Source organism: Semicossyphus pulcher, unplaced genomic scaffold (genome assembly GCF_022749685.1).
Source record: "Semicossyphus pulcher isolate SPU_LCO1_2020_fin unplaced genomic scaffold, fSemPul1.0.p SCAF_3, whole genome shotgun sequence".
In the NCBI taxonomy this organism is placed as follows: Eukaryota; Metazoa; Chordata; class Actinopteri; order Labriformes; family Labridae; genus Semicossyphus; species Semicossyphus pulcher.
The window spans coordinates 23562378-23634466 of NW_027211704.1; the positions used below are offsets into that span (position 1 = coordinate 23562378).

Below are 72089 nucleotides of genomic sequence, written 5' to 3' on the forward strand. Positions count from 1 at the left end.
GCAACAGGACAAACTTTCTTTTAACAGGCAGAAACCTCGAGCATAACCAGGCGGTCATGGTCAACAGTCATCTGCCTCGACTGGATGGGCCAAGACTGTGGGATAGAGAGAGACAGAAAGAGAGAGATGGATAGTGACCATAAACTGTATAAATGGATGGACGATGCGTTTCCATTACCTCTCATCGGACTTATTTGAAGCCAAAATAGCTCCTGAGCAGTAGAGATTGGCTGGTGGAGCTGCAGTTATGTCCTGCCCCTTCCGCTAACCAAAACAGACATTTAACTTACCAAAAATACAGCAAGGATCCCACACGTCAGCGTATTTAACATCTTCTTGGGTTTGAAGCAGATATTCATGAATATGAAAACTTCAATGACTGTAGTGATTGTTTTAGTTACGTTTCCTCTCGCCGTTCCTCCTCTACTCTGCTAATCCAGAACAGATCGGCTGCAGGAGCCAGATTTGTGAACAGGGCTGTCAATCATCCTTTTTACAGCATTAAAAATCACTAATTAAAATAAACTTGTCAGACAAATAAACACTTGTAAATAAATAATGATAATGCTGATAATAAATAAATCAGCATGATAAGAACTAACTATAATGACAGAAACCATGTTTGAGAAACATTTATAGTTTGACTCATGTCCCATCTGTTAACATGGAGGAGGCGGGCTTTATGACCTATACTGTAGCCAGTCAGCAGGGGGTGCTCGAAATGTTTCAGCCTCACTTTTAGGGAGCTGTCATGTTGTCCACCTTTTTAAACAGTCTATGGTAAAAGTATGTTGCCGTAATCCCCAGGCTGCTCAACTCAGTCTGCAGGCTGCTGGTCCGGGTTTCACCGTTTTTTTTTCTATACGCTGCACTTTGTGATGTCAGCATGCTTGGGAGAGCTGGCCAATCAGAAGAAAGTGGGCTTGTAGGGGCGGGGTTTCTTATCATCTTCTTGTCATTCATATTTTTACACAATCTATGATAGAGACACACAAAAAGAGCATATCTGCTATACTTTAATGTCGCTTTGGTTGTGGATATCATTTTTTCAACAATAAACAACTTATTTGTGATACTTTTAAAAAGATTTTAAGCTTCTATGAAACAAATGAACATTGATAACCATAGATAGGATAGGGAAGTCTGCAATATGTATAGCGACTGACTAACACAGGGTTTGGTTTTGTATTTTTCATGGAATTATTTAATAATAAGAAAAACATGTAATATCCTTTAGATGAAAAATTATTAAAACATGTTGGTTTATATAATCTTTGAAGAAAGAAAAACACGCTTAACATTGAAAAATGAACTACAGAAAGCTGTGCAAAACTGACCTTTTTGTTATGTAAAGTGCATGACGCATGCACAATTATGCAATCACTCACACAAAACAGTCAGAAAACGATCAGTTTTTAGGCTAACGTCACAACAACCCCCAAAAGTGTGAAAGAAGAGCTTTTTATAGAGTCCCGCAAAAGAAATCTCCTCAAAACAAATCATTGAGAAAACTGTGACAGGATTTATTCTCTAACATATTTCCATGACATATGTTTTGATGGGGCAGTTTAAAAATACAACCATACTTGCTAACGCTATACTGGTTCGCTTTCATGTTGTATATCAGTTGCAGCTGGGTGTAAAAACAAATGGGGTGCGCAGATGTTTAGGAAAACAGATTGCAGGATAATATAAAGTGTACGACGATAACTGCAATTCATCTCTAACATAAATCCCACATGTGCTCCTTTTAAATATGTCCTAAAAACACTGACTTATTCATCAAACAAATAGCTTTTGGATAAATCTCCTGGTTAAACAACCTTGCCCCTGCAGTTTAAGCAGCACCGTTATGCTTTGCGCACTAATTCAGTGACTTGGCCCGCGGTCATGGGATTAAAAGAGATAAGTGCTGGTGAATATTCCACTGCTTCTGCAATGGAGGTCTCTCATTTATCACCCAGTGAGACCAGTGAATAATACATGGGCTTGTCCGGTCCACGCACAGTAAAGCAAGGGCACTTGTAGTAAAAAAGTATCGCCCTTGTCTAACCAGTTAGACCTCCCCGAGGCTGATTCCGACAGGTCTATTTGGAACAGTCTTGTTTGACCTCTCCCTATGTCTTCCCTTGGAGCTATGCATGCAGCCGATCAATCACTTGTTAATACACACACCTCCCTGTTCATTTCTATGCGCACACACACAAACACTACTTTTTCTGTCTCTTGCTTTCCTTGGACAAACGGCTGCATTGTATCTGTTTCCTATCAACGTGAACTCTGTGCCCTTGAAACATGAAACAGTAATGTCTGGTATGCATGTAAGCTAATATCAATAACCCACATGGCTCTGCTTTGGCATGCATGCTTCTCCTCAGCGGCCCGGGATTGATCACAGTAGAATGACTCTGATTGTCGAGCACTGCTCAGAGAGGAGATGGGATTCATGAATCGAAATGTTCCAGCAGGTGTCGGCAGGTAACATCGCACCCAACTGAGGTCTTTTTCCGCTTGGGCTGAATTGACATATAAGCACAGGTCTGAGGCGGGAAAGGAGGGGATATGGAGGAGTGAAAGCCTCCAACCCTGGGATACACAACGGCATGCCCACCATGAGGGATCTGGTTTCATATTGTGTGAAAAACCTTCCCATAGACTGGTGCGGCAGCTATGGGTGAGATGATTAAGTGCTAAAGTTGCATTTTCTCCTCCGAGCAAGCCGCCCTGAGGCCAGAGAGGCTGCATGATTGCCTCTGTGTGCTACATTACATTGACATGATGGAGAATACTCTCCTGGGGACTGAAATAATGTAAAAGGAAAGTGGGAGAGAGGGGGGGTAAAAAAGCCCTCCCCAGCCTTTTCTGCCGGGACCACAGAATTCTCTGCGTGCAATCGGATTTGCTGATAGATCTCCCCGCGCCGCCGCCTCAATATTGATGACAGACCGAGCATTCGCACACTGCATGGCATGGCAGCACGCACCAGGGGAGTCCTCTAATCCGATTCTGCTATTAGAGCCCCAGACCTCCCCGCTGGGTGTCTTGAGCCTCCCGGCCACTCTGGCTCACCCTGACAAAGAGAGAGCTCAGCCATGCTGTGGACGCACAGGTCTGTGAAGAAGACCACAGGAGGACGATTAAAAGAGGCTAGTCCAATCGTACAAAACGTGTGGAGTGCATATTTTTCCCTCCCTTAACTAATTAGCGGGAGGCTAAAAAAAGCCAGATTTTAAAAAACCAAATCCATCAGCCGGACAAGTGGAACAAATGAGTCGACCTCACAGCGGGAGGCGGCGCAGCCTTATTTGTTTGCTTTTACGACTTGAAGGGCAGACGATGCACGGTCACACAGCAGCAGCTTACTGAAACTGTCCCCAAAGTTACAGCCAATGTGAACCTCGGCTTCCTACTAGTCACACTGGTTTCTTTGGCACACAGATCAAAACACATAAGCTTTGATCTGGTGTTATCAGCGCAGTCACATTTTCAGCACAAGAAAAGAGGACTTGGGCTCATCTCTGCTATCCCGAGAGTTTGCCTTCTGTCTCGTAGCCATGAAAGCATGAATGGTTTTTAACACCACATAATAGACCACCCACCATGATGGCAACAGACTGCATAATACTCAGGCAGCGTCCAACGGACTGATATTTGTACAATCTTATCTTACCTCATATGAACTCAGGCTTGAGAAATTCTTGGCAATGTAGCATTAACTGTATGAAGTCTCTTACCTCTTACAACTCTTCGCTCAAAATAAAGTTGAATGTACACTAAACAATAATAAACCAAACCATTTAAAGGAATAGTTGAACCGTTTTGGATCAAAGGACTATTTACTTTCTTGCCAAGAGTGAGAAGAAACGATTGATACCACTCTTCCGTCGCTCCATAACCTCTTGCTACACAGCTAGCAGCCAGTTAGCTTGATGTAGTACACAGATCAGAAAAAAGGCATCAACTAGCCTGGCTCTGTCAGTAATGTAAGCTCTTAAATTAACATATATTGTTTGTTGAACAACATTTTTCACACACTTACACACATATGTTCTTGCCAAAAGATAGAGAGGAGTAATGCCACCCTAATGTAGCCTGAAGTTAGCAAATGGTTAGCTAAGCATTGTGCAGTCTTAAAATGGTGTAATAGCTAGCTAAGGATTTGTCAAAGGGTAAAAATCCATCTACCAGCATCTGTTAAGTTGACATTTAATATGTTGTCTGTTTAATCTTAACAGAATTCAAATTGTTGACACATTTGCCGTGTTATTAAAGGTCACACACCGGGAAGTCCCTGTCCATGACCAAGAAATAGCCTAGCCCTTAACCCCCATAAAACACTGAATTGATGTGTTTGTGTGTATAGTGATTAAGAATTGATAAAACGTGTTTACCAGAAGATTTTAGTTGCCGGTAAGAAGATTTTGTTACCTTCCAACAGATCCAGGCTGGCTGCATGCCCTGTAAACAGTCTTTATGTTAAAACATTTTATGCTAGTCTTATTGCCAGCTCAAGTCAAATGTTGAAGCTGCTGTGAGGAACTTTTGGTTTGTGTTGATTTTTGCGCCCCCTGTGGACAAAGCCGTACCTCGTCTCTTTGCTGATTTTGTCCCGTACATGCTTAAGTGGTGGTTTTAAACAAAAAATGTCATCCTGTTTTCCATAACACTCATATCATTCACATTTTGCATTTTTGCCTTGCAAACTGTAAACAAAGGCAGCGTACAGTTAATCGTTTCGTCTGACACCTACCCCCCGCCAGCGGTTTCAGGCATTTAAAATAACTTAGAAATAATCAGTCTTGTCGCTGATGGTCTGGTTTGCTTTTGAAGCTCATATAGAGTAATCAGAACTAATTTCAGTCTGTTTCATAACCAGTGAAAAACTCCTCACAGGAGCTTTAAAGGGGCTATAGCTAATAAACTGCTGTATTTAGCCTTATGGGCTACAGACACAACAGCGGTGTCTGTCTTCTCATTACACTATTGAAGAAGAAATCAAGTATATCCAAAGCTGACAATTATAAAGGAGAAAAAAAACTAACTTATGATTTATTGACATTACAAACCCTCAGCAAAACCAGAAAAACTCTCATATCGGAAGTAATGCAGCCAAACAACCATTAACGAACTACTTTGTCAGCACTTTGAGTTGTCAGGGTGGGATTGTCTCAGACCATCTGCTCATCAGCTCCTCAGGTGGGGTAAGTGAGAAAGGAAGTCAGAGCAAAGGAGTTGAAATGGGACTTTTTAAACATGGAGAACGACCTCCAGATCTGTATTTACAGCAGCCTCCCATTGTGCTCCTATTTGTCTCCTCCTGAGTGGCAGGATGAGGGAGCCCGTGGCTCTTCACGACATCTGCAGGCACTCTTCCACAGGCCCCTGGAAGTATATAATAACCCATTACCTCCATCTCTGACAAAAACACACATTTAAGCTACAATTACACCCCCTACCTCCTCTTCCTCATGCTTCCCATCTTGTCTCGTCTCCTTCTGCTGTTCTGCAATTCAATCATAGCCGACCTGGGACTCCACCATTTAACCCCCTGCACTGTCTTTCTCTCATCTTCCCCAGATATTATATGAGACAACTCACAAATAAAGAGGGGCCTTATAGAGAAGTTGAGAATGATATGGCCTATCATGAATGCATACCTTTACTTTTATACATATTGTTCAGGGAAAAAAACACATGAATTAAGGTTCATATCTTCCCCAACAATACAGATCCACTTGGCTTACAAATAAAACACCAAACAGCAATATTTTTCTTGATCTAGGTAATGAGAAAAAGATGATCCCATCTATATGTTTCCTGACCTCTTCTAAAGGTTGCCCTTCTTGAAAATCTTCAGACCAAACCATCACATTAAGAATATATACTATAATAATACATTTATAGTGCTTTCATAGTGCTGCGCCCTGAAAATGCTAAGCTAGATGGGGATAAAGCAGAAAGTGCAGATACCAGGTGATCAGTTTCAATGTATCAAAAAAAGACAGCCGTGGAGAGGTAAACACAAACCAAAGCTATCATCAAATAACAGCAAACCCAGGAAGCCTTTTTTTTCTCATTCAACAGTAGCTATAGGCCCAATTTCACAGGCCGCACTGTGGCTGAATGGGAAGAAATTGGAGAAAAAAAGTGGAATCGATTGCTAAGATTGCAGTTGTACTTTTATTTGTCTCTCCCTCTGTCATTTTACAGTGTTATGCAGTGTTAGGGTGCATTTCCAGCCTGCACAGCTCGGATAATGGTCCTGCAGTGAAGGCATTTCCTTTCATTTGCAACACTCTCCCTCTGTATGCAGCCAATACTTAAACACCTTTTGTCAAATTCTTCATATATTCAAACATTTTAAGGGCTGCACAGTGGCGCAGTAGTTAGCGCTGTCGCTTCACAGCTAGAAGGTTCCTGGTTCAAATCACAGTTTTGACATAGGGGGCCTTTCTGTGTGACGTTTGCATAGTATCCCTGTGCATGTGTGGGTTTCCTCTGTGTCAGTGTTGTAGTCGAGTCACCAAACCTCAGGTCCAAGTCCAAGTTGAATCCAAGCATACCCCATTACCTGAGTCCAAGTCTGAGTCAAGTTGCACTGCTCTTGCTTGCATTTTTTTTGTCAGATCTTTAAAAGGCAAAATGGATATGGGGCACCTCTTTAGACACCCAGACAGGAAATGTTGCTGAAAAAGATGGCACATAAACGTGCATGCAGGTGAACACCGGGCTAGCCCTAGCTTGAAACTGAATAAAAGATTACGTCCTTTTACAAAAAAAAACTCACAATAACAATAAAATAGTCCTTATCAATAAATCATTCAGAGTCCTCCTCTCCATCTTTCTTGTCCCAATGCAGTCAATGCTCAAATCCAATTCCAAGTCTGAATCATCAGTGCTCGAGTCCAAATTGAGATAATGTTTACTGCTCACAGTATTTTGGTGTACCATGGCTAGCTTAGCTAGCTTAGCTAGAAAGTAACCAAGACCTCTGGTGCAATACAATAAGGACTTTTAAGGTGATACATTTTCTATTATCAGCTGTTTTTGTCCAGCAGAAAGGATTTGAAATGAATTTTGGGAGAGGTAGGAAAAGTAAAGCCCCTTTTAAACCTAATCAATTAGATTTTTAAATTGTACAGCAGTGTATCCATTGAATTGTAATCATTGTAAGCAGATAAATAAGGAACATTTTTAAACTTCATACAAAAAGTAACAAATGATTAATTAAGAGATAATTGCTCAAAGTGATTCTCCATATTGGAAATTATACAAATACATAACACAGATGTGGAAACAGGAGCAGGTTGGTGCTTTGGAAATTCCAATGTCAATAACCTCATTACACAGACTTGTGAAAGTATTCTTACAGATACATTAATAGAAGCATTCTAAATTAAAAGCAATAATGAATTGACAGCACGTGAATACATGGGAATTACATGGCAATCGTCAAGCTCAATAAACAACAATTAGTCTATTTCTCATGACAGCGTGAGGTTGCAGGTGCTGCCACGTGTTGTGAATGTCTAAAGACCCAACACAACAAACTTCAGACCCGACTCTGACAGAGGGCTGAGACTGCAAATAATTATCAACCGCCATCACTAGAGAGGCCTTTCCCTTATTAATGTTGACAGCTAGTGTGAGGAGCAGGAGAGATGCAATTAACATTATAATGGACTATTTAAATGAAACATTTAAGTGTGACCTAATTGGTAAATAAAATATTAAAATTTCCTTTACCACGTTTAGATATTTGCTTTTATAAAAAGAAAACTGTTGCTGTATATCTGCTGAAATGAGTAATGTTCATGGTTATTGTTGACCTGTTGAACACAAATTATAATTTGTTGTTGGATGAACTTAAAAGACATGTAAGGGCATAAAACCACCTCTTCCCTTGACATAAAAACCAACAAAAAAACACGACAACAATCTACACTGTAAAAAAAAACTTAGTCTCTGAATAAGTTATGTTGATAAGTTGAGAAATTGCTTTTGTAATCCTATAGTTCCCTCAACTTTAAAGTTAAAAAGGGCCCTTCTGTGGGAGACGGCGCCAACCACTGCACTATATAACCACTTTATGTCATGTCATCTTACTTCTTTGTTAATATTAATTATTTATGCATTTATGTATATATATCCTTTTGACTAACATTCTTCATTTCAATTGAATTATTTTTGTAAGTTGAAAAACTTTTCAATAGTTGACATGACTTAAACACAAAACATTGAATTATCACAACATTAATAATAACTAGTTAAACTGACAGTGAATTATAAGTTACCATGACTAATTGTTTTTACAGTGTCAGGTCCTACTGTTCCAAAGGACAACAAATGGCATTTAAACTTAAATCCTGGATGGTATGTGGGTCATACTGTACATGTGGCTGTGGCTCTAGAGGTAAAGAGAGTTGTTCACCAATCAGAAGACCTGAAGTTCGTTCCCCGGCTTACGCTTGTTGGAGTTTCCCGTCGCTAGATACAGAAACCATAGTTTGCTCCTGGCCATAACCCTGAAGTCATCAGTATGAATGTGTCTGTGATTACATGAATGTTGATGTAAAGCACTTTGATTGCTAATCAAAATTTCACCTGCTTATTGAAGGTGTGAGAAAGATACCAGGCTAAATATACAACTAAACAACCTTAATTATTTACTTTTTTTTTTTTTAATTATTCAACTTTGAAAATATTTAATACAGTTAGGTTAACCTGTGGGGCTATTGAACATTTAACCATATTGGTGATAATGTGCTTTTGCCTGAAGCACAAACTCACTGTGCTAGCAGAGACTTGTTGGAAATACCAATAGTCTAAAATATTTTAGACTCACTGTTACATACATAAGTATGTATGTAGCCTATACATGGATTACTAGTTACCTGTAAGCTTAAAATTAATCCAAAAGGCAACTGGACTTGGTTGAAGTTCTTGAGGATGTTTCACCTCTCATAAGGCTTTCAGTTCTAAACTGACTGGTGGATGGAGCTAGAAAGATTCGTCTCGAATTCTTATATTTCTAGCTCAAACATTCAAATTTTAATTTGTTGTATTTAATCTCTTACCAACTGACTTTTTAATAACAGATGGTGTTTATATAACTTCTGCTGAATATGTAAAATTATTCAAACATCTTTTCTGTCCATGTCTTGGATGTGCAATTCATTGTGCCTTATATCAATAGTTTTGCATTATAGAAGATGAAAAATCCATAGAACTGTGCAGTGTTGCTTCTGCCTGGAAAAAGTGTTTCCCCCCTTACATTGTCAGTTTTCTTTTCCATAGTTCACCTCCAGCTCTGTTAGTTTTATAATACAAGAAGAGTTATTAAGAGTATAAAGTGAGGCTATCTGAGACTTTAATGAAGATGCAGTAAAAAAGTATTTCAAGCTGCTGTTTTTGATGAGTAATATATTGTCCATTGAAACCTGAGTCCTACAATTTTTGTTATGACAAATCATAAAAGGCTATTGTCTTTTGGAGGAAATGTAGGCCTTCTGCTGCCAACTGAGCATGTTAATGGTGCCAATGTTCACTGCTTCTTTATGACAGTTTTTAATTTGTTCTACCATATACCTCTATTAATTCTTATTAGTACATAATATATTATACAAAACAAAGGGTTGTTTGATAAAGTCCACAATACAAACACTTTATTAATCCAATTACAGGCAAAAATATTGTTGAATACTTTTGTTAAAAGAATAAAAAGACCAAGATCATTTTTATAGAATACCAATGACCACATGTGATTTTAAGAGTTACATGCTATAATACTGAAATCATAATGTAATTAGTTATTGGATAGCAATAAAGAAAAAGCCTATTCTATGCATAATGTTTTCTATTCAAAATAGCCTATACTGTCACAAGATAGCCTACTAGTGTTTCACCTTAAATTTATACTTTTCATACAAAGTGTTCAAACATCTTATTTGAGTCATAGCAAATTGGAAGATAATACTTTTCTGGTTGAAGCAACAGAGCCTATTCACCATGTAATACAATTCTTCAATTAATGGAGTTGTATCGGGTTTATCTATTTCTATCTACTGTCCAGTCCATGTTGCTATGCAGTATAGCCTAAATAGGCCACGGTATATAATTTTCTTTGCATAGGGACGATGCAAAGAAAATGGATTCCTCCTGGAGACGAATCTCTACATGTGCTGCTGCAACACATGTATGCTTTGAAAAAGCTCAGGTGACTGCTTCATTCAAAGTGCTTCCTCTCCGTTATGGACCACTCTCTATCCTCCTGTTTAAATGTATTTGTTTGACTTTGTGTTTGATTTTATTGAGTGTACTGTGTAATTCCGTTACTGTGTGTTATTAGTCTACTACGGCTATCAACTTTTTGCCTATTTCAGATGACAGGATTATGATTGGCTGTAAAATCGGTGCTCCTCTCCTGATTGGCTGTTCCTTGTTTCCGGGGCTCCGCTGTTCACTCACTGACGTTTCTCGGTCTGCCCCGAGATAGACTGGAGAGAATGGCTGCCAGTGGAGGTTAGCAAAATCTTCATTGTTTTGTGTAGTAATCTGACTTAAATAACGCCCTTTAAAGTTATGATTTGTGTGTTTATATGTTCGTGGAGTTTAGTCTTATAGACTAGTGTAAAATGTCATGACATGTTACATTCTGGTTTAAAGAGGTCGGGCTGTAAACGACTCCTTAAAAGTGTTGGTTATCGTTAGCCTCGCTAGCGACAGGCAGCTAATGTTAGCTGTGTGGCTAACTTTCGGCCGGTTAGCTGCTACCTACAGCTGATTCTGTAAACACTTGCTTATGACAAGAGACAAGGTTAGACAAGCGGTAGTTAAAGTCACTGTTATAATAGTAGTGTAATATGTGCTCAATAATGTTTGTTTCCCTTAAATAAGAACATTAAAACTGGAAGCATTTGAGTTTTTATCGTCCTTTATATCTCGCAATGTTGTGTCTAAGGAAGCTTGCTAACATTAGCTTGTTGCCTAGCTGTCTGCTAAAAGTTAAGCTTGCATGTCATTAAGCTAACGTATCCGCGGGCATTCCTGTTTTTCGTGATAACCGAACAATCCAACGAGCCATAATACTGCTTCGCATATCGTTTGTGTTACATGAGTTGAATTTCAGTCTAATTAGCCTCAATAATAGTTACTGCAGTCACTGGGCAATGTTGTTCGATGTTAGCAGGCTAGCTCCCACCTGGTCAGACAGCAGTCTCAGTTCACTCATCGCGAGCCTTTGTCCTGTCAATGAGTTAGCGTTGCAGACAACACGAGGTATTTGTTGGAAAAGTTTTTGTACCAAAGCTCCAGAGAAAATGAAAGTTTAGTGAAACATTACAGGAATACAAAATCGCAGTAGGCATGATGTTTTGATGCCACTTGTAAAACTTGCCATAACACGTGAGATAAGAAACATGTTTACCACTGAATCCACGAGTTTACAAGCCCATAAATTATCCGCAAGTCTCTAGGCTGTTTTTGAGATCATGACTAACTTTGGCCCAAAGTTATAATGAAGCAGATGTAGTTATAACAAGCAAAGGAGATGAGAAGTCTGAAGTTGTAACAGTCATTATGAGATCAGGGCCAATTGACCCCACTGTAATACACGCAATGTAACTCACAACAGCAAATTAATGTTGATTGTGTGACTGATGATAACATATATCAACCCCCTTTGCACGTAAAACCCACAGTTTCATTCATCTTTGCAGTATTCATCCGGCCGGGTTGATCATGTTAGACGCAGTATTGGTAAGGAGCAAAGAATTGCCAGGACCATTTGAGGTGATCCACAGAATTTTACCTATGTGGTTTAGAGCCTTCTACTAATTCACACCCTGTGAACTGTCTTGAAGGGCATCTCGTGCTTGACGCCAGGGACACACAGGAGGTGGACTTGCCCAAAGCGCTGCCCGCTCCCTTTCGGCGCCCATGTTAACCATTTGGTCTGTTCGCAGAAAGAGCGCCCGGCTTACAATCTGCAGCGATTGTTTCGTCGCCTGTTCTATTTTGCGACCTGAGCGAATCTGGCAAGAAAACACACTGCTTACTGGATAAAATGGTTAACAAACATGTTTTTATGGCTATAGACCTTACTGCACAACACTGGTAACAAACACTGTCTATACTGTGGCCATTCATTCAGTATTTACTCTGATAGGTGCTCAAGAAGTGGACATACATGTACAGTGTTATCCAGGAACACATAAAAAGCTTTACGTTATAAATTCATGACGTTAATTTATCAGCTCTACGGGAATTACAAAAGAGCAGAGGAGCATGCCCCCAGACCCCCGGAGTTGTGGCAGGTTTTCTCTATCCACACAATGTTCTCAACTTTTTTACCCCTTACCTGTTTGCATCCCTGCAAATGAATACTGGAATTACTGTTTACTAGATACAATTATACAGCCCTCTATCAAATCAGTTTTTTTTTTTTTTTTTTTTACATTGGTTTCAGATGAAGTCTTTCAGTATATTGTATTGTGACCATACTGTTTCTTAACGTGCTATGGTGATCTTACATCTTTCTCTTTCATTCCCTGTGTTTTTTTCAGAGGTAGGGAAGCTGTTACAAGTACAAAATGGGACGCCACCAAGCACCAACTTTAACGGGGTAGATGCTGTTCATGCCTGTAACATCCTTCAGCAACTCAAAGCCTTGTACGATGAAGCACAGCTCACAGACATCGTCGTAGAAGTGGACCATGGCAAGACTTTCTCATGCCATCGAAATGTCCTTGCAGCAATCAGCCCCTATTTTAGGTAGGAAATGTTGGATGTGTACAAATGTCAACTTATAAATGGTGTAGTATGTAGATGAAGCTTTAGCACATCTGAATCACAATTAAGTTGTTTAATTTGTAGTAGTTTAATATAGTTAGCCTAAATGTTTGTGTTTTCTCCACTGTCACCACCAGGTCCATGTTCACCAGTGGCCTTACAGAGAGCAGCCAGCGTGAAGTCAGAATTGTTGGGGTGGAATCTGAATCCATGCACCTGGTCCTAGACTACGCCTACACATCCAAGGTCACGCTCTCCGAGTCCAACGTCCAGGCCCTGTTCACTGCAGCCAGCATTTTCCAGATTCCTGCCCTACAGGACCAGTGTGCCCAGTTCATGATCAGCAGACTAGACCCCCAGAACTGTATTGGGGTCTACATGTTTGCTGATGCCTATGGGCACCAGGAGCTGAGGGAACGCTCGCAGGATTACATTCGCAAGAAGGTCAGTGTAAATGAGCAACTGGTAGGCCTCTTAACAGTTATTTGAAATTTTTGTGATTATGCCAGCTGCTACTTTATTTCCTGTTTTTAATTAGTTTGGATTTCAAATGCATTGTTTCTTTTCTGGTCTTGTAAATGTGCTTTCTTTGGGACAAGAAAACTTACTGAAACACTTTTTTGTCGTAGTTCTTGTGTGTGTCATGGGAGCAAGAGTTCCTTCAGATGACCAAGGAGCAGCTTGTTAGCATTTTGAACAATGATGACCTCAATGTGGAGAAGGAAGAGCACGTCTTTGAGAGCATTGTGCGCTGGCTGGAGCACGATCGACCTGGCCGTGAGGCCCACCTAGCTGAGGTTTTTTCCCAATGCATCCGTCTGCCCTTGCTGGATGAGGCCTTCCTCAGTCGGATACCTGCCCCCTTTGCTTGTGCCATGTCTCTATCTAAGGACCCTGCTGAGGCCAAAGCCCGCCTCACTGGCACCAACGGTTGCCCACAGCGCCTAGGTATGACTGCTTCTGAGATGGTCATCTGCTTCGACGCCGCTCACAAACACTCAGGGAAGAAGCAGACGGTGCCTTGCCTAGACACAGCCACAGGAAGGGTTTTCAAGCTCTGCAAACCGCCTAATGATCTCCGGGAGGTCGGTATCTTAGTGTCCTCAGAGAACGACATCTTCATTGCTGGAGGTTACAGGCCGAGCAACAGTGAGGTGTCCATAGACCACAGGGCAGAGAGTGACTTCTGGCAGTACGAACACGCAGGCAATCGATGGCTTCCACGTGCACCTCTGCTAAGAGCAAGGATTGGCTGCAGGCTTGTGCACTGCTGTGGGAAGCTTTATGCACTGGGAGGCCGAGTATATGAAGGTGATGGGAGAAATGCATTAAAATCAGTAGAGTGCTATGATGCTAGGGACAACTGTTGGACAGCAGTCAGTCCTATGCCGGTGGCCATGGAGTTTCACAGTGCTGTGGAGTACAGGGACCGCATCTACGTTCTTCAAGGTGAGGTTATGCTTCTTTAGTGACACTGTGATCTTATATGTGGACTAAAGATGATTGTGATTATGTCATCTTTTGCTTTTTCATTCAAATATATTGGAGAATAAGTCCGTTATTTGCCACAGTATGTTTGAGCAGTTGACCCCAGCTCTAAATGACATGTCTTTGTTTTCTGCAGGTGAATATTTCTTTTGCTTTGACCCACGGAAGGACTATTGGAGTCATCTTGCCCCGATGAGTGTCCCTCGGAGTCAGGGTCTGGCTGCCTTGCACAAGAACTGCATCTACTACATCGCTGGCATCTGCAGGAACCACCAGCGCACCTTCACTGTAGAGGTCTACGACATTGAGAAGAACACATGGAGCCGCAAGAGGGACCTACCCTTTGACCAAGCCACAAGCCCGTATATTAAGGCCATGCTGCTGCAGGGCAAGCTACACCTGTTCGTACGAGCCACACAGGTCATGGTGGAGGAGCACGTGTTTCGCACCAGCCGCAAGAACTCCCTTTACCAGTACGACGATGAGGCAGACGTATGGACCAAAGTCTACGAGACACCCGATCGCCTCTGGGATTTAGGTCGCCATTTTGAATGTGTGGTGGCCAAACTTTACCCGCAGTGTCTACAGAAAGTGCTTTGAGGTAGCTGGTTTTGTGAACCCAATCTATGAGGCAGAAGGAGTAGTGTGGTCCTGCCTGCCTTGTGCCTGGTGTTACCTCTCGGTTTGCACCAAAAGGACCATTTTTGGTTAAGTCTTAAGTCGTTTAAACTTTGGTTTAACATGATCAAAATGGGGGTGCTTTTAAAAGATTGCAGTATTTTTTTTTTCCAGACAGCACCAGCTACCCACACTGATGCTTGTTTAACAAAACCGTACAATGAATCATAAGTGCAATTATCCTATTTTTTGCTTGTTGTTGAGCCATGTTGTTCTGTTTTTTTTGTTTTAGATACTTATATAGGTAGGGATTTTTACAAATGATAAGCATGCAAATGAGGGTATTGGCAAGATAAAAGTGCCCTCTGCAGATATGGATGCTACGTGTCAGCATAAAGTGAAAATCTATATATATATAAATAACTATATAAACTATATATTCATACGGGTAAGGATGAGTACCATAGCTCATTAGTAGGTTGCTGGCTCTGAGGTTTGTGTTTGTTTTTTCCTATTATGTGCTCAAGTCCCTCTTCATATTATTTTATAGACACGTTTTAATTTGAAGTGTGCTCGTGATTTACCTTAGTGTTTTTGAAGCTTGAAGCTTGTATGATATTTTTTATGGCCCTCTCTTCCTTCACATGCGTCAGTGTGTCAAACAATACACTATGTGTGGCTCGCGAGCTATTTTTAAGTTTTGTTTGAGATTCCAGTTGCATGGGGGGCTCATACCTCCCACTTTTTCAGTTGGCATCCATTTTGTGTCACATGCGAAGACAACTTAAGTGAAACGTTAAAGAGTACTCACTCTCCACATTGGAGAAATAAGGACGGAGTCAAATTTGTTGCAACACTAAGTGGAAAGTTCAGACCAACTAACAGGCTTACCTCAGAAACTTCAGAGATATTTGCTTAGGAGAAAAGGGACATTTCAGGCCATCGTGTTGATGAAGCAACTTTGTGAAAAGCTCAGTTCAGCATTGAGCTCTGTTGAGGTTGTTTATCGATGTTGGATTATAATTATGTGTAAAAGGTTTTAAAGAGCCTTCCTCTTAAATGCCAAAACCAAGCATTTGAGGTCTTGTTAAGGTTGATCTGGACATTGAAAATAATTTTGTGGTAGCAATAAGTCATGGAACTGTGATTAGGCTATATTACGTTATATTACCTTAGTAAAAGTGCATTAAGTGTTTTGTGTGCTTGTCTGCTATTGAAAAATCACAGTAGATCCAATAATGATTGTGTGTCTGTTGCATGGGTGCAGGCTGGAAGTGATGCGTAATTTAGTGCAGATCATTTGGGATGCCAATGTGCCTGTGGCTTGAATAGGGGCATCAGAATCAAAAACTGTTCCTCCTGATGAAGAAAATCTGAAGTCTTACTCAGCATTGCACTGAATCACTCTCCACTTCAGCAGTCCTCAACTGCAAACTTTACAAAGCACCCTACCGAACAAGCAGACTCTACGAACACGTGACGGTGGCCCGGGTCATGTGCTTACTCATCCAACAGCCATGAATCCTTTTTTTACACACCATCACACAGAGGACACAAATTGTTGGTGCTGCTCTTTTTTTTTTTTTGACAATCTTGTACAGAAGAATTATTACCACCACTGAGTGGCGTTCCCTGTGAAAGTGTGACATTTTCAGTGCCGTCAATTTCCTCATGCAGATTCCTGTGTCATCTTTGCACTACACATTTCCCTTTGTATTTTATCCTAACAGAGAATACCCCTCTATTAGGATAAAGGTTTTACTAACCACACAGCAATCATCAAAGAGATTTACGTGGAAATTATTACAGGATGAGTCACATTCAGTGAGGACTTCAGGATATAATATAACTTCTCCAAGAGAAGATCCATTGTTGACTGACTTTGAGTTGATTTTTAATTGACCCAGCTTGAACAATGCCCTCATCAAGGGTGAGGGAAGGTTCGAGCTTCATCTACATGTCTACAGACGGCCATTTGAGAACCAGGAACGGAGAACTCTCAGGATTTCTACTGATACACAGTACTGTATTTAAATGTTTTTGTTATGTGTAATATACTGTACTATAGGTTTGCTGTACTTGCACAGTTTTTTAAACTTCTCTTCAGTTTCTTTTATAACTTGAAAAAAAAATAGATGTGATTTTCTTTTTTGTTGTCCTCAGTGGCTGTTTTTCTTTTCTTTATGTGATTATAACCTATTTAGTTATGGTAGAGTAATCCTGCTCGGTTGAGAAAAAATGATTACCCGCACGAGTGATGCATTTTGATTTTCTTTTCCCTCTGTTGTACAGTAGTATATCTTTGTAACATCTCACTGAAACTAAGCATTACAGATCAAGTAACTCCATTGTTACGTCACTTTTCAAACACCAGTCTTGTAATACAACAAGCTAAAAAAATATTGTTCTCTATGTTCAAGAGTTAGTGGCCTTGAGCCACAATACATTGCTCATTCTGGTCATCTACATGCATCGCCTATGGGTGCTATTCCATTGTGTTATCCATGCATTCTCCTCACTTTTACTTCGCTGGTTTGTCTGTTTTTTGGGTTATGGTGGTGGTTGAGCTCAACTGTGAAATTCACATTGCACATAATTTGAAAATAAAAAAAAACTATTAAAGCTAAAATGGTTTAATTTATTCTCTGTTTTGGATAAATAGCTGTTCTTTTCAGAGTGAAAGGAAGACATGAGTTGGGTGAGATAAACGGTGAACCCTCTGTAAACTCACTTGTATCATACTGAGATGTGTATGATGTTGTAACAGTGCATGCTGTGGTCACGTAGCAGTCATATACACGTGTATACCTTTGACAGGCAGCAGTTTAACCTAAAGGCTAAGCAACATGCAGAGACAACGCGTAGGCCTATGTACTGATCTGATGAGCCTGAAACTAGTCAAATCTGCGACAAAACCCCCCAGGCCGTCAGCGTGTGACACGTGACCACCCGCCAAATAAAGAGCAAGGCGAAAACTTCGGTTAGCAAGTTTGTAGAGACAAACAGGCTGCTAAGGCACTCAATGAAAGGTAAGGGCTGCTCAAACTTTATAGGGAACATTTATGAGCTTATGTGTCTTGAATGAAAATTGTTTGTTTTCACCCGGCAGTTACGTTGTAAACGATATCGAGCGTTGTCCACGTGGGAAGCATTTGCTCCGCACGAGCCTGTGTGGAGTAAAGTTTAGAGCCGGGTGTCTTCCTGTCGTTGAAACGTTTGGAATTTGATACTAGTGAGCACATCGACTGTAACAGCTGAAGGCTTCTCCAGTTGACAGGGAAAGATGCTGCGATGGGGACTCATTCAAAAAGCGATTAGCGTCTCTGGCCAGATGTTTTATTTGCGAATGAAGATATGTCTTGTTATCCGGCGCCCTACGCTTTTCTCAACGTTAGAGCTTCATTAAATAGACGCACTGCCATGGGCTATCTTTGTATTCTGCGTTATATACTTAACAATACTACATTTAATTATGTTAAGGGAAAAGATTTATGTATGAGCATATTACATTCACATTCAGTTGTCTCATGATGCTAAATCAACATTTCTTGTTTCTCAAATTATCATTAAATTATTGTTTGGTCAGTGATAGCCCTTAGGCTTAAAATATATGCTGTTGTGTTTCAATACATGAGACACCTTTTCAGCTTTTTTTCTATATTTTCCACAGCAAAGATTCACAGCGAGTGAAACATTTGAATGTTAAAATGAAGGAGGAGCTTTTTTCTTAAACATCTTATCTTTTTGATCACAAGATCATCAAAGAGATAAGAGCTACCACTTTGTCCACAGAGGTTTCCAAAATCAACACAAACCTAAAGATCCTCATAGGAGCTTTAAGTAACACTATTATTTCTGCTAAACAACTAAACATTTTCTTTAGAGGTTGAGCATCTCAGTCTCTTAAGTAACAGTATGCGTTTTGTTGTTTAGATAACACAATGTCATGTATGTTTTCCTCTGTTTGAACAGGAACATGTCCCCTGCTCCAGCAGCTCAGTTGGAGTACAAACCCCTGGATGGCGGTTGGGGTTGGATGGTGGTGGTTGGCGCCCACATTTCCATTGGATTTGCATATGCCACACCTAAAGTCCTTTCCATTTTCTACAAGGAGATCCAAGACGACTTGGGAGCTAGCTTCAGTGAAATAGCATTGATTTCCTCTGTCATGCTTGCTGCCATGTATGCAGGCGGTGAGTTGATTCAATCAGTATTTTTTGCATTTGTATGCCCCTGTAGTAGCATGTGAACAAATTAGCACCATGCGCAGATTTTTTTCTTTACTCTGTAGGAAAAAAGAAGGCCTAACTTTAAATTACCTTTGTTCTTACATTTGTTTAATGCCATTTAGGTTACATATTGCTTTAAGAGTCCTTTTTGTTAAACAGGTTTCTCATACTTTTCTACAGTAGTTCAGGAACCTCTTCCCACAGGCGTTGTGTTTCATTTTTATGATGATGATTACATTGAGTGTCATAAAATTCATGACGCAACAAAACACTGCTTAGTAGAACTCACTGACTGCTGTTTTAAGCTACACATAAACATAAATAACGCAACTCAACTTTAATACAGATATTTGTAGAGTTGTAGCAGAGTTGTGTAGTGAGGTGTCAGATCCCTTCAGGCCAGGTTCTGTAGTCAGCACCTCTAAATCAGTACTCTTTACACGACTAGAGAATACATTTATATCGGCCTGCATGTAATAGCCTGCAGGTTAACCAGGCTGAGCTGTTTTCTTTTGGTCTTTTTAGGCTGTATTTTGTTCCCTCAGGGCTCCAACACACCACGCTCACCTGCAAGATGTAGCTTATAATGGTCTGCTGATCAAACACTCTCTAATTGCCTCACTTCTTCTTTTAAAAGTTGCACTTGAACACACCACGAAGTATAAAGCTAAAGGCCATTTTCCTGCAGATGCCTGCGTTAGAGGGAGAAAGTACTCGGTGCTGTGTTTTTTTTTTACTGATCCATTGACATCGTAATCAAAAGTAAATCCAACTTTTATGGAAAATAGAAAAAAACAAAACACTGACTTTTGGTCTATCTTCTCTATATGGAAAGCGATGGTTGTGCTGTGAACTCATTCGAACCACATACATAATTGTTTAATTGACTTCACATGATTCGCTGCACCCACTGAAATAGTGTGCCTAATAAGAAGAATGGTGTTAGCATGTACTACTCACCTGACTTTAATTTAACTACCCACGCTGAACTGTTTATCCCGAATCATTTACGAGCAGTTTTTCCTCGTCAACATTCAGTAACATTTAGGCTCATGCAGTATCTCTGTAAGAAATTGAATGTTAAAAGATCTAAGGTCCTGAAAGAGTTTTGCTGAGATGAGAGCATGGTTTTATACTGCACTGCTCAAAAAAATTGAGGGAACACTTAATTGTCACATTATAACACCAAGTCAGTTAAACTTCAGGGATATCAATCTGTCCATTTAGGAAGCACAAGTGATTGTGAATCCATTTCAATAGGTGCAATGGAGAGGCAAAAGCAAGACAACCCCCAAAAAGGGAATAGTTTTGCATGTGGTGGCCACAGACAGTTGCTCTATCCTGATACTTCCTGACTGATTCTTCTTTAGTTTTGTGTTCTGCTAGTGTCCTTGTCACTACTGGTAGCATGAGGCGGTACCTGCAGCCCAATCAGGTTGCACAGGTGGTCCAGCTCCTCCAGGATGGCACATCCATACGTGCGGTCGCAAGAAGGTTTGCTGTTTCTCCCAGCACAGTCTCAAGAGCATGGAGGAGGTACCAGGAGACCGGTTGTTGCACGAGGAGAGCTGGACAGGGCCGTAGTAGGGCATCAACCCAGCAGCAGGACCGGTGTTTTGCTACTTTGTGCAAGAAGGAACTGGAGGAGCACTGCCATAGCCCTACAAAATGACCTCCAGCAGGCTACTGGCCTGCATGTTTCTGACCAAACTGTCAGAAACAGACTCCATGAGGGTGGCACGAGGGCCCGACGTCCTCTAATGGGACCTGTGCTCACAGCCCAGCACCGTGCAGCTCCATTAGCATTTGCCAGAGAACACCAGAATTGGCAGGTCCGCCATTGGCGCCCCGTTCTCTCCACAGATGAGAGCAGGTTCACACTGAGCACATGTGACAGACGTGAAAGAGTGGGGAGATGCCGTGGTGAACGTTATGCTGCCTGTAACATCCAGCATGACCGGTTTGGCAGTGGGTCAGTGATGGTCTGGGGGGGGGCATTTCCTTGGAGGGCCACACAGACCTCCATGTCATAGCCAATGGTTCCTTGACTGCTGTACCGGGATGACATCCTCCAAGCAATTGTTAGACCCTATGGTGGTGCAGTGGGCCCTGGGTTCCTCCTGGTGCAGGACAATGCCCGGCCTCATATGGCCAGAGTGTGTAGGCAGTTCCTGGATGACGAAGGCCTTGATGCCATTAACTGGCCCTCTCATTCCCCTGACCTAAATCCAATTGAGCACCTATGGGACATTATGTATCGGTGCATCAGACGCCGCCAAGTACCGCCACGTCCAGGAGCTCACTGATGCCCTGATCTAGGTCTGGGAGGAGATCCCCCAGGACACCATCTGCTGACTCATCAGGAGCATGCCCAGACGTTGTTGGGAGTGCATACGGGCACGTGGGGGCCACACACACTACTTTTATACGTTAATCAAAATCTGATGTTTGATTTAAGTGTTCCCTTAATTTTTTTGAGCAGTGTAGAAGAAGCCTACCAGCCTCCCAACCTCCTTTTCCTTGGAGTCCCCCCTGCTTGTATCTAAGAAAGGCTGACCCCCACCAAGCCTGTACACACGTACACCAAAACAATAAAGTGATTAATTCCCAATCTTTATTGGCAGAAAATGAACACCAATCAGCCTATAGTTCTTTGTTGTTTTAGTTTATCCAAGTTATCTTTAGTTATTCTAATAAACACCCCTTTAAGTTAAATGTAAATATGTGGATGTTGGCATTTCTGCATGCATGTATGTCGAAAAATATATCTGTGTGCATACATGCGTGTAAGTATGGATGAATATAGTTTTTTAATAGTTAAACAACCTTGATTAAACATGATTTTATTTAACGTGCAAATCTAATTTTGACAATCTCGGTGTAGACAACGCCTTGCGCACGTCCAGCGATCTTTGGTAGCATCCCTGTTGACTGCTCAATGTATGCAATGCCTAAAATACAGCTTTTAAGGTGTATTCAGACAAGAAGTACAGTGAATTTTCAGGTAGACCTTTATCAACTCAATGCAGAGACGCAAATTTATGCCAATCGACTGGATCTGACCTTTATTTAAGAAAAGGCGTTTTAAGAGTTTTTGGCTTGTTATCTTGCGTACAGACCTGAGAGAGCAAAACATTAACTTTTACAAATCTGCATCATGATGTTGCTTTTTCTGCATCTCCTGCTTGTTTTATTGCTAATAAATTACAGCATAAACAGTTTATTTTAGGTTTATACCGCTGTAGTAGGTCAGATTTTAGCATACGTGTGACTGTAGATACAGTGAAACTGTCACTCACTGAAGACAGAACCGGTGCTCTGCAGCTGAAATACAATGCTGGTAGTTGGTTTCCAAATGAGGCTAGCTGGGAAAACTTCTAGCAAAGTGCTTCTGGATTTGTTTGGCTTTTTACCCTTCATAGCAAAGCATGGCCGCTCAAAACTCAAAAGCCCTTGTTATCGGTTTAAATGTGTGAGTAGTGAAACTAAAGAGACGTTTCCTTCTCAGAATTTTTGATGTATTATTCTGAGATTAACGTTATACTGTTTGTAAAAGACAGAAGTTAAGATTGTTGAAAGATCTAGAATAATAAACATACTAAATAGTCTTGGGACCAGATAAATCTTGTCAGCCCATGAGGTTGCATTCAGACTGACAAAGCACTTCTTGAATGATTTCAGCCTCCGCATTCATTTGAATCAGACTCGTCTGTTGACACAGCGTTTGGGTGCCAACACAGAAGGCTCTGTTTAAATAGAGGCGAAGATGTCCAGCATATAAAATGTTCATCAGACAAGGTGCTGCATTAGCCAATTAAATCAGTGCATTGGTGGTAGATTACTTTGTAATGGGACTGACTCTGAGGACTCTGAAATGACTCTTCTAAAACATGATTGTAGTCTCATTTTACACCACAGGTATTTGGAGTACTTTGGGAACGTAAAAATTAAAGTCAAGTGGAGGTTTACCTGGATTTATGAGTAGTTGTTTTCAAGGTTACGGGACAACACTGCGTGACTCACCTGCACTAAACTCAGAGAGGCCTAACTGGTGAAATATTCCCCTCCACTGTGGCTCAGGCACAAGACTTCATCATATTGTCCTTGGCGAGGCTTCAGCAATGTCACCCAGTGGAGGAGAGAGACGGGGAATATATCAGAGGAAGGTTCAGCACACTGGGGTCTGACACCGGGTCCCCATGGGAGAGACGTGACAGCCTTTCCAGAGAACCTCTGACTCGAGGAGTCTGAATGATAAAGTCATAATGGTAGTAGAAATGGCGGTAGTCCCGGGGATGCCCTATTGTGACACAGCTACAGTGAGAAAGATGATCTATGTTTGACCTACACAGGGACCTGGTTAACTGTATAAACAGGGGGATGGATATTTTTATTACACGTAGTGTAGTTACAGCAGAACGGCGTACACAGCTGTTCAGGACAATTCACTGATGGGTCAGGGTGAAGCGAGAAGGATACAAACGTGAAAAAACTGTTCATTATGACTTAGTGGTGATTGTTTTTTTGTATTATCCTTTATTACACACATACTTACACATGTACGTATGTTGTAATGTTATTTTTCTGTGTACAGTTATTGGCATAAGTGCACACCAGGACATTTTTAAAGGTATTCCCTGCTCTAAGTTGTGATGCCATATCAGTGCATTTACATAAACTCAGTCAGAGACTCCCGTACTACTGAAGTTGACTTCTTGTCAGACAAACGTATGCACAATATATGTTTAAGTTCTCCTCTCAAACCGCTCTTTACTCTGGAGCTGATAACAAAAGATTAAGTGATTAATTAAGACTTGGTTGAAAATATGTCTATAAATAGCAAAATGTCAGACAGCTTCCTGTTTAAGCCTCTTAATACTACAAATTTTATGGTTATTCCACAACCCCACCCAAATATATTCAGTAAACTACAACATAAATATGATGTAAAAGATACACTTAATATATTTTGTTTTCATCTAAAAAGTGGGCTGCATCCTTACATACGGGTGGGACCAATATACCAGTATAAAAGAGCGGTATTTCTTTGTTACGGTATTTTACCCAGACGACGGCGCTTTAAATCTAGCTAAAGCTTTGTCACGGACATGCACCGTCATGATCACCAGTGCACTTCACTACAGTGCCGGTAGCTGGCAGAAACTCAACACGGCAAAAACAGATGGTAGGCTGTAATTTGTGTGTGTTTTGAATGTGTATACACATTTTTATTATAGCTATAGAAAACCTTTTTTTACCCTCTAGGATACCCCCCAAAACAGACTGCGTCTTATATTCTGGTGCGATATATATTCTGGATTCAGCTCATAGGCAGTGTTACATGCCAATAGACCCCATTTTGTTGTAATGCACTGTAGTAGTTTCAAGACTTAAGGAAGCCTGGGTGAAAACCAGACCATAGGAAATACATTGAAATTGTTCTGTTGTTGATGGTCAAAAGTATATGGGTCTTTACCTATTATATGTTATTTGTCCTTGCTTTTATTTGGCGAGCGACTGCCTGCATCTAGCATGGATGCCATCACTTGCATTGGGAATCAAACCGTATTACTTCTCCAGTACCAACCAAAATGTGTCCGAAGCGTTAAGTACTGCATGCTGGTACTTTGGTAAGCCTGTTTAATTATCATTTTATGCAAACTTTAGCACCCATAGAGAATTATCACCACACTCCGCAGTGACTGTTGTCTTTCAGCTCATAGTTTTGTTTATGGCTCCTGACTTTGTTTTCCAACAGAGTTAGGCCTCCATCTGCTGCATTAATACGTTTTATACAAGGAAGCTTTCATAAAATAAAAACGTATTTGGATGCCATGAAAATTTATAATATATGATTATGAAATAATTGCTCTATGGGCAGATAAATGAACATTTAATTAAGATCATTGTTGGGATCATTGGGAGTTTGGTCGTTTCAGTCCTTCAGGGATCATAACATAGATTCAACATACAACAAGCTTTCCCTCTCTGTGTTATTTTGTTGCCCTCTAGCCCTCTAAACTTAATCATTAACCACGGTAAACATGCTCTTGAAGACAGTAGGTGCCAAAAATCCTCTTACTGCTTACTGCGCTGTTTTCAAAAACCACCATCCACAAGAGGCCCTTCCCTCCACTGCCCTGAAAAGCTGCAGCGTGTTTCTAAAACGATGGCAGCCCCGTATATTACTTTGATTGATGCCTCCCCCAGTTTTCTATACATATTGAGAAATATGAATATTTATTCAAATGATTGGTGTATTAGCGAGTAGAATAAAGAAGTTTTCATTATGACGTGCTGCGGACAGACTGCTGGTGCAATGTCACTCTTTCAGGCAAGGTTATGAACGAAGGGAAGAGTGACAGCATATAAAAAGCTGTTTAATTGCTGATTGATCACTGAGTGTAGTATTTGACATTATCAGGGGAGAGCGTAATGAGTCACCAAGTTGCTTCGCAGTGGATGCAAAAGTGTGGAGGTGTTCCATCGCCTGCACTGACCTCGGTTTAGACCTAGAGTGAGAACTAGTGCTGATGTTGATCACTAGCATTAGGTTAGTTAATTACTAACTGCTAATATATTTTATTTATATGTATCATGTTAATTCTAAACCTTCCCTTTATCTTCTCTCTCCTCCTTCTTTCCAGGACCAGTGAGCAGTGTGCTGGTCAATCGCTTTGGAAGCCGGCCAATAGTCATACTGGGTGGACTGATGTGTGGGCTCTCTATGGTAACTGCTTCTTTTGGGACCTCCATCGTTTACCTCTACTTGTGCATTGGCGTAATTGGAGGTACAGTATACTTGGACATTTTTTATATGTCGTCCTTTTTACACAGTACCTTTTCACCCTGCTGCCTTAAAGTATTAACCAGGATTATTGATTTAGTTACGAGTGTACCGGCCAAATTACTCATGTGTTTACCATCTAGCAAATACAACCAACTTCATGATATAGATCCCAGGTTGCTTACCAGACTGAACAGCCAATAGTAAAGCCCCTGTGAGAATGGGGAAGTCTGTGTCTCATCCTTTAAGAATCTCAGAGTTGCCAGATATGCCTCCCTTGACGGGGTTGCCGTGCCATTTGTCTGGGCCCTGGGCGTCCGCCCCAGCTCCTGGAGTGCAGTTAGAGCACCAAGGGGACCAGCACCAGGACAGTAATTAAGACAGAACCATCCCTGTTCCCAGAGAGCATGGTCTTTGGTGGCCTGCTGTACTCTCCCGTAGGCTCCCATCATGGTCGTCACATGGGGGCTCCCTGCCACCCTGCGAGGCTCATTACCCTGCCAAGGACTGCTGTGAAGGATTAATAGGCCCAGTAAGTGGCTGGGCCATGTGTGGGGCCGGGGGCATGAGTGTGCCCTGCTCTGCTCCCCTGTGCCCTGGCACACTGACACATAGGCATCAGACAGTTTCACCTAACATGCAGACATATGCTTACACACAAGCATACAAAAATATACACACATAGGCTAAGATAAGTTGAAAAACACCAAAGACTTAGTGAGTGGCTTTTGTATCCTTCGCCAAGATTTTAAGATCGAAATTGATTGTCTTTCTTTGCTGTCACTTTGCACCTCTGGAGGATGCACAGTCATTTTTTCGGGCATAAACAATCCAGGTCAGCTTTATTGTCATTATAAAAGTCTGCAGAAAAGCAGTTGTGAAGTTTCACATTTTTAATAATGCAGGAAGAGGACAAAAGTGCTAAATAATTCAAGATTTAGGCTGTGAAGAGCAAAAAGGTTGTTATAGTATGCAGTCAGAGGGACTTCATTTTAAGTCTCCTACATATAATTTATCCTCAAGGCACTCGAGTTTGTTCAAATCCTGTAGTTGGCTCTATTGTTGGAAAAAAGGAGAAACTTAACAGTACAAAAGTAGAGCAAATTGTGAGTTGTGTATTGTATTGCAATGCATCAGTTAATCAAAGACTCTAATGGTTATGTCAGCTGTTAGTCTGATGGATGCTTGAATGTAAACAGGGCACCAGAAAGTTGTATTAAATTCCTCTGTCTGTAAATGTGTCTTTGTTGCTGTAAAATTTTCAGGTGTCCTATTGCCTCAACTATTGGATAATCTAGAGTTTGGTGCCTTGGCAATACAGGGTGCTGATGGACCTTGTACCATGTATTGAAATTGTCCTTACCATTAGATAACGAGAGATAACTACCAACAAATGTCATTTTTTGTTAACTATTGTTATTGGGATCTCAAAAGCATCATTTGTGTTATAAATGTATATTTAAAGATGGTCTACAATCAAGTTAAAGGTCAGCAAGGTCAGAAGAAAATACTTTCTTCCTTCGCTTTATGGTTATCCTCCGTGTGGACCCACTCTGAGATATTCACAAAAACAAGCATGTTCCTTGAGCCTAATGATGGAACCAGAGACGATGATTAAATTGACATTAAGGCAGAATATAGCACCTTAACCAATCTACCTGTAGCGCTTCATCCTGATGGCAAATGAGCTGCTTTTAAATTGATTTTTTGGGTTAAAATTCAAGCCAGCAATTCTATTACCCAGGCTCCCTAATTTATTTCATTTAGAATTGAGAGATGATTTCTGAAATAATTCCAGCCTTCTGTAATGAGATGTTAGCCTGCAAGTGAAATGAGATGAGAATGACTCCTTTAAAGTTCAGGTTCAGGATCTGGGTTTCCGTTATCCGGTCATAGTCCCACATATTAAAAATCCACTGGTTATTAATGTCCGGTGAAAATAATATATGTTCAGCTGTCCCCGCCCTGCAGGTGCTGATTGAGCTCAGATTTTGTGCCAGTAGGGCCTTTCAAAACACAGAGGAACACATGAAAAATGTACATCGGACAACGGCATGCTTGATTATTGTTTCCTTATCCTCACTGATTTATAAAAGTCACTGTTTTTCGAGTGTTCACGTGGACGCGCATCACGAAACCTGGTGCAGCTATGACCGGTATCAGTTAGACTTGCTGCACTCGGTATAAATTCCTATCAAGAAGTCGGTAATAGCTAAGTCGGACGTAAGAGATAAGACCTGTGTTTTACGCCCGGCTGGTGCACTCGGCCCCTGTGAACTGTAGACGGGGGTCCTTGTTTACAGTGACGGAGTGATCTGTATGCATGACTCCTCCGCAGGTTGAATGTGCAACATAACGCATATCAAATATGAATTTTTCGACAAAATTAATGTAGGTCAACTAATTTCCACACCCGATTCTACACCCTTGATATAGCCTGCCAAAACTGAATTTAAGCTAAATAAATGCAGATAATATTTGACTGTAATTTCACCCATTTGTCCGGAACATTGAAAGCTTCCAGGACATGTGGACCGGCACAGATTTTTTCTAACCGAAACCCTGTTCAGGATACTGATTTCTGAAGTGTGACTGTTTTTTTTCATTTCTGTGCACACAGGTTGTGGACTCTCCTTAAACCTGAATGCATCTCTCATCATCATCAGCAAGTATTTCCTGACCAAACGTCCTCTGGCCAACGGACTAGCCATGGCCGGGAGTCCAGTCTTTCTATGTGTCCTGGCCCCTTTCAACCAATATTTGCTGGTGAATTTTGGCTGGAGAGGAAGTCTCCTTATCCTCGGGGGTCTGATGCTCAATTGTTGTGTTGCTGGGGCTCTAATGAGGCCTGTCACTCCGCCTCGTAAGCCCTCCTCTTATGTACAAGAGAGCAAAGTAGAGGTACATCCAAATAACAGCAAAACCAGGCTGAAAGGAAGCTGTATGAAGAACGCTAAGAAATTCTTGGATTTGTCCTTCTTCAAGGACAGAGGCTTTGTCATTTACCTCATTGGGAACATCATGTTCATCTTTGGTGCCTATGCTCCCATTGTGTTCCTGTCAGCCTATGCTGTTAGTCATGGTGTAGAAGAGTACTCCGCTGCTTATCTGCTCTCAATTATGGGCTTTGTCGACATGTTTGTTCGACCTGGCACCGGCCTGTTAGCCAACAGCAAGTGGATCAGGCCCAGAATCCAGTACTTCTTCAGCTTTGCCATGGTCTTTAACGGCATGTGCCACTTACTGTGCCCACTGATCACGAGCTACGCCTTCCTGGTGGTGTATGCTGTCTTTTTTGGCGTTGGTTTTGGCATGGTCTTCGCCCTGATATTTGAATGTCTGATGGACCTGATGGGAAGTGAACGGTTCCCCCGAGCTGTAGGACTGGTCACCATCATCGAGTGCTTCCCCATGCTGCTGGGACCACCTGCTGCAGGTAACTGTGCACACTCACCATAAACTTTCCATCTACAGACATGACAGATCAGTCAGAATCAGCAAAACACTTTGCGTACGCCGTGTGTATCTACATTGTTATCTTAAGCCTAGCACAGATGCCTGTAATTACCTTCAGCTCACTTTGATTGGCTTAATGCTCTTCTCTGTAACTGAAGAGATGAGGAAGTGATATGGTACGCATGTAAACAAAAACACTTGGAAAACCTCCACTGTTACAGAAATAAATAACCAGTTTTGAGGCTATTTTGCAAACAATACAGCACACTGAATTACAGCGAGAGAAAGGCTTTCTTTCATTTTCTTTGTTTATCTCTGCCTTAGTTGTGTTCTGTGCATTATGTTGCAGCAGAGCTCAGTTGCCTGCTCAGGCTTGTATGACATGTTAACTGTAGGATTTGGCCTCAATGCAATTGATGAACAGAAAGCATGAAAGTTGGACTCTGCATCCATTCATAAAAAATGCTGCTCTCTAAATCCCCATTAGTTGGTGGCACACATAATACCTTAAAATGGCACACCCCTGTCCCATCCTGATGGCTCCCATACTTCCCAATTCCTTAATTTGTTTATGCAGAACCGTGAAATGTAATAGCAAGCCATGAACAGGTGCACAGTATAAAAGGCCTTTTTGCCTCATGTTTCCAAGTGATCCTGTGTGGAAGAAACAGGCAACACACTTTCATGGCACAGTCCGTTTTCTTGACACAATCCTGAATACAATGTACATTCAGGCCCAAAGCTGTTTGAACAGCGACATGAGCTTAAGTCTATAGTTACATGAACAGGTCTTAAAAAGTACATCCTTCACTTTTCATTTGTGCTGCTGAGGTCAGGATTCATCAGAATCAGGGTTTACCAAATATAAAATATGTAGGAAAAGAGATGTAATGCGTGTGCAATGTGGTGTTGCCAAGGCAGCGTGCAAAAGTTCACATTAAGCATTTTCTCTGTAGTTCATACAGTAAAGAGATGATAATTAAAATGAAGTGCGTTAATGCAATGCATAAAGTCAGATGTGGTGATGTAATACGATGTTACAATAAGGTAACATCAAGTGTGTTATGTTAGTAATGTTATATTCATGACCCCCTTTAATTCTTTGTATCAATGTACAATCTGAATCACTGAACTCTTCTTGCTTATCAGGCCATTTAATACAAAGCAAAGAGCACTTGTCATCAGATGACTAATAATATAATATAATACAATAGATAGGAATATATCTTTGTTGTGAACCAGGGCCACATCTCTAGTATTCTTGAGGCAGCTCTTTTTAGTTAACAAAGCCACAGAACGACAGAAGAGACCCCAAAAAGAATCTGTTTTAATATAAGAGCTTCAAATTACCCTGATTCATTCAGAAAATCATTTGTCAAGAAAAAAAACGTACTTTTCTTGACACTTTTGTAATTATTTTATTTTTGATAAACCTGTATCATAATGCATCACCTATAGTCCGCTCATCTTGTACACACATTTACAAGTTAATTTAAGGAACAGTTGAGTGTCTTACATACATTCTGAGGACGTACAAGACTGTTGCTGCACGTGGCTTAATCAGCTCTTCATATCGACCCGCTGACAAACTTCTCCTTTGCCTCCAACCTGAGTTTTAATGAGGTGAAAATTTATAAGCCCCCTCAGTTTGGCTGGTGTGACCCTGTTCTGAGGCGCTCATTTAATAGGGTAAATAAGTGCCTCCCTGCACGTCTAACATTCTCCTCCAGAGGGCACAATCGTAATGTCTCCCCTAACTAGTCCGCTTGTTATTGCCCCCCCAAACCTCCGGGTCAATCCAATTAGGAGGAAGTGAGGTAAGTGGGTGTAATTAGCCTTTTGCTTTGGGTGTTTAATGACGCTCAGTGCAAATTCTCGTCATTGAAGTCCTGTACCTGGGCCATAATTACGCTGTGAATACATTAAAAAAGAGGTGACCATGCCAGATGGACCTAATTACCGCCCAGCCAATCAAGGACTGTCTTAATGAGGGTGATGGTCATTGGTGTACATGCGCAGGATGAGTGCTATCAATCAGATGATACAGCCTGCATTGAGACTGCTGAATTTGATCCAAGTGGAACATAACCCGTCCTGCACACAGTGCAACACAGTACAGTACATGCACATACAGACATAATTTTTTAACTATTATTTGTCCTGAAAATTGTCATTGTTCTACTTAAGGAGACAAGGAAACTGGCCCTTGATTTAATAGATTTTGATAAGATAAATAAAGAGCTATGCAATAAAGGTTCTTTTAATAAAGCCCGCTAGTCATAGCCAAAGACCTTTACACAGTGTGAGGAAAAGAACTGAACCAAAATGTCATAAATAATCCTGGTATGTAAGTGTAGGAACCCCTTCAGGGTGAGACGCGGAATGGAGCCCCTGTCGGGGTTCAGCTAAAAACCTGCTCACTATCCATTATCCCGCTTATTACATGGCTACGTACTTGCGAAATAAATTATTAGACACGATATATTGATTTGGAAATTTTTTTCTAAAAAGGATTACAACTCTGTTTTCCATTTAAAAATAGTCCGTTGCACTCAGTTAGAGCTGCGTCCATAGCAACGGTTAACTCTAGCCTAAAATGAGCTAACCTAGCTGTTATTTCTACGCATTAAAATGAGCTAACCTAGCTGTAATTACTCACATTAAAATGAGCTAAGCTAACTGTTATTACTCACATTGAAATGAGCTAAGCTGATGAGCGGCATCCCTAGCAACGACCTGTTCTCAAGAAATAACAGACCTTGGAATGCCGTAATTAACCAATCAGAATCAAGTATTTAACAAAGCTGTGTAATAAGATATGATAATAGATAAATGGTAGATACATTATTTTTAAATACTACATATTTTTTGATCAGTGACGCTGATGCTGAAAAATTTAGTCCTGACTTTTCCCTTTGCTGAATTTGTGGAATTGTTAGATTTCAGTGACTCATTTCAAAACCATAAAGAGAAGATATTCTTTCTGAAAATGATTTAGATATTGAATCACTCATTGATTTAATCAGTGATTATGGTACAAGGAGGGAATGTAATACAGTGAGATGGACAGACAGTCTCACATACGAGCGCATTGATCTACGTCTGGAGGCAGGGGGTTTTGGGGTGCGGTAAAGACTCTGAAAACCTGGAGGCTTAAATCTGATCTAAAGTACATTTGTCACTTTTCTGCAGAATTGGGCTCGGTATTTATGGCTCTGAGAATGAGCCTCTCTTTGGATTCGTTTTGGTAGCAGCTGTCCAAATTGCCCTCCCTCAGATGCTGACGGAGCCAGGACGGATGAAATAGCTCTCTGTCGTTTCCGACATGGCTCTTCTCAGATTGGCCCGTGCTTCCTCTTACTCTTTTGCGCACACACACTCACACGAGCCAAGCGACGAGTTTGGTTTGCTCTTCAACTTCAAACTTGATTAGTGGTCAAATGAAGATTCTATTCAGTGACATATTGTGACATGTTTCCAAGTGTGATTTTGTTTATACAAACAGTGAGGCATAAAATGGGTAGAGCTGTAACTCGCTTGTTTTGAAATGTCATAATTTGTCCTTCCCTTCTCTACACAGGTTTACTGGTGGACATCTACGGAGACTATAAGTATCTTTTCTTAATGTGTGGCTCAGTAATCTTGACTGGCGGGCTCTTTCTCTTCGTCATGAACATCTACAACTACCACATGCTGGAAAAGGAGAAGCAGAACCAGGAGCGTGCTGCAGAGGTGGAGAAGAAACGGGCCCCTGAGGCAGAGATGGAGAGAACTGAGCCTGAAGCCAAAGAGATGAACGGAGTCCAGAGTAAACTAATACCAGAGGACTCACAAACACCAAATTTAGTGTGAGGGCACAACACTGTGACTCAAAGAGAGTGTGGGCGAAAACCTCAAACAGTGGAAACATTGAAGGAAACATGCCATTGTTTCTGGTTATCCCTCTGGTGTTTTCATCTTACACTACATTGACATTTTAGATCAGGGGATTTTAGTAGCTCGCCAAGAGGTTTACAGACCATAAATGCACCTTGAAAGTGTCTTCTCACTTCAATTTAATCAAATACACAGATGTCCCATCCCCTCCAATACAAAATAATAGCATAGGCCTATCAGCCAGATTTATGATGGACAATGAAGGTGGCCACGCCAAAAAAAGCAGAAAACATACTATTTCCACGGCGAGTGGGAACGCAAATTTTCATTCATGAATGTGAAGGACGAGTGTGTGTGCCTCATATGTGGTACCAATGTTTCAGTCGACGAAAGAATCAACATGGAGCGCCACCAGCAAATACAGTGATGTAATGCAGGTAGCTCCTGGCCGCTTTCAAAGTAGCTCTCAGATGAAAAAAGGTTGGAGACCCCTGATTTAGATCTTAGTTTGATAAATCAACCTCAGCAGTTAATTAAAGAAGACTAAGAGCCCATGGTGACAGTAGGGGCTCGCTCAGGCTTTTCTTCACTGCTGCGGTGCTTTGAGCCAAATGCTAATGTCAGCATGCCTACATGCCCACAATAAAGTTTACCATCTAAATTTAATGTGTTAGCGCGCTATCATTTGCTTATTAGCAGTAAATGCAAAACTACAGCTGAGGCTGAGGGGAGTGTTACTTTTGCAAGGATTTTATCAAAGTATTGACTTCGACCTGATGATTGTGCTTAATGAAAAATCTGTGACTCACTAAAGGTATCACAATTACTAGGCTTCATGTTCTGTGGAGAACATGAGGTAGATCCAAGTTATTGTGATATTCCTCTTGTGATTGTTTGCTGTCATGTGAGAGGAATCATAAAACGTGGAGTATGCGTTAACCTAACTCTTCATTTTACTGTTATCTACTGTTATCTATAAAAATGTTAGTCATTGTGCATAACAGTGCAGTGTTTAAATTATAAATGTTACACTATGTTTCGCTCACAAAATACTGTTTAGCTGCTAGCAAAAGACATGGAAATATCATAGGTTTAGATGCTTTACCTCCTAGTTTTTATTTCATTGTAAACAATTACTAAACTGTAATGGACATACTGTTAAAAACCTGTTACACCTGTAGTGTGTTGCTGACTTAAGATCATTTTCTAATTTACAACAAATAAGTCTTAGAAAATGTCAGTATTTGAATAATTTGTTTACCTTAATTTGTGTTCCACAGTAATGTAATAAGTTTGTTTTCGACATTTAGCAGTGGCATTTGTTATGAATGGATTTGTATGCACTGTTTACTGATTTGATGCTGTGTGTATCTGTGCATGTGATTGTGTTTGTCAGCCTGGGAGTATGACGAAAGGAGTGTTTGTATTACAAATAGTGCAAAATGTAACTATTTATAGCTTCTTAAATTTCAAGGTGATGTCAGCTTTTTGAATTCTATGTTCTACATTTTTAGCATTTTTAAGAAAGCTTTCGTCCACTGATCTGATAAAGACCAGCTCCAGTCTTGTTTTAAGATGTATATAAAATGCTCTACGTAAAATACTAAAATGTGTCTGGTATGTTTTTTTTCTGCAAAATACGTTCAGTTACTTTGTAAAAATCCTGCCAAGGCGTCTCCTCTTTCTCACTCATTAAAAATTCCTGAATCTGCATAAGCCCCGCCCACTATGCAAATTTCCAACCGCCCCCTCTGTCGCAAAAGCCAAACACTCTGCCATCGTTTAGTGGCAACTTGTTGAAACTTAGCTAGCTTAAAATGTAGTAATTAGCAGTAGTAACATTAACGTTAGTAGTCAGTTGTGAGTTAGCAAAAATTATGACGATGGTTACAGCTGGCTCGAGCATCGGCAAAGTGGTTGCCATAGGTTGCACATAATGATATGCATAGCGTCACCCCGTCCATTAACGGGATTGGCTCCTTAGGTTTGTGACATCTCAAACCTGCCAATCTGAAAACGTGTTGTTCAGCCTGTCCTTGGTACACTGCAGTATGTTGTCCCTGATATGTCTTGTAGCACATGAAGAACACCACATGGAGATGTTTACACAGTTAAACACTTGATTTTCACTGGAGAGGGTTAATGCTGTAATTCAACTTCTGACACCTCACACTCGTGTTGTACAATTGATACCATGACTATTGTAAACCTTAAAACATTTCCATGTAGTTTATTTTGTGTTTTATATCTATATTTTTTTTTTTTTCAGCTCTATTTCTTGTGGGTGTTTTTTTATCTGCAGATAAGAAACATGAACAGTCAGGTCTCATTTCCTTCATCTCTTATTGTTCAGCAAGATTTTGCACTCCACACTGAAGCAGCGAGGTAAATGACACTCACAAATGTCAAATCACGATCCACCATGCAGATCCTCAACGTGGCTGGCTGTGTCCAATATTTCACGACAATTAGAAGACAGGGGAACAAGTTTGGAAATGTCAGCAGCTTAAGGGCGTGAGCACCTAATGAAGCAGGGCCCGGATGTTCCAGGCTGGTGCCCTGAGCTGCATGAAGCCTCACACACATCAGCAAATCAGTGGGCCAATAAATTAGAAAAGGCACACACACACACACATTTTTTTTTTGCTATCTGCTGTCCCTTTGCTGAGTATTATGCAAGGTCTTTGAACGTGACAAGGTGGAAAGAGACCCCAGAGACGAGGCGATGGGTGCTGCGGCCCTTAGATCTGTTTATCATTATTATATTTCCTCTCGCCTCCTGTTCCCCTCTGACCTGCTGACCCTTCTCCCTCACAACAGTGCGTGTTCCCTCTGAGCTTCATGTCCTCCACGTTCAATGGTAAAACAAAGACTTCAGAGTCTCCAAGGGGGTCCTGTAGGTGGTCAGGTGTGTTGGAAAATACTGCAGAGCAAAAAAAAGAGGCCTTCAGGCAGTTGGATATCCTGCTTTTATGTGCTGTAATTTCACAGTTACATTGATGTTTTGTGGTCATGCTGTCAATAAACACAAGTCTCCTAATGTTTTTCTCCTCTGAGATTAATACGAGCCTCCTCAGTGGGGAAATTCTCCTCCCTTTTGGCTTTTTGAGCCGTTGTAGTTAGTGTCAGTAGTAGGATGTTGCTTCAGAGGTGTGCTGCCAACGTCGCTGCAGAACTTTTCTAATAAAAAATTGCTTCAAACTCACTAATTGGCATCCGTCAAATTAAAAAAAGGGAGTACATAAACAGGAAGAGATGCTCTGATCCAGTTTCTTACTTATCTCTAAATGAGGATACAACTCATGTATCACCCTGTACTGACTCTAATTGACAACCCTCGGTTACCTGTCACTTCCTCTTAAAGTAGGAGGCCGCTCAGGACGGTGTGATTGTAATTGGGTATCACTCCTCATGAAAACATTGCATTGGAGTTCATCAGCATCTACAAGTGAGCAAGAGTCTGCTGCCTTGATGTTGATTATCAGCCCTTCTCCTGACCTTTGGATCGGAGCGAATCAGATCCCTCTTGTTTACAATAGGTGGCTGACCCGAGGAATCTGGAGTGGTCTTACAGAAGTGAAGAGTCGGAGACAAGCGGGAAGGGAAAAAAATGTGCTCCCGGCGGGCTCAAAGAGCAGTGGCATCTATCAACAGAAGAAATTGAACGGGATGTTTCAGAGCAGCAGAGATTAGATAGGCCCAGGGTGTTGAGCAAGCTCCGGCTACCAATGTAATGCTTCCCTCACCGGAGTGAGATCAAACTTACAGAGCACAGTGAAGCGAGGCCAACTGAACACACACACACATTGCTGCACACTCACTGAGCAGCCTACAGTGGCCTTTAGGTTTGAATTAGATGTAATGCTTTGTTATTTGCTCAGGGAGCACACTGAGGGATAATGCTATATAACACTAGAGATGTGCTATTTCCGCATTAGCCACGTCAGGTAACAGGATTACCATCGGAGTGTCAGAATTAACATGTGAGCAGAAGTTCATCAAAAGGGGCTTACAGGGTGCGTTTCATCAAGCTCAATTTGAAATGTCACAACATGTTCCGAAGAAGAGGGTGAGATTTATTTTCCACTACTAATAACTTTGACTCACATAAAGGACTCCAAAACTTTCCCTCCAAGATGAATAGAAATATCTTCAGATACAAGGATCTATCTGATTCTGTTTTTTGGTCAACATCATTCAGTGCATTTACCCTCTCGAGGCCATTAGAAAACATTGCATAGCCTCTTACCTGCAGTGTTCTTAGCTTTATACGGAAGCCTTAAGCAGACGTGCATGCATACATTTCATTTACTCTATTTGCCCTTGATAACGATTAAATTTCAGTTTCCACTTATTTTTCTGGTTATCTACAGATAAAACAGTTGGTTTTCCAATTATAACAAATTAATTTCTCTCATTATCTCAATAACAAAGCTTGTTTATTTTGTGATAACGGGAGAATTTTCCACTGATCTACAAAAATCTGTGATATTACAGACCAGGGGCCTCATTTATAAAAGAGTGTGTAGAATCCAGACTAAAACTACGTACGGAGAAAATCCAGGAATGGCGTACGCTTTCAGTTCACCATCTCACCATCTGTCACCAATTTCCCCAGTCTCCAAAATGTTCGTACGCATCGGTCAGAGTTTGCTTACCGGTGAGCACATTTTCCAGTCAATTTTGTTTTTGTAGATCACAACTTTTGCATGGGAAGTAACTTACGCCACTCTCAGGCCCCGTTTTATGCGTATGCAAAGGTTATAAATGAGACCCCAGGACATGCCATGCTGCCACTGCCCAAACTAATGAGGTAAGTTAGCCTATTTCTGTTTGTTTTGCGCTTTTGCAACTCTGGAGATATGAGTTATGGTCACCTGACAGTAGCACTGTTACCTTACGATAACGTAATAAATGAGTGGAGATCTCAAGAAAACAACTGGAAATTACTTGTTATCACGGGAAAACGGAGTAGGATGTATTGATGCATGTCCGCTTAGGGCTGCCGTAGCTTTAGCATCAAGACTGGAAACTGTCAAAAGATAACAAAATCCACCCAGCAGCACGAGTGAAGCTCATATCGTGTTAAATTGTTAGATTTAAAGAGTTAAAGGCAGAGATGTGGACTTGAGACTTGGTGACTTGGACTCGAGTCGACTTGAGTCACTGTTCTGATGACTTGAGACTTGACTTGACAAAAAAATGAATGACTTGAGACTGGACTTGGACTTGCAAGTTAATGACTTGAGACTTGACTTGAGGCATGATGACTCAGATGACTTGCGTGTGTTAATAAGTTTGAATGTCAGCTGTTAAATATAAAATGATATAATTCAATGTTGTCAAGTTTCTGTCTGACTATCAAGTATGTATGCAGCGCAAACTGGAAATCATGATTGGACGACTCAAAAAGCTCCCCAGTATATGATTGTCATGATTGGATGACTGGCTGTCAGTCAAACTCCTCACTATGACTATCAAAGACCCCCACTAACTGATGTTTTTTTCCCCAAAGAGAAGCCTCATCAGTCGTACTCATTACTACTCAATATTGTCTCAGACCAGACTATCATCATGGCTGCATCTGTGCCAAGATAATACAGATACAATTCATTGTCATACTTTTTGAACAGGTTATATAAATTGGCCAATAATATCATTATTAGACTTGCTACTAATAGCTTGTCTTTTCTCTTTATAAAGAGCGGGTAATACGGGTAGGAGTGCTGAATCTTGGTGCTGAAGAAAAGTGACTTGACTCGGGACTTGACTTGCCTTAACTAAGGACTCGACTTGACTTGACTTGACATAACCTGTGATTGACTCTACTTGCCCAAGAAAAAATGACTTGAGACTTACTTGGGACTTGGTCACAACACTGGTTAAAGGTGCTGAATGGTGAATGTTTCATCAAGGCCTGTTTCCTCTGCTTCAAGTCTCAGTGCTTATTATGTTGCTGTTGGTTATAGCTTCACATTTATAGACAGATATGAGATCGGTATCGGTATCTTCTCATCTAATCAATTTTCTTGATATAACGCCAAATCACAACGAAACAAATCTCATGATACTTTACATAAAGAGCAGATCTAGACCGTACTCTTGGATGGATTAATTTCAGATCTCTGTAAATAATATTACAATAAGAAAGCAATTGGCAACAGTGATGATAAACAAAACCTTTCTGTTAACAGGCCGAAACCTCGAGCAGAGCCAGACGTGTTGGTAACCTGCGAGACTTTGAGAGCATTCAAACTCAGAGGAAGATATAAAGTTAGTAACTTGCATTAAAAGAACATACTGGTAGAGAAAGAGAGAGAGAGGAGGAGACAGGAGCTTGTTGTATGAAGTCTCTGGTTGGCTCTGGCTGGTCCAAGCCAGAGCCAGCCCTAGCTTTATCAAAAAGGAAGCAAGGGTGTCTGCCTTCTGGACCCTGACTGGTCGATGATTCCAAAGGAGGGGGGCCTGGCAATTGAGGGTTCTCCCTCCCATACTACTCTTAGGTACCACAAGCAGGCCTGCATCATGGGAGCGCAGGGTCCTAGAGGGGTAACAGGGCACTATGAGCTCTTGAAGATATGTGTCTGACCATGAAGAGATAAGTAAGTTGTAAGTGAGAAGAAGGATTTTATAGGGAGTCAGGGCAAAGGAGCTAAATGTATCAAAGCTGTGTAGAAACTTTATCAAGACCGAGAGAACAAAAGTGATTTATCTGCAACCAGTCGATATCGCCGTGGTCTTTATATCGCTCTGGGTCTAGTTCAACTTCTCAAATCTCTGCTGCGACATGATCTTTTCTCTGCTTCTGATTCCTTATTTTTCAACCTTAGCTGTGTACCTTTGGGATTGATTAACACACCTGCACCCCCACAAACTACCCCCCACTGTTTGAAAGTTTGTGTTGGCATAATGCAAGTGAAAAAGGTTTGCATGGGAAAGGGAGACACGCACCCACAAAATGTTGCAAGATAATGAACATAAGGGCGTGAAACAGGGTTAGAGAAAATAAAAGAGGGGGCGTTTACTACTTGGGGAGGTATAGCGAGCCGCCTTTCCATCCATCATCCCAGCCTCTGTCCCGTCCGCCGAGCAGGAGAGGTAATGAAAGTAATTTAACGTACATCTATAATTAATATGCTCTCTTTGGGCGGTGTGGTTGGGCCGAACGGGTGATGGAGTGTGTTTATTATGTGTGTGTGAGGGAGCTGGCATGACGGGGCATTGGGCCACTGACATGGTAATTCACTAGCCATCACTCCAGCAGCGCTGAGGTCAGATCGGTGCGGCTATATGGGCCACCGCCGGCTCCTACGCTCCCATAGGTACGGGTGGAAAGTGGGTTTTTGTTCTTTCTCGTCGCTTTTTCTTTTTCTCCTCTCTGAGTCTCCTGAAGAACGGGGAGAAAGGAGGCGCAGCACGTAGCAGCGCCCGGGGCCAATGTCCTCCCTCTATGTGTCCTGCGCTGTCTCTCTCTTTCTCTTACCTTCCACTCCACATCTCCCTCCTCCTTCTTATTCCTCCCTCTGCTCAGGTAGCAAACTCCCTTTTCTCCCTGCCTGTCTGGCTCTCCAACGCTTTCTCTTTATTTCTCCCTAATATCCTCTCCCCCCTCCAAGAAATCTCTTCAGGAATGTCTTTCTTTCTCCTTTTTAAAAGCAGCCTGCTTTGCACAAACACAGTTCAAACCCGGCTGCCCTCAGTGCTGTCTCCTTTTGAAACTGGCTGCTCTTTGAATACCATCTGTTTGAAGAGAATGCCCTCTGCATTTCTTTTACACAGACACTCAAGTGCGCTCACACACTTGCATTTACACACATGCATATTATTGTAGCATCCCACATGCACAAATCCACACACTGACGTGCACCAAAATACACATGCATGCACATATACCTACATCAAACATCAGCAGGGTCATTGGTAAAGTATTTCTCTTCCACTTTGAACTCCATCTCTTTCTCTCTCCCAGGCTACACTTACATGCATGACCTTACCCCTGCTACTGGCCATTCTACAGATTTAATACAGGTTAAACTGTGCAGTTGTGTCTTCTATAATGTTGCCTTAAATAAGGCAGTTAAAGGGTGGGTTCATTCAAATAAATACCATATCAGTTTGAGTTTGAACTTGTCTTTTTAAAGACAGGAAACAAAGAGCCCAGTGTTAACAGTGTTTCATTGGGCTTTTGTTGAGAGTAAGATCAACTTTATTACTCCATGCATGCCAGTGTCACAGCAGCATGGGTACAAAACAGGGGCAGGTTAAGTCATCTTAAAAATAAAGGTACTAAATACTAAATCTATCATCATACATAGTAATTTTAGTGCCCTGAAAAGAAAAGTCAAATATAAAGGGAGAAATTTCAATCAGAAATTATGCTTGAAATTTCGCAAATTATAGTTCCTGTTGTGTCATTTTGATCATCATTTCACTGATGTGAGCACCACAGCAAAGATTCAATTTCCCTCCATTGGACTGGGGTAGCACCATACATCTCACAACATTGTCATGTTTGGTAAAGGAACTAAGGAGAGGACCCAGATGCCGACTAAAATAAAATGAAAAATAAATAGTCAAAACAAAAGGCTGATTTTATGGAGTCTGGAGAAATCTAAATCCTAATGAAAAACATGAGGAAGAGGAGCAAGGGTAGAAGTCTGACAAAAGCCAAACTGGCAAAGAAACAGGGGAAGACAAAGATATACACTGGGAGTAACCAGGGACAGGTGGGACTAATCAAACACAGGTGCAAACAATCAGGGCGGGGCACACAATCCCAAAGGCGGGGGAAGATACAAAAAACAGGAAGTTAAGCAACAACAGTGACAAAGTAAAACAGGAAATGATCACTTAACAACCCAATGAAATACACAACTAAACAAGAATATTTCATGACAACATAATCTTCTAAAGAGTAAGTGTCTATATATTTTATGTATCTTGCATTGTTACAAACAAGTAGCCAAAGTCAGGTACACTCTGTGCCATGGACTATTTTAAAAACACACCTGTGAGCACCCTGTTGCACTATGCGACATTTTCCTTCACTATATTAAACATTGGCACCCACAGACACCATTCTACTGCAAGAAATACTTACTCACATATTAATCCGCAGCTGAAAATAGTCCCCCCAAAAGTATTTTGTTAACTCCTGCTTTTGTTATGGTTGATAAAAACTATAAGATTTTAGAACCTGAACCCTGAATGTATAAATTACATTTAGGAAAAAAAAGTACTTTTCTACCCTCACAGCAGAAATTTGTGAGTCATGATCTTGTGTCAGGGAATTTCTGCAGCTGTGTAGTGAGATGAAAAAGATAAAGCTAACAGGTGTTGAGCCCACAAGTCCACCAAGAGCAGGTTTATTGCAGGTGAATTCTCCCTGCCTGTAAACGAAGCCGCTGCTTCTCCCCGCACTCCTTCCCCTGCCGCCTCTCCTTTCCCCCTCTCCGTGCTGCATGTGTTTAAGGCTTTGTCAACAGATGTGGAGAGGGTCAGTAGGTGTGTGGACTTTGCCAGCCGAGTGCCCACACGTCCGACTTTAATGGGCAGCATATGGAGGTGATGACTGATGAGTGGGACTCGGCTGGTGACAGGTGCTGAGTCGTCTGTCGCGCTTACCCCGGCCCCACAAAGGACCCAATCAGAGGACACCTTCATTCAGCAGGTCTGACCCTCACAGACACACAAAAACCATGCACACACACATCTCTCTGAGTCAGTGTTCGCTCTCCCACGCTTGCAGTTTGAGAAATGTTAAGATGTTTCACTCCTTGCTGCACCGGTACTATCAGAGATGTTTTTCTGCGCTGCATGTCAGCAAGATTCCAAGAAATCACGAAGTATTTCAGCTCTGATTTTATATTTAGTTCTCTTTTGTAAGGTCAAAATTCATCCAGAGGTTTGTTAGATTTAAAGATCTACTTTATTCTGAAAAATAGATAAAGATTCAGACTATAGCTGCAGGGACAAACACGTTCACATATCACAGGAGGATTTAGAGCTTTGACTTCATCTGTGGTTCATATTAGGACTTAAAAAAAACACGCTAGGAGAAAACAAACTTTACAGAAAAAGGCCCCAGTCTGCTTCAAATCCAGGATCTTCTTCTAGCTGTGCTGAGCTCACCGCCTGCTCACATATTGTGTTACAGTGCAGTGTAATAGGTTGCAGTACAAACAGTCCCATCAGGACTGTGCATGAAGGGCCATGAGACACGAAAAATCCGTAGTAACCTTTCCTTTACCTGGGGCTTCTTTGATTCTCTGTGTTTTGTGGGGAACACCATCAATCCATTATCTATACCTGTTCAGGGCTGCAGGGGGGCTGGGGCCAATCCCAGCTGTTATTGGGCGCGAGTCGGGGTACACCCTGGACTGGTCGCCAGTCAATCACAGGGCTGACACATAAAGTCAGACAACCATTCACACTTGTGGTCAATTTCAGAGTCACCAGTGAAACTAACGAGCATGTCTTTGGACAGTGGAGGGAAGCCGGAGTACCTGGAGGGAACCCACGCATGCACGACACATTGTCCTTGTGTCTCCATCTGCCCTCATCGTATGAAACTGAAGCCAAAATAGCCACGAGTTGCGCAGTAGAGATCGGCGGGTGGAGCCACTGTAGATTAAATTACCGGAAAAAAACCCAGAAATAATCCCGCACGCCGGTGTGTTTAACAGCTTCTTGTGTTAGTCTGAAGCAGATGTTCACAGATATGGAAACTTCAATGATTGTTTTAGTTACGTCTCCTCTTACCGTTCCTCCTCTACTCTGCTAATCTAGAACAGATTGGCTGTAGGAGCCGCGTTTGTCAACAGAGCTGTCCTTTATACAGCATCCAACTATACATGTCAGAAAAATGAACACTTGGACGTAAATCATCATGATAAGAACTAACTATAATGACAGAAACCATGTTTGAGAAAAATGTATTTGGCGTGTATTTAGATTTTATAGTTTGAGTCATGTCCCATCTGTTAACTTGGAGGAGGCGGGCTTTAGGACCTATACTGCAAGGTTTACTGTACGGGGATTGTGTGGAGCGCCATGGGTTCTAATGAGCTAGCCAAGGACCCCCCACGCAAGTGTTGTCCCTGTTTTCTGAGAGGTCTTCCTTTCTGGTTGGAGGTATGAGGAACAAAAGCAACAGCCATGGGTCTCTTGAGCTTCAAAGCTCATCGGGTTCAGGTAAAGGCTTGCCGCAAGCCGTCATGACGCTGAGCAACTTGGGAGACGACAAGCTGATCTCCTCTGCCAGTCAGCAGGGAGCGCTTGAGACGTTTTGGCTTCACTTTTAGGGAGCTGTCATGTCGTCCATCTTTATACAGTCTATGGGGAGAACATATGAACCTCACACAGAAAGGCCCTATACGTCCTAACAGGGATTCGAAATAGGAACCTTGAGGCGACAGTAACGCTGCTAGTTTGTTCATTACTACCACTGATGGTCAGCACCACACACCATTCTTTCACCTTTGGCAAAACTGTTTTTATATTTTGATGCACTTTCAACATACTATCATTGAGGTTAATATAATCACATTAATAAAATACAGCCAAGGAGCATTCTGTATTAAACAGCTTTGTAGAGTGGAACCCGGCCATCTTAAAATAATGCATTTTATGTGGACAAATCGTGAGCACTTAGTCCTAAAACCATCAGACTAAATGTTTTTATTAAGCTGTGAGAACAAGTCAATACTGTCCCGTGCGAGGAGATGATTCTATAATTGTGCTTCCTGAGGTAATGACCTTGCAGCTTCTTCCCTTCTTTCCTATGATTCACAGATGGGAGATGCGGTTTGATGCAGGGCCCAGAAGATGCAGTTTGATTCTATGGCAACTGCAATAAGGTCACATAGGAGGTGTTTAATTAGTGGGCCACGGCCGTCCCTGCAGAGGAGCTTTTTATTACCTCAATATGTCACAGAGTGCATCAGCCAGCAGCCACACAAACACACGCATATGCAGAGAGGCAGGCACGTACACGCAGAGAAGTGCACGAAAATACTGAGTGAGTGTTTGGTGTGATTTGAGACAAAGACATGGCAGAGTGAGAAAGAGAGGAAGAGGAGGAGGTAACAGAGAGACTGAGTCTGGGTCAGCGAAATATCAGCTAAGAAAGGATCAGCCTTTAAATCTGGCAAGAGCAGGAAGAGGACAAAGAGAGAGAAGGAGAGAGAGAGAGTGAGGCTCCACGCTGTGCTGTCACCCAGTAGAGCATTCATGCCTCTCATTACGGGCTTGCTGAGGTTTTTGAGGTGCTTAGCCAGCTGATTGCAGGGTCACTTTGGCCGGCAGAGCTGAGTGGCATCTGTTCAGTCGTGACTGCGTACGCGCCACTAAGCCAGTTGGATGTATCACTTGAGCGTGGGCGTGGGGTGCCAGGGCCATTAACACATGCCATCTCTGTGAATGGCTACGCAGCTACACGGTGCGTGCCAATACATCATTAGCCCGGGCTGAGGATGAATGTGAGACAGCAACACGCACGCACACACACGCAGGGTGTATAGCTATCATGAGCTGGATGTTATGTGTGCAGTTGACTAAACAGACAGTGAATGGTCAAAATAAAGAGAGGGAGACAGAAAGTGTGCATTAGTGTTTGTATGTCCGTTCATGTGCAGAATAAATGATTATAGTTTGACAAATATAAACAAAGGAAGATGGTGAGTACAATGTGATAGCAGAGAAAGATGATGTCAGTTTTCAAAGCTTTTTGTTTCTTTTTTAATTTAAATGTCTTCACAGTATATTATGGTAGTTTAATTTAAAGCTGCATTTTAAAAATAATTAAGAAAGTGGTGCTTTTTAAAGTAATTGAATATTATAATAGAGTTTTTGGTATTAATTCCCAAGGTGAAAACACACACACACACACACACACATACACACACACACACACACACACACGCACGTGGCTAAGTGCAAGCTGTGTGTGCTTGGCAGTAAACTAAATAAATTGTTTCAAAATAATTAAAAGTTGTATTGTGTTAATGCAACATAAAAGGCTTCCTCAAATGAATTTAGTAGACACAAAAAGTTTGAAGTTGTCAGAAGTAATTATTTACCTTAGTACAAGGATCGGAATCAGGTTAATTGCCAGGTAGGTTTTGATGCAAAATCAATTAACACAGAGGTGGAATAAAAAAGGAGGTAGGTAGGAAGCAGTAGTACTCCTACCTCAAGGATACAGTAAGATAAAAATAGAAAAAAAACTACAATATAAAATATGTACAATAAGTGAATAGAAGAGCTCTACATGATGTGCAGGAAGGTGCAAGATGGTGATGCGTGCACATGTCTAACAGTGTAACATTTAGAAACAGTGCGCGATGTAAGCACACAGCGCTTAAGTCCAGTGTGCGTTAATGTAACACATAAATCTAATAATAAATGAGAAAATTGAGTAAGTGCAACTTAAGTGGTTACATTTAAGCCAAGCTAAATTGATCTTAATCCTAAAGGGATAGAACAGCTAATCTGATGCTGTGTGCTGCATGCGTAGTAATGCAGAGCTGTTGTACAGTTCAAAACATAGTCCCAGAGGAAAGGGCTGGAGTCAGAGTGCAGTAGTCAGAATATTCAGAAATATAGCGCACACGTAAACTGAAATGTTCGTTTATGTCTAAGTCTTTTTTAAGTGACTAAAGTGACCACGTCTACAGCTTCGCTTCTGTGTTGGTCCTCCAGCCTGCTTCTTATAAATACCTCATACAACCCAAACTTAAAAAAAACCTGAACTTTCCCTTTCATTGATTCAAATTCCTCAAACATAATAGTTTATAGAAAAGTTACCGACACATTTTCAGTTCATAAACTGATTGCCATGAGTACTATTTACATTCATATGCATAAATTATATTAAAAAACTTAAATCATTTAATGCAAATTGTCCCTCAAATAGTTTTTACAGTGTGTAAGTGCATGGGTAAATACCTGGTCAATGTTAAGTGCTTTTACATCTGGGGGTGCTCTGTTGTCCATGCCCGCTGCATCGCTGGGCAACAACCCCTCTCTCCTCCGAAACATGCGCTGACAACCTGAGGCGGCATCCCTCAGTGCCCGTCTGAAAATCCTCAAGCTTTTAGAGGAGAATGGAGCCGTGCCGGGGGGTCCTGAAAGCAGAGATGAATGACATTACAGTCAGTGGATGACGGTGAAGACCTGTCCGTCATCCATGTGTCTCTCATCTCCAAGTCCACTAAAAGGTGTAGCTGCGTTTTTAAAAGAAAGTGCACAGTTCCCTCTCCCTCTGTGACCTTTTTCCTGTGTCGGCGTCAGTGGGGTGTTAAAGTGCGGACAGCGCTGTGGGTGGCCCACATTGGAGCGGGTGATTGATTACATTTTTGTAAGAGCAATGTAGAACCTGAGCCAGTAATTGGCACGGTGCTTTATGTTTTTTTCTTATTATTTCTGCTGCTCGGCCTGTTGATGTATGTTCCCTCTCACTCACATGGCGGATGATTTAAGAAAGCAATTTTAAAGCCACTGCCGGGGAGTTAAAGTGGATAAAAGAGGGATGTTTGCCAGCAGAGGTCAGTGTTGCTCCATTGATGAAGTCACAGGCCGCTTCCCTCTCTCTCTCTGTCCGTCATCCCTCCTTCTCTCTGTGTCTGTTTCCCCCTCTCCTCTTTCCATTCATCTTCCTCTCCTGCTTGTGGAGTCCTGGGAACATTATGTGATAATCACAGCAGAGCATACGTATCTCCTCTCCCCATACCTCCCTCACATACGGCAGAGACTGTAATTGCATTTGACTCCACTTAATCTAATGGCTTTACGAACAATGGAACATAAAAGACGTGCTTTAAATTAGGAAATCCAATGAGCAGCGCTGCAGAGAAATTAATAGAGTTGTGTGCGAGAGATGCTAACAGGATATTGACACAGATTAAGCCACACACATGAGAGGAGAGAGATTAAAATTCCTGCATCAAAGGATCCCTCCCATCCTATATCGATCGCTGAATGTGTTGTTGTCAACGTTTAGATTTGATTACCGCTGACACGCAGGGCTGAGGCTGAAACACGAGGCTGGTAATGGCCGCGATGCCTCGTGCATATCAAATGCAGCACGAATCCTACCGGAGTAATTAATATCACACTGTGGTTATGAATTTCCCGGCATAAATGGCCAATCGGATTTGCATGGCTAGCACGGCGGTAATTAAGATGAAACATCAGGGAAAACGGTGCATGAATGTTTCAGCTAATTCCCCTTCTTTGTGTTCTCCCGCTCTCGGAGGATTCCTCCTTTAGTCACAGTTTTCTTAAATATTTGCAGGGTAAACTAGGTGTTGACATGTTGCTTTTTCATCACCGTGCAGCTTGTTTCACAGCTGTAAAAGCACAGAGTAACATAGGAGTTATTTCGAGCGTTTCTTATTCCCCCCTCAGAAAGAGCGGCCTTCTGCTTTACGGTGGCTTGTCACAAAATGCTTTCCACAGCTCTTGATTTTCTCATGTTTCAGCTCCCTTTAGACGCCTTCGAGTGCTGTGTGTCCCTCTTGGGGGATTTGCTTTTTTTTTTTCTAAACCTCCTCTGTCCCATTTTACAGTGGATTGTATTTCCCGTGTGCTATTGGGCCCAAACCTCCCGGGCTTTGATGGCGGTTTCTCAAAAATCATCCCATCAAAAAGCTGTCAGTGTAGTTTGAGATCAGTCAGCTGTCATCGGGCGGGGGCAGATATTGACCTTGTGGTAGGTAAGCTACACCATACAAGACTATTTCCAGCCCATCAAGGGAAGAAGTGGTGATTATTGGGCCGTGTTCACTATTGATTTTGTTGCTATCTGGTGTCAGAAGGCAGAGCTTGGTGATTTTAACATGATCATCAGACATTTTACTGAAATATAATAAATCGGGATACTAAAAATCAAGCATGTACGTTTTTACTCTTTTATGCTGTGAGGACAAACAAAATCCCGCTCACCTCAGTTATACTGGGACGGAGGCACAAATCCAAACAGATATCTGAAAACCTGCACACATAACATGATGAATAGAGATTGCATGTTGATTTCAAAGTGATGTGGGTCGTTTCTCTTTTATTTTGAACTGTTTTATTACCTTTTTGTGAGTACAGTGTAGTCAAGTGTGTTATCAATTAAAGTTTTAATCTTGAAGTTCTCAGTTTTGTTCTATTTGGAGGCACCTTATGGCGATAAAAGGCAGTTGCGGGCGCATACGTCCCAGATAACCAAATGTCTACGGTTGGCTCCCTTAGTCACGGTTGTAACTCTTGATTTTCGTCGCTGACGGTCGCTTTACTTTTCCTGTTTGCCTTCATCTGAGCGTCAAATTTGTGTCTTTTTCTTTGGATTTTCACTTATTTTTGAAGTTGTATCTGTAGTCATCGATCTTTTCTTTGTTTGTTCAGCCATAGTAGATTACTGTTTACTCGCAACACTTGCAGAGACCGGAAAAGCAGCCACTTAGCTCCGCCTACTCTCTCTAGCAGACCAACCACTGCTGGCTGATGGAAAACCTGTCACTAACTGGGCCCGCTTGGGATTTTATTCTGTGAATATCCGCAGACATCCAGCCCATAATAATACTATATACTGCAAATGCAAAGGCTTTCATCAGTGGGCCATAGGCTCAATCACAATTGTGTTACCTCGGTGACCTTCCGCGATAGATAATGACTTAACAGAAATTTTTTTACATGAAAATCTTCAAGATTATAACCTTACATGCCTTTTGTGACACGTGGCATGACATTTATGCTAACTATCTGCTTGTCTATTTACCAGTAAAGGTAAGTGAAAAACATGTCTGTACATGTCTTTGCAAACAAACTGAACAGACCATTTTAAAGCTAATAAAATCTGATTTTTAAATATGTATTTAATTTTTTGCTAATCCATGTGCTGTATATATTCATACTCTCGTGTGCTGGGCAACCCTGCGGAGAAAAAGTGCCCCTAATGTCCTGAAACCATAATCGGCCGCATCATCCCCTGCATAATCCTTTTTAAAGCCATATTAAAAAGTCACACATAAAATATTGTATCCTGCTGCATGTGTGTGTGTGTGAGAGAGACAGAGGGCATGCATGCGTTTCCCATGGTGTGTGTGTGTGTGTGTAAGTGTGTGTGTGTGTGTTAGCCCAGCGGTGTGGCGATGCGTCTCTGTCCTTCCTCCTCTCCCCCTGCAGATGAGATGACTGATTTGGGGGTGTGGGGGCTCTTCCCTCACTCTGTGTCATTTCCAGGCCAGCGCCCCCCGGGGACCCTCCCTGACGTTGCCTACACAGCAGCCCCCTCTCCACCACCCCCCCAGAGCCCCCCGGGCCTGTGACACACATAACACATTGGCTCTGTCAACGGCGAAGCTTATTTTAGAGCGGCCTCCTTGGCTGCCGGGAGAACTTTAACTTTATGTAAATCATATTAATAAATTTGCAGGAGTTAGGGGAGAGGGAAAGGAGGGAGGGGGGGGGGGGTTGCTCTGAGGATTTCACACACATGCCAGCGCCAGAAGGTGAGCGGGACAGTGACAGAAAGTCGGCAGGTGATAGAAGAGGAGGAGGGATGGCAAACAGTGCGGTCCAGTAAGTACTGCGCGGGTGCTAAAAGAGGTCAGGATGAAAATGATTCACAGCGACCTGCAGGGGGATTTTAACGCTGATGATTTTACAGGTAAAACAATAAAACTGACTCCAAGTAATTAATAAGAGCACAGATATGTTACAGGGGAAGTAAAACCTGTGAGAAAAAGTAATTATGTTGGAAAGCTTTCTAATTTTTTGGAGTGTAAAGAAATAAAAGTTCATCTAGATTTCAAAATAAAAGCCTTCATTTAAATAGAAATGTTCCAACTCTGATTTTGTGATTCTTGAAACAAAGCCAAGCTAATTGGTGGATGGCATCGCTGTACCTGTCAGTATGTGGTTGTGTGTGTGTGTGTGTGTTTGCATGTTCCTGCTCATCCTTTAATACCGTTGTTACTCAGTTGGCTCTGGGATACCAAGATGACACAGTGTTTCTATTTGCTCAATTGACCCCCGCTGCTGGCTTCTAATAGGTCTTTCCACCCAGCTCATCTTCTCTATTTCATCCACCACCTGCCTCCCCCGTCACACTCACAGAGAGAGAACAGGAGAAACAGACAAATCATCTCTCCGCTGAGTTCTTTTTCTCTGCCCTGAATCATGACGACAGACAAGGAAAAAGAAATGAATCACAAAAACAGACTTTCCTGATTCTGTGTTGTCTTTGAAACAATTACACGAATGATTACAGGCTGTAAATCAGTGAAAGATGTCACAGATGATGAAGACCAAAAGCAGTGAGAGGGATAAGAGATGAAGTGATGATGTAGGTGGAATCCTGCATGTTGAGCACAGCTCAGGACGGCACAGTGAGCCATTGATCGCTGAGGAGGAGATACTAATGCGATCGATGCCACGCACTGATGAGAGTGTTTGCAGGAAGTGAAGCCCATCATCTTCCTCTCTCACCTCACCTGACATCCACATCAGGGAAGCAGACCTCAGAGATGAGGAAGGATAATGTGAATGTAAGACGGCTGGATGAGTTGCTCCTTACTCTCCTCTGACAGACACACAAACATACTCAACATGCAGTGTGTTCGCTTACAGTGCGTTAAAGGTACCTGTGTGTGTTGGCTGTGAGCTGGAGGCATTACGGGTCGATTCCTGTCTCTGCTGGTGATGATGCATAGTTAGCGTATCCTGTTATATAGTTAAAATTATTAATGGTTTACTGCATTCAGATTGCAACCAGAGGGGGAAAGAAGCAAAGTATAAATGCATTGTCACTGTGTGTGGGAATTGCAGGGTAACTCACAATAGGATTCTATACGATACGATATGGCACGATATGATATGGTACATTGAGGTGCAGAACGATACAGTACGGTACGATATGATACCATAGGATGCGGTACAGTACGGTATGATACGGTACAATGCGGTACAATGCGATACGGTATGATACGGTACGGTATGGTATGATACGATACGGTACGATACGATACGATACTGTACAATATGATACGATACGGTACAGTATGATACGATCGGGTACAATACGATATGGTACCGTACGGCACGATACGAAACAGTACATTATGATACGGTATGGTACGATACGATATGGTATGGTATGATACGATACAGTACGAGACGATGCGCGATAAAAACGATAATATCATGATACAGCAATTCTGCGATAATTGATCACGATATCCGATTAACTTCTTCAGCCAATTAATTACCCTCATTCATATCAGAATGCCATGCCATCGCGAGGAGTCATGAAGTAGTGTCGTGGTCAGTCAAAACCTGTTGATAATTGTATTGCAAAAGTCACAATGACGATATATTGTTATATCAATATTTTGTCCCATTTGTCACTGTACTTTTCAGGTATCTGTACTTGAGTTCTGACAACTTTTGATGATCACAAATATCTGAACTTTCCACTCTGTACGTTGTCCCTAATAGGCTTGTTACTTTAGTTTTAATGTATTTAGGAGAAATTATAAGTTTCATTTCAGTCTGATTTCAACCTTAATGTACAAAAACACAGAAAGAGCAATTCCTTGGTGTTTCCATCAGTGCAAAGAATGCAAAAAACGTAACATGACAAGTAAGAGGCCAAATCAGTACTTCTACTTTCAACAGATTCTTATTTGACTTTTTAAGTATCTCTACCTGAGTGATGCATGTGTGTACTTTTGCCATCTTTTTTCATGACAAACAGCTCCACACACTAACTTTCCAGCTCACTGCACAGAGGGCTCACTGCCTCCTGCTCAGCCACCAGCACAGGAGGAGGCGCCAGATCTGCCTTGCAAATATGCCCAAAATAAACATCTAGAAAAAACTGTGTCAATAAAAATGCAACTATAAAGTGTCATTCATCCTGGTGACAAGGTAAAAACTGAATAGTAAACAGAACACAAAGCAGAAAAGTTAGTTAGCAAAGGGGTCTGTGTGATGTTCCAACTTATACTGGACTACAGTACTCACGTTCCTCACGATGAAGGATCTGGATTTGGTTCAGTCAGGCTTATTTCTTTAAGTCTTTTCATATTATTGTCATTAAAAATATGAAATATTGCAGCTCTATACTTTAAGATTTATATATTGTGGAAAAATGGATTTTCCACTTTCTATTCGGGTTAATCCCTCCCCGTCTCGCTTTATTACCTCCATGGATAACACTCAGTCATTGTATTGCTTCATTGACAGACACACACACACACATGCAGTCCTCCAGTGTGTGGCTCTTAATTACCGGCAGCCCTTGGAGGGACGGGAGTGACGGCAGGCAGAGGGGGGAGGCGGTGGGGTCCACGTGCACCCAGAGGGTCACTGTCACAGTGCTCTCACAGCTCACTGACGACCGCAGACGAATACTGATCACACCGCACACACAGGAGGCCGAGCACGGGGGACAGAGGGAGAGAAAACAGGGCTGCCAATGAAATTAATTAGCCTCTGTCAGCTTCATAATGCTGGTGAGGTCAGTTGCATTCAAATCATGTTTGGATTTCTTTTTTACGAGTGTGTGTGTGAGTGTTTTCGTGTGTGCGGCTGTAAAACTGAGTGCATTATCTCTGTCTGTTCACACACTGTAAATCTGATTCTGTTCATCTCTTTCAGGAGGAGCCATGAACTTCTTTTCTTTGCTACTTCGCGTCTGTGTCGGAGCATGTTTGCACACTTCGCCGCGTGTGTAATTTGGATACACTTGTGTTCTGGTACCTTTTTTTTTTTCCACCGCAAAAGAAGAGCCTTCGTTCCTTCCCTGGCAGCAGCAGCCTCACAGCCCATGTGTTGATTACAAGGCCCGGCACACATACATATGTTCGCTGTCTGTCTGGCTCAACAAGATACAGACCGCTAACATGCTTTACTAATCATTCCAACAGCACACGCTCTCCAGGGACGCCAGCCAAACTCCATATTTCAGCACACACTTGTCAACATAATGTTATCAACAGCCTTAGAGATGTGATATAATGGAAGAGGAGGACAAACAGAGCAGTCTGCCGCCTGGTACCATCTCCTGCTTCTGCAATCAAACACAAGTGTAGGACTTGATTAACAAAACGCAAACTGATGAATCATTCGAAAACGTGTTATTAAAAAGGAGAGGTTTTCTAAAGCACGAGTCTATCTGCAACTAATAGTCCGCACCCAAAATCTGACATATCACATGAGACAGAGAGAAGAAGTAAACATGTACAACTGGGAAGCTTCAATTAACAAATATTTGGCTTTTTTCTTTATTAAAAAAGTGAGTGAATAAATATTTTGTCAACAGAGTTACAGAATCATTTTTAGTGGTAACTTCATGCACTCATTTTAAATATATTGATAATAAGAATGTAAAACAATGATCTGCAAAAATCTGGGGAAAATCCTGCAGGTGTACATACATGACCAACTTTTCTGTTTATTGGTGATTATATTGGTGAAATAGGGGGCTTACTGCTGTCTCACATGCTCTGAGAAAGGTTTCCATTATCTATCCCAGCTGTCAGTGGGCGTAAGGCGGGGTACACCCTGGACAGGTCACCAGTCAATCACAGGGCTGACACATAGAGACAGAAATGCTTCACACTCACTCTCACACCTACGGGCAGTTTTAGAGTCGCCTATTAACCTGACGAGCATGCCTTTGGGGAGGATGGGAGGATGCCGGAGTACCCGGAGAGAACCCAGACATGCACGAGGAGAACATGCAAACTCCACACAGAGAGGCCCACTAACGTCTGAACCACGAACCTTCTAACTGTGAGGAGACAGCGCTAAGCACTGCACCACCGTGCAGCCCCCAAGCACCTCATTTTTTAAAATCTTTTCTGGAGAACATCTGGCAGGTGTAACTTTTCTGTTAATATGAGATCACTCTGAGAAGGTTTTATACTGGCTTAATTTACCCAGGGATCAACACATGAGGGGAGTCTTTTGCTGTTTTTGTCCTCTGGATCTGCTCGTGCCTTTTTAACCTTCCTGTTTTATTTTCCCTTTCTCCTCTTGTACCTCATTACTGTTGTATCCCTTTGCTTTGAGTAAACATGGGCAGTAATTCTCTTCATTAAGACAAACCAAACTTTGAACAGAACATTTGCTTGGATGTAAAGGAGCACACTCATTATGTCCTATAGCTGTTCTTTTCAATTTAAGTCTTGAAACAATTATCCTCCTTAACTCAGCAAAAGTACGGTGTGACACAGTGTTTGAGCGCAGACATAGATAGCTGCATATTGTTGGATAGTAGGATTCTAACCTTACTTTATTTATTTGTAATGGAGATGTTAAAAGTGATGATGTGCAGAAACAGAGCGAGGATGTCGTGTAAAACTTGTTCTGTGTTGAGCTCAGGGTCTCTGTGGCGTAAAACACGAGGAGCAGAGCATTCAATCATCTTCACCCTGTCAGCACAAAGACAAAGAGCTGCCTCCAAGCAAGCAGAGCTGGTCATAGGTGAGTCACACACACACACACAGATAGAGACACAGACCCAGGTGCTGCTACACATAGAGACACACACATACACACACTAGAGACCAGGCTGGCTAGAGGAGTGACTCGCTGCGGTGCCCTTGGCTTGATCTTCAGGCCTGGCCACTGTTAATGGACACAGTGGCTACACTCCACCCTCTTTCCACACACACACACACACACACACACACACACACACACACACACTTTTATCATGCACCACCAACTAACGTTTTTTGTCGGTGTGACCCCCCACCTCGGGGCCTCTGCTGTCCTGTCACACTGCTGTGAGATCAGCCCCAGTGTCCTGCTGGGCAGTCAGGAGGTGGTGCTCGGAGTTGGGGGCATCGCGCGCGCGTGTGTGTGTGTTGAGGTGGAGACAAAACAGAACAGGGAGAGTGCCCTGTCTCTGATGAGGAAATAACAGCTGATATCTTGTCCGCTATCTGTCCATTATTCATTTTCTTCTGTCATTCTTTCACTCCTCCGTCCGTCCAGCCTGTCCGTTTCCAGATGAGGGCTGAAAACATGCAGGTCGTCTCCTCCAGTGACCCGCTGCCTTGTATGTTTGTTCAGGCTGCATAATTCATAAAGCTGCTGGGCAGGTCACATGATCACCTGCTACCCACTGGCAGCAGCTACAGCGCCCGGTGCAGTGGTAGGGGGAGAGCTCGGGTGGGGATGTTTGGTCCAGAGGTGAGAAAGGCTGCAGCGCCTCACACTCCCTGAGCTCAAAGCATCTGACACTTTTCACTTCTCTCTCATCCAATCACAAACTGCTCCTCTTCTCCTCAGGGAAATGTTTACATGTGACCATTTGCAACAAGCTGTTTGAGAGTTTTTTTTTTGTCTTTGAGTGTCACAAACCCTTGATCCCTGGATAGATTGCAAGGGCAGGTCAAGAGTGTTTGAATGGAGACAGATGGGCGCAGTGGGAATATTTGGAGAGAAAAATACACTGCAAAAACGGTGCAGTCGCTTTTGTGGTTAGTTAATGTAAGCAGTCCAAAACACATTTTCATCTATTAAGTTATTGTGTTTCTAGGAGTATTTATGTCAAAGTTTAAGTGTGACTAGCTTAGTGTCCTTACCACAGTCTTTGGACTTCTTCAACATCGAAGTAGTTTAAAGAGTTCAGAACTGCAGCTGTTTAAGGATGGGCGAGTGCACCAGCTGGGCGTAAAAAAATAGGTCTCATCTCTTACGTCCGACTTAGCTACGCAGCTAGTGCACCAAGCCGAATTGACACCAGTCATAGCTGCGCCCGGTCTTATGATGTGCGTCCACGAGAACATTTGAAAAGCTTTGACTGATACCAAGCAACACATGTCTCCACTCGCTAACTTCTCTCTTCAAATGATCGACAGAAGACATGGATAACAAAACAAAAATAAAGAAACATTAATTTTACGTATAGAGAAATGAGGAAACATAAATAATCAAGCATGCCGTTGTCCGATGTACATTTTTCATGTCTTCCTCTGTGTTTTGAAAGGCCCTACTGGCACAAAATCTGAGCTCAATCATCACCTGCAGGGCGGGGACAGCACCGCGTTTCTGTCTGATGCTGCAGCTGAGGGGAGAGCTCTTTCTCGTTTTGTGACCGTTACTTTTACCGTTTGTTTTACCGTGGATTTAAATCTGACTTTCTAAACTTACGCCTGCTCCATAGGCGCAAAAGATACACCCGGGTGCAACACGAACAGGGCTTCAGTCTAACTGGTGCACAGGGCGTGATTTAAAGTCCGTCGTAACTTTCAGCTCTAAGTCGGACGTAAGGTTACGATCAAGCGTACGCCCAGCTGGTGCACTCGGCTCCAGATTTTAGTAAAAGTAAATAAGACATTCCAATGACCTGAATCTAATGTCGTTCTTAAGAAGGGCTTCAGCAGCCTCAGTTAGACAAATCAAGTGGGCCGCCTAAGCTCCGACTTTATCACTCCTCGCAGATTTATTTTACACGCAGGAATTTTAGTAGTGATGAGATCATATCTTAAACCGAACTGAAAGTATGAGCGCAGCACTGCCTGGTGCAGGGCAGCAGTGGCAATGGCAGAGCAGAGGGAGAGATGGGAAATCTTGCAGCTTTAAAAGACCGCCAGATTGGGAGGTTTGTCAGGTGTAGTGGAGAGTGACGCATGTCAAGTGTGAAATCAGTGCCTGCCTGAACTAGCTTGCAGGCGTCGCTCCATTTACTGTTGCTGAAGAAGTAAACGATACCGTTTAAAGTTGTAGCATTTCATACACAAGATGTTAAGATATCTTCTTTTTAGAGGAGGTAAAATAGAGAGTGTGGATGTTAAAATGGAAGAAGAATATTTTCCACTAGTGCTTTTGTAATAAAATAACTAATTCGATTTTTTAAGTAGCCCGTCTGGTCATGCCAGATTTCCATATTCTCTCCCCTTCCGCCGTCAAAATCACCTCTAATTTTACTCCTCGTGCAGCCAACATTTGGGCAGCTAAGCCGGGACCGCGACACGGACCAACTGTGTTGCAGAGATATGAGTGGAGGCCTGAGGAAGAGTCTCCTGAAGGGGTCTTTTTTGGGGGCAAAGATTACTGAGTGCTCGGTAAACCCTGCTCAGAGGGAAGCATCGGCCAGGCCGAGCAGAGGACGGATTAATTGGCCACGCTGGGTGTCCTCGCCAGTCTTTACAGCTTTTTCAAGAGTGTTTGTGGCATCAGTAATTATAAACTTTTCAGTTTTGCTGCATTATTTTTTTTCTGACCCTGCCTTTGGCTCACAGTTTAGCTCTCTGGTTATGAATCTCTTCCTTTGTTTGATCTGTGTTTCTAACGGTTTATCGTACTCCGTGCGCTGCCTCTGTTTGAAAAATGTGCTGGCTCGTATTTCTACTCCTGTATGCATAAAGTTCATCCATATGCACTGACACATGTATGTACAGTCAGAGATGACAAGTTCACCGCTCTCTATTCCTTCCTTCCATAGAGCGGGAATTCCTGGCCGAAGAGGAGCCCGTCCAGAGCCAGGGGAGCTGCCCTCTACACCCTCCTCCTGTTCCTGCTTTGATTTCCAATATGTCCTCCCGTCACCACAGATGGCTGCAGAGGAAACATTTCCTCGGCCGACGGTGCTAGCGAGGCCCTTGGGTCCCCGAGGCTGATGGGGGGCAGAAATCGGAGAATAATGTAATACAATATTTGGTTGGGCTCTGATGGGCAAGACACTGGGAAGACTGCCATAGTAATGTGTCTGGGATTGGCTGGAAGGGTGCATTTCTTCCCTCCATCCCATTTCTCCCTCCTCCTATTTCTCATCTTGGTTAAGATCAAGGTTGGGATTTTGTAATTTTTGCTGCTTGGTACTGAAACCTCGGGGTCCAGGGTCCCGGAAAGAGCAGCCCCTGCTTTCTATGGACTCTCAGATGTAAGCTTCCAATATGACTAATGTTTGGCCTGGCCTGCGTAGTTAATGCATTTTAGGGGGAGTAACTGGAGGAGTCAGTGGAGGAAGTAATGGCTTTACCTGAGGCTGGGGAGGACATTGGTTGGATTGGGTTCATAAAAAAGACACATTTAGTACATGCACTGACCTTTGACCTTAGTTGTTGAAATGTCATATCAGAAATAGATTCACAGATTTTATTGCCCTTTAAATAGTTGATGTGAAACTGATTGTGGTCAGTACATAGGTAGCTAGGTGTTATTCGCATTTACTGTAGCTACTGTAAGTGGACATTGCAGACGTGTCAAGCTGTTCCTGGGGCCGTAGTTAGAGAGATACTTACCACATAGAGCATTCGAGGTTAGTGTTTTAGGCATAAACAGTGTGTTTATCTGCTCTAGCTGAAGGCTGGACTCATTAGCATGTCAAGCTAACTAGCTTGCTATCTACAGGTGTGTTTCGTCCAAGCCCAGAAAGCATATTGTGAACTAAGTAAATGATTTAGTGCGATTACAGGTCAATTTCGGAACCCATCGGCTACAGTCTGACGAATATAGCCTCTGGGGACACGGCCAACATGTCGAGCATGTCCGGTTGAGCCAGCGATTAGCGATAAACCCAAGACTTCCTTTTCCATAAGCTGCATTGTTTGCCGGTCATCCTCAAGAGGAGAAGAAAACTACTTTTAAAATGCTTGTTTGTTTGAACGGAGGTCGGATCGATCATTTCAGATGCATTTGAGGAAGTCGAACTGCCTACAGTTTGTCTACATTTCTATGTAGAGTCTGTAAATAGAGATTAAGATTAATTTGACCCTTGATTGCATGCGTGGTTTCTCAAATAACATGACATACCTCTGATCTTTAACCATGCAAGCTTAATATAACGCAGAATAAATCAAGCCAAAAAAATTTAACTGAATAAAAGAAACTCATCGGTTATAGAAGCAGAAGTTGTTAATAGAAGACAAAAAAAGCCTCCACAAAAAACATCCACAAAGAAATCATCTGTTACCTCCTCCACCGAGACAGGAGCCCAAAAAGCCATCCATCAGCAGGGACAGGGGCAGCCAATCACTCCTTCTCAAATCAACCAGACGTTTAGCCTCGCTCCCAGGTGGGTGGGCGGTAATTGCCAGGCAAGACTGTGCCCACCTGGCCAGCTGCCGTGGGACACAAAGAGGCAGGAAGACGTCTGACACGAGGGAGGAGTGGATGTGAATGAGGAATATTTTCACAGAAGAAACAGACGGTCGTACTGGCATAGCGAAGTGTAGCAGAGCAGGCCTGATGACTCATCTGACATACGCAGTACGACACCCCTATTTCCATTCTTAAGTCACAGTCATGTCTTCGCTCCTTGCTGTGTTTGGCTCGCGTTGTTGCCCCCTGTAAACACCTCTGTTATGTAGCTCTGCCATCCCGGGCCTCTGTGGTGATTGTCATTGTGCTGCCTCAGCAGCGGAGTGCCCCGATGAGAGAAGAGCAATCATGCTGGTGGAGGATTTTAAATTTCACACCCGTACTGTGGGAGGGAATGGGACATGGGGGGCTTTGGACAAGGTGCTAATTGAGGAGGCGCTACACCACCTGTGTGTGTTCCAAGGCGAGCATTCATCCAAAGAGCTGATGCAGGGGCTTCAAACCGGGCTGTGAAGTGAGGCGTTGGCTCAATGCTACTCTCACTCGTACGAATGCTGAGAGAAGCTTTTCTGAATGGGACCCCAGATATACTTCAAATTCCGTCTTGATTGCTCTTGAATGTGGAAAACAACAGGCTTATTGTTGTTTCATGTCTGCGTGGGTGTTATGCACAACAGACTTCTGAAGGCGTAATTGTTTCTCATTGCAGGGATTCTATGCGTAGATTTTCCAAACATTAAAGCTCTATGAGCAGTGAGAGCTGCCAGTGGTTGTGGCGTCAGATGGCAGAAGGCCTGATTCAGACGTCCTCCTGGCGATTGGGGCTGTCAGAATGGCTGGTCGGGGGAAATTGGAGCAAAGCTGAAGACAACTCTTCCAGTCATCAATCACCTGCCTGTAGCTGGCGTGCGAGCCAATCCGCCCAGGCCTCGGGCCCCGGGATTCATCAGAGGGGACAAGTCTTGACATCCAGAAAAATGAGCTCAACCCTGTACACGTCAGGACAGATCGGGGCCCAATGTCACCGACTCGCTCGGCACGAGAGTTCTCCGCTCAAAAGAGGTATCAGAGATGGAAAATGTACAATATCCTCCTCTATTTTTGTTCCGACTGACACTTGGTCCCCTATGATCTCCTGCCTTGGTGATCCTCCAACAAAGAACTGCGGCATGCGCAATGTGCATGATGTGTGTGTGCACGTCTCTCACTCACTCTCCCCCTCTCCCCCATATCCAAGTTGAAGCGATGAAGGGGAGAGTCATCAGGCTGAAAATGATTAATACCCCTTTTTGTCCATCCTGGCATCTGTAGCACATCTGCCCCGCTGGGAGCAGGACAGATATGGTTCCTGCTTCAGGGATTAAGCTGCCCTTCGCCCTCTCTCCTGAGGCTCTCCAGGTAAGGGATCCTCCCCTGCAGCCAGCTCCGCCCCCCTCCTCAAAATCCCTCCAGGGTAGCTCAGTCTGGGCCCACCTCGGAGCTCAGCACATTAAGCGGGGATGATATTTATGATGTGGAAATGGCCTGCTATTTATTCAGCTTACAGAGGGATCGTACTCCCTCGGATTCCTCTCCCTCTCTCTCTTTTTCCCACAAATCTGTCTCAACTCAACTCCTCTCTTCTGCTATGAAATTAATGCCCCTTCTCCTCCTGTCTTTCTTTTTCTGTCTCTCTATCTGTCCGGATTTTCCTTCCTCCATATTTTGAAATATTCTTTGAGCTGCACTTTCACAGTTATTATTGATACACAGGCTGACTAACAGTCTGAACTGTACCTGTGGGTCAGGTGGTCAAATGATGGTGCAAATTTCCATATAAGAAAGACTCACATTAGGGCAGTTTGGGGTTGGGTAAAAGGGGTATTAGGTGTGTATAATCAGGTGCCATAAAAGCTTACAGCAGCTAATAGGTAAGAGTATAAAACCTTTTTACCTACCTGCATACACAATGCACATACCTGCTCTATTTTGTTCGGTAGTTGAATACAAATACAACAAATACATTTCTAACAACTCCCAGAGATAAAATTACATTTTTTAGACAAACATGAAATACAGCTCCGGAAACTAAATAAGAGACGCGTGAGGTACAGGTACGGCAACACCACTCAGACAAACAACACGCAGAACTACACAAACACAGTTCATTGTCTTTCGGAATTTAGAAAAGAAAAATCATCAGACTTCAGAGCAAAAGTAGCGAGTAACGAGAACATACACAGAAGTGTAGTGGAGTCAGAAGCACGATTTGTCTTTCAAATGTAGTGGAGTAAAAGTAAAAGTGTCCCCAAAAAGTAAAGTACAGATACTCAAAGAATGTACTCAAGTACATTTACTTTGTTACTGTCCATCCCGGTCATGTCTACAATACATATTTTAATGTGAAAAAAATGTGTTTAAAAGGTTAAATCTATTTCTACCCTACATTTTCTGTATTCTCTTTCTAACAGGATGTTAGGACACAATGTGACAACACAATACAGGATCATTATAAATTGTGAATTTGTGATATGCCAGTCCAGAGAAAAAAAAGGAATGTTTGGTCGTCCAGCATGAGGTCACCGTGAACGATTCACTGTTTTCCAGGAAGTTAAAGGTCTCTATATAATGGAGTCATAGCTCATATTTTGAAAACATCCCCCGCATGACGGCTATTAATAGATAAAAAAATGAAAATAAATAGAAACATAATGCAAAAGCCAAAGCCCACAGGATACACAGGACACCAATAACACATCAATACCCCCAATACCACATCATGGGATCTGTGACCACTTTGGAGAGTGTTTTCTAGCCTGGCTGACACACACGCACACACACACACACACACACACACACACACACGCACACGAGACACGACCCAGGCGGCTAAGAGCAAAGAGAAAAGCCGGGGGGAGGAGCGTGTGAGAGTATGACAGTGGATCAATAGTTGTGTTTGTGGCGGTGCTCCCACAGGACTGAGCAGTATATGAAAAGCTGCTGCTGATGGCTGAAGGTCCTCTCAGAACATTCCCTGTGTGTTTAGCCCAGAGCCAAGGTTAAACCCAGCACAAAGACGCCACAAAACCTCCGCCCGCCTCCCCGGGGCTACATACACTCACACAGGCGAGGGCCCACAGGAGCCTTTCTTCTTTCCCTGTGTGTATGTGTGTGTGACACTATGTGTGTGTGCCTCGTGGCAACATAACAATGAATCCTCACATATCGTGACACAGCCACAGGCTCGGATAGAAGCTGCTGTTTAATTCTTTCATTTATTTTCTGTCATAATGAGTGTGTTTTATTGCAATAACTAGCTGTAATTAAATTAAAGATAAGAGAAGGATCAAATGGCAGCTATTAGCACATTTCTATTCAGGGTCATGTTGTAAATAAAGTTATGGATTTCAATGGAGGAAGACTGTAATTGTGAGCCAAAGCAGGGTTAACCTCAGTGATTTATCCAGACTTAATTTCCATCTTAACACCTCTTTATTGCTTTTACTAGCATTAAACAGCCCCTCTGAGAGAGAGGCAATAACTGTGGGGCCATAACACTGCTAAATCATGCATTTAAAGCAGTACACGGTGTATATAGAAGCTCCACTACGAGACAAGAGACTACGCAGGCTCAAATAAATGTAATGTTGATTTTCTCTGGTTGAAGTTAGATGCTAAAGGTTAAAAAAGTCACCCTCCCAGGGCCCGTTGTCCTCCCAAATTATAACTTATTCACCAGACAGGGGCCTGGTGTTGTTGTTGATTATAGAGATGGAGAAAAATAGGAAGCTCACGCTCTCTGCAGTAATGATAGGATACTCTGTCAAGCGGCTCTCGAGGTGTCGACATTCCTTCACTTCAGCTGTCCTGCTCGCGTTCAGGCCGTAACTAGCTGCGATGTGGCTCGACAGGCCGTCATCGCCACAGAGGACTGATGGAATACTAATTAGCGTGCCACCGCTTGAATTATTCATGCATCTTAATTAGCGGAGAGATTTCCCATTAGGCTTTTAGATGTGACTGAAGAGTTTGGCTCCAGTTTTGTGCCAGACAGTGTGTATAAACAGATTAACACGGTCACATACATAGGAAGATACGTATGTGCGGTTTAGGCATACATGTGCACACTCACATATAATAATAAAGATGTCACTGATTCCGTGAGCTTTATCTCCTCAGACAGGTTGTTCCAAAGTCTCCTTTAGATTTTGCCTTGACTTTGGAACGACCAGAGGGCTCCCACCTGAGGATCTAAGGCTGCCGGCTGGCTCATAAGGTGTCAACTATACTGCTATGCAGCTTGGAGCCAGACCCATAAGGCTTTAAAAGTGATCAATAAATGTTACAATCAATTCTAAAATTGAAAGCCATTGTAGGGAAGCCAGGATTGGGATGACGTGATGTTGTCTGTTAAAACCAATAAGAGAGAATTGGTTTTATTCTAAAAATGGTGTGTATTCGGAGGAAGCATGACTGTAAAACTTTTTTGATATGTGTTTTCAAGCTGTGGTTGGAATCAAACAGTACTCGTAGATTTCTGTCAGCTGGCTTTACGTGGGAAGAAAGGGTCCCGCACCTCTGATTTTGAGGTGTTAAGTTGCATAAAGTTTTGACATCAGTGTGACAGTCCATGACAGTAGCTAGTCTTTTAGGGTCCCCAGGTCTTAAAGGAAGATATATATGTGTGTCGTCTGCATAGCAATGAAAAGAGACGTTGCAAGGCAGGATTATTTGGCAGAGTGGTAGCATATAAAAAGAGAATAAAACAGGACCTAAAACTGAACCTTGCGGTACACCACAGCTAATGTTAGTGGTGGAAGAAGAGTCATTACCTATGGTATGGTTTTCCCATCTCTTGAATCCAAATGAAACATCTCTCACTAAATAAATTAACGTGAAGAAAACTGTTTCCAGGTGATAAATAATCTATAACTACATAAAATTTATTACAAAGCTTTTGCAAAACTGCTCAAAAAATGGCCAAATTGCAAACTTTTTCCTCCCTTTTAAAAGTACATGAATAATAAATAACAGCTGCTTCCCTGCAAGGCTGCACAGGAAACATACTGGTACTGCTGCCCTGCTATAAGGTTCACTGATTAACTAATGTGCTACAGCTAAGACAGCACACAGCGGCTAACAGTGCATGATATTCCTCTCCGTCGCTGTGCTCTTCTTTTATGCTGAGCTACAGAGTGCTAGCCGGCTCCAGCCAAAGCCACATCCATCTGCTGCAGTTTAGCAGGGAAATTAGGCACTCAATGTAGCATATTTGTTTAAGTAATTGGAAAGTAATTAATAACCTGAAAATATAATAATGTGCTCAGCAGCAGCCCTTCTTCTGCAAACCATTCAGGGGAGATGTAGGGGCGACTGCCAAGTGTGTGTGTGTGTGTCGTGTCAGCATATTACAGTGCAGCTGCTTTATGCATATCCGGGAGTGAGATAAATAGGAGTGACAGTAGAAAGGGGAGAGGGGGGAGAAATCAAACGTTGATTCATAGGTGAGGCACCGCCGAGGTGCTCTGCATGACATCACTCGTCAGGGTGCTCATTGGACACCCGTTTGGTGGTAGACACTGCGGCACTGGCTCCCTTAACCACACAATGAGGATGGCGGTGAAACAGGAGCCCAAGGATTAGGGCGACATTAAACCCGGCCTCTAATTACGCTGTTCAGAGATTGTTTTTTATAAATATTTGATGAAATGTCATCTGCAGCTCTGAGGTGCTGGGAGGGGGGGTGTGAGAGGGGTGAGAAGAGGGCTGGTGTACTCTCAGCTTTCTCTTTCTTACACTCACACAGACGTTTTTAAGCAGTTTAATAAACTTGACTCCTTACTTCTTATAGTAATTATCTTCTAATGAAGTTGAATATAAGCCATTGAATTTAAGAGCGGACTGAACTTAACAACCTTTGATTGTCATGTTTTCGAAAAGATAATGTGTATAAAAATTATGTCATGAAAACTTACCGCTACTTCTAGAGTAAAGCCTTATGAAAGGAAGAATCAAACCAAAGTCAAAGACCTCTGTGCACAGTTACATCAGCTTTAGAAACAAACAGGTTTATATGTAATGATTTGTGAAAAGAGAAAATGTTTGTCCATTCCATTATTTATTATTCACTTATGGTCTAATTTTTAAGGATGGTTAAGCTGGTGTATGATAATAGTTTTGGAAAGTTAGAGAGAGGAAACACTTACATGTCTGTACAGGGGCTGCTGTGGCTCAGTGGTACAGTCTGTCATCTCTTATTTGGCAGGTTGGTGGTTCAATCCCTGACTACCACTGTCCATATGTTGAAGTGTCCTTGGGCAAGACACTAAACCCCAAATTGCTCAAGAAGGCATAGTCCAAGGTGTACACAGAACCTGTTTGGAGATTGACATAGCAGCCTCTGCCATCAGTGTGTGAACATGTGTGTGAAAGGGTGAATGTGACATGTAGTGTAAAAGCGCTTTGAGTGGTTAGAAGACTAGAAAAGTGCTGTTTACAAAAAACATGAATGTACAGTTGGCCTAGCTAGACTTAGATTACTTATAGAACGAGGAAAACAGCCTGGCCTGGTCCAAATCTGAGTGTGTATATTAGATCAATGTTGCAAGTCAGGTAGGTTGGTAGATCTGCAGCTAAGCAGGTGGTATAGTACAGGCTTGATCTTCACATCGGATGTGTAAATTATCTGCTCATAACGTGCTAAATATAGTATTGTTATAATGAGCTCCTTATTTTGTTTGACATCAGATGTCCCATCACATTTTTTTTCTTCAACCAACCTGCACCTCCTGGGACCTTCTGCTTTACAAATAAAGAAGTGCACAAAGCCTGCTCTGGGAGAGCATGTTGTCATCCCTGAGTTATCATATATAGACACTGTGTCACAGTCTCTGCATCTCATACAGATGCACAATGTAAACTAAAGAGTCTGTGTGAGACGCACGGGGTTTACAACAAACTCCAATGTAAAACCACCCCAGGCAATATTAGACTTATTGGATAAAGGCCAATATAGCTGGTGTGAGGGGGATAGATGGGTCTCACAACACAGGATTTACACCCAACAGGTCAGAGTTCAAGTCCTACAAGAAACCAGAAGTTAACATACAGTTATTATCTCAATCCAACCCATAATGAATTCTTAAACTTAACTGTGTAGTTTTTGTGCCTTTACTTAACCAAACGGACACGTTCATGTAACCATGTTTTTGAAAGACAATACCTTGTGCGTCTGTATAAGATGCTGTGTTAAAGCATAACTGTGCTTCTATCACTCTGTTTGTCTTTCACACACACGCACACACACACACACACTCACCTCTCCCCGAGCGACTCCCATAAGCAGCTGCCGCGCAGACACTCTTCGGGATCGTTGCCTACATGATGGAACTCCTCCATGGATTTTGCCGAGTGTCCTTGAAAGTGTGCGTAGAGGGCGATGGATCCAGGTGGAGGAAGACGGGAGGGATCTCCCAGCTCGCTGCTGCTGCTTTGTAGCTCCATCAAGATGGAAAATTGACAGCTGCTTCACTGCTTGAAAGCCGTTTTGTAAAAACTGTTTTCCTCGTCTCTGTTGAATCACAGTGAAATGACTCATGAAGAACAGAGAGTGATGCAGAGAGAGATCTCACTGTTAAATTAGGGTAATTTTGCTTTGTGGCCTGGCTGTCTGCATTATAAAATAGTATGGTCTTTAGTGTGAATGTCAGTGTAGTTCTTAGTTGCAGAGACTTGTGCACCATGTATCCTGTTTAAGTAGGTTTCTGTCAGATAAGAACACCCTTCCCTTCCTGTATACTAGAGTTTACTCTCCGAATGAATGAATTAAATAATGACTTAAATTATATTTTATTTGTGTAATATTCATGGCTTTGGTAATCAGACCTATCAGTAACAACTACGTTATATTCACCCAATATAACCACCGATGATTGAACCCTGGATGGAGGCCGCCCATCATTAGAACCCGAGCATTATAAAGCTGCTACATAAGAATTTAGAACAACAACTATCAAGCATGAATCTTACATCATTTGTCGATGTTTCCAAGACTTTTCAAAGTATGCATCCAACAGGATTATGTTATGCAATTTTGCCTCTTGTGTTGGGAGTGAACACTTGGGGTGAATGGCTCTACCCAGCAATGACATAATACTGTATATACAATATAATAAGTATAATTTAAATTTTAAAAATGTATTGATTGATTCACTGAGGAACAGGGCTGCTCCTTTTTTAATTGTCTGATGTTTTGCCCGAGACCTGCAGTTTTAGCCTCAATCTTTTAGCATATCACATGCAGGACTCTTTACAGGGTTCTCCTTAAAACTGAGACAGCTTGAAACATTCACTGTAAGTCAGTGTAAGCTGATGTCACTGAAGTTAGTTGGAGAATTCAATTTAACAAACCCATGGACTGAACCTTAGCTAGCTAAATTAGCTAGCTAGCTAAAACTGCTGATGAAAGTTGTCATTGCAGCTGGACAAATAGAAGGTTGCTGTGTCGAATAATGATTCTTCTTTTTGCCCAACTGGCCGATTCTGTTGCAAGATAAGGACTAAATGGATAAATGGTAAATTTCGATTCCGCCATTGTGGCGCTGTTAATGTCTGCTCTTGCTTGCAGAATTGGGGGCGTAGAATTTATGGGGTATGACATCAGTAGGCTATAAGCATCGGGGGTGATTCAACACACTGACCCAAGGGAAATGACACTAAAGCGTATAAATGTGTGTCTGAAAGGGCGAATGTGACATGTACCTTCAGATTTCCCGACCTCCTTGAATGCATCATCAGATGATCGATCCGACCTCCATTCAACAAACAAGCATTTTAAAAGTAGTTTTCTTCTCCTCTTGAGGACAGACCTGACAAAGCTTCATTTTGACTTTTTACTTATCTGCATCATGATGTTGAAATTTCGGCAAAAGTAAGACCCGTTAATTAAAGTACATCACAGGAAAAGCGGGTTCTTTTTCTGAAACAATGCAGCACATGGAAAAGGAAGTCTTGACTGGAAGTCCTTTTAACAAAAACAAGGTAGGCCTGGAAATACCTCGAGGCCAATGTGACTTAAACAGATAAATGACAACGTAAAATTGGCATGACAGTTTGCTTACCTGATATTATGCAGCAGGTCCTGTCAGTATGAGAAGATGGGCAAGCGAAGCAACAGCCGCACACCGATTCAGTGACACATGTACAAACAAATGACTATTGAACTTTGGCTGGTGGTGCATAGTGATGTTTTCTATTGGTTAAAACAGCAACAGCCTTGGCAACGACATTGATTAACAGACAGACAAATCAGTGTTGTAAGCATGGTGCATCGTTACTATTTCAATTGGTCAAAACCGGGACAGGGCCTGTTCAAAACCGGGACATATTAGTGTTTTAGAGATATTTGTCGGGACTCGGGACACAGAGCTTGAAAACGGGACGGCCCTGATCAAATCGGGACGTATGGTCACCCTAAACAAGAAGCATGAGGACATGGTCAGCACAACAATGAATTTAGAGACAGTGATTTTTTTATTTACTTAAAAAGTTCTAATAGTGTAAACAGGTTAAAAAGGTAACAGTGATAAACAAGGAGCTCAGGTAAGTTCAGCCCCTTATAATGCACCTGAGACACTGGTGAGGGGTTACATTTACACCTGACTTTAATGCAACTTTTTATTCTCAACAACAACCGACTAACAACATAACATTAATTACATTTTTTTTCATTTCATTTTTAAATTTTATGATTGAAATACTAATCCTCCTCTTCGATAGGGATAGGATCATTGATGGCAGCCGACCAGATAAACACGTATACTTTATTATGCGCCCAGAGGCTGCTGTGTAGCCTCCACCTGATATCAGTAAGAACAGGAAGCTGAAGTCCCAGACAGAGGGGGCTTATACAGAGAAATGTGGCCAGCCTTGGTGGCAGCTTTGTTGCTCGACATGTTTCCACACACGTCTAAAGATGCTGAAACGAGGTTTCACAAACACACAAAGTCTGCACTTACAAAAAGAAAATATATCTCCATGTGTCAGTGCCATATGACCTTGTCGGCTTACCAGAGCTCATTACAGAGGACGCCGGCAGTGGAATTGGTGGCAATGAAAAGCAGACATGGCTCTCGGATTGTTGGAGCCAACATGAAAGCGCTCAGCTATCAGGCAGAGAGGAAGAAGAGGAGGAGAAGGAGGAGGAGGAAGGGTTGGTGATATACTGTAAGAACGTAGCTGTCCACAAACTAGAGTGTGAAGCGCACTGGTTTGCATAATTTAAGGTTAATGAGGAAACAGCGGCTGGCTTTGCTCTACCGGGACGCTTTTCATTAAAGAGGCATCAGAAGCAGCTCTTTAATGACCTGTGAATTCATCAAAGTTTCACCTCATTCCATATTACACCACGTACATACAGTAGATGTAAGGGTGCGCTTCATTTTCAAAGAGATGCTCAGCCTTAGCTCAGCTGGATCAGTGGAGCAAACATGCTGTAACTTCTCCACCTCTTTTTCCAACCAATATCCTGACATTGCAATCCACTAATGCTCTAATACTGTAAGCTTACATGCATATTGATAGAAAGGTGATGTGATAGCAATACATACACATAAAACATGCTTATCTTTGAAAGATGTGTTAAAGGGAGAATGCATTTACAGCATGAAAATGATCATATGCACTACTTTTAAATAAGCGAAAAGTTAAAAAACACTGTGTGTGTATGAACACGAATATGGTGTCAGGAATACACAAAGCCGTCACTGTTAATGAGCGTTTCAGAGGCAGAAGCCGCCTTTGGCCCTCTCTCTGTCTCAGTTATCCTTCCAGGGGTAATTGGACAGAGGGATACACCGTTCTCTTCTCCAACCGCCACGTCTCCTCCGTGCACCCTCCCCATGTGCCTAATCACACCTCTATTTGCATCGAGGGCCCCGAGAATCAGCCTCAATAACGCCGCGCGGCTTTGAAAGATGAGTTTTTAATCTGGGAGAGGAGATGAGTTTCTGACCCGCGCCTGTTTGTTTCCATAGTTTCTTTTTCCCCGTCGCGTAAAAGTGACCTGCGGGTAAATTTGCAGAGGCAGGACAGCTACTCGGCTCCCTAAGTACTGTCATTGTGCATTCATTAATATCGCCGTATCTGACATGGCGGGGAAAATGGTTCTTGGCGAAAAAGGGCACTTGTCGCGGTGGGTGAGACTTCCTAACAGGCAATCAGATGGGCTGACAGCGAGTGTGTGTATGTGTGCGAGCGCAGGCAAAGGAAAGGGCTGCGCTCTTTAGGAGAGGTGTGGGTATTTATTCTTCTCCCATTGCCCTCTATTGACCCATGTAATGGAGAATTTTACAAGGGGAAGTGTTTGAAATATCCTTTGGATGTGGGTAATGTGTTCATCTTTGAGAGCGGGCTCAGCTTTCATTCCTGCATTATCAGCTTCTTCAATACTGCAAAATAATGAAGTAAAAGGCACTTAATTTAGCTCTATTTGAAGTTTTGAACATGCTCCACTACAATAGGCAGTAAGGGGACAAATGCGGACAATTTGCTGTAGTAGTCCATGTGTTGTAGGTACACTCAGTTTGCTGTTGGTGGATTTGAAGGAAAGATCAGATGAGATCACTGAATAAGTGTAAAAGTACTGAAAAGTTTGCTGATGATAAAACTGTGTGATGTTTGAAGGTGAGCTCTACATTAGCAGATGTTGATACAACTCATTAAAAATCACATTTTAACCCATCCTCTTCAACATACAAAAATCCACAGTAAAACTTGAAATAAACCACATTTGGACAGAAAACAAATGCATCTAAAAAGCC

General features: G+C 42.2%; 2 protein-coding genes across 2 annotated transcripts; both read left to right on the forward strand.

Moving 5' to 3' along the window:
• The first annotated feature begins 10496 nt into the window (after nucleotides 1–10496).
• kbtbd8 (kelch repeat and BTB (POZ) domain containing 8) lies at nucleotides 10497–17512 on the forward strand. The gene is made up of 5 exons (XM_069678290.1): nucleotides 10497–10521; nucleotides 12564–12771; nucleotides 12927–13233; nucleotides 13419–14238; nucleotides 14414–17512. The coding sequence occupies exons 1-5, from the start codon at nucleotides 10506–10508 to the stop codon at nucleotides 14875–14877; spliced, it is 1815 nt and encodes a 604-aa protein (XP_069534391.1). The 5' UTR covers nucleotides 10497–10505; the 3' UTR covers nucleotides 14878–17512.
• Nucleotides 17513–18871: 1359 nt separating this feature from the next.
• LOC138606321 (monocarboxylate transporter 2-like) lies at nucleotides 18872–50558 on the forward strand. Its single transcript, XM_069678788.1, has 5 exons — nucleotides 18872–19088; nucleotides 25772–25915; nucleotides 28532–29347; nucleotides 32948–33175; nucleotides 50416–50558. The coding sequence occupies exons 1-5, from the start codon at nucleotides 18872–18874 to the stop codon at nucleotides 50556–50558; spliced, it is 1548 nt and encodes a 515-aa protein (XP_069534889.1).
• Nucleotides 50559–72089: the final 21531 nt, after the last annotated feature.

Excerpts from the sequence above, each read along its gene's own strand:
- kbtbd8 (XM_069678290.1), top strand. Across the intron at positions 13,234-13,418 it reads AGGATTACATTCGCAAGAAG|TTCTTGTGTGTGTCATGGGA; the intron begins GTCAGTGTAAAT and ends TTTTTGTCGTAG. Across the intron at positions 14,239-14,413 it reads CCGCATCTACGTTCTTCAAG|GTGAATATTTCTTTTGCTTT; the intron begins GTGAGGTTATGC and ends TGTTTTCTGCAG.
- LOC138606321 (XM_069678788.1), top strand. The coding sequence starts at position 18,872 with ATGTCCCCTGCTCCAGCAGCTCAGTTGGAGTACAAACCCCTGGATGGC. Across the intron at positions 29,348-32,947 it reads GCTGGGACCACCTGCTGCAG|GTTTACTGGTGGACATCTAC; the intron begins GTAACTGTGCAC and ends TTCTCTACACAG. Across the intron at positions 33,176-50,415 it reads AGAGATGAACGGAGTCCAGA|ATGAGATGACTGATTTGGGG; the intron begins GTAAACTAATAC and ends CTCCCCCTGCAG.